General features: G+C 36.2%; 8 protein-coding genes across 8 annotated transcripts; 2 read left to right on the top strand and 6 right to left on the bottom strand.

Annotated features, from left to right (window-relative positions):
• Positions 1-19,527: 19,527 nt before the first annotated feature.
• Positions 19,528-22,508, top strand: LOC113506464 (protein ARV1). Its single transcript, XM_026889314.1, has 7 exons — positions 19,528-19,711; positions 19,903-20,022; positions 20,375-20,496; positions 20,887-21,035; positions 21,559-21,630; positions 21,857-22,021; positions 22,254-22,508. The coding sequence occupies exons 1-7, from the start codon at positions 19,613-19,615 to the stop codon at positions 22,364-22,366; spliced, it is 840 nt and encodes a 279-aa protein (XP_026745115.1). The 5' UTR covers positions 19,528-19,612; the 3' UTR covers positions 22,367-22,508.
• Positions 22,509-25,976: 3,468 nt separating this feature from the next.
• Positions 25,977-27,209, bottom strand: LOC113501565. The gene has a single exon (XM_026882770.1). The coding sequence runs from the start codon at positions 27,207-27,209 to the stop codon at positions 25,977-25,979; it is 1,233 nt and encodes a 410-aa protein (XP_026738571.1).
• A 1,739-nt stretch (positions 27,210-28,948) lies between these two features.
• Positions 28,949-31,530, bottom strand: LOC113506474. The gene is made up of 2 exons (XM_026889319.1): positions 31,335-31,530; positions 28,949-31,259 (listed from the first exon to the last, which is right to left on the bottom strand). Exons 1-2 carry the CDS (start codon positions 31,399-31,401, stop codon positions 30,925-30,927), a joined length of 402 nt encoding a protein of 133 aa, XP_026745120.1. The 5' UTR covers positions 31,402-31,530; the 3' UTR covers positions 28,949-30,924.
• Positions 31,531-31,818: 288 nt separating this feature from the next.
• Positions 31,819-34,053, bottom strand: LOC113506516. The gene is made up of 5 exons (XM_026889356.1): positions 33,889-34,053; positions 33,444-33,617; positions 32,887-33,097; positions 32,408-32,510; positions 31,819-32,155 (listed from the first exon to the last, which is right to left on the bottom strand). The coding sequence occupies exons 2-5, from the start codon at positions 33,606-33,608 to the stop codon at positions 32,047-32,049; spliced, it is 588 nt and encodes a 195-aa protein (XP_026745157.1). The 5' UTR covers positions 33,609-33,617; positions 33,889-34,053; the 3' UTR covers positions 31,819-32,046.
• A 907-nt stretch (positions 34,054-34,960) lies between these two features.
• On the bottom strand, positions 34,961-37,293 carry LOC113506495. The gene is made up of 5 exons (XM_026889337.1): positions 36,968-37,293; positions 36,296-36,473; positions 35,687-35,907; positions 35,466-35,596; positions 34,961-35,229 (listed from the first exon to the last, which is right to left on the bottom strand). The coding sequence occupies exons 1-5, from the start codon at positions 37,109-37,111 to the stop codon at positions 35,025-35,027; spliced, it is 879 nt and encodes a 292-aa protein (XP_026745138.1). The 5' UTR covers positions 37,112-37,293; the 3' UTR covers positions 34,961-35,024.
• Positions 37,294-37,458: 165 nt separating this feature from the next.
• LOC113506506 lies at positions 37,459-40,050 on the top strand. Its single transcript, XM_026889344.1, has 5 exons — positions 37,459-37,796; positions 37,945-38,116; positions 38,303-38,523; positions 38,659-38,789; positions 38,927-40,050. Exons 1-5 carry the CDS (start codon positions 37,656-37,658, stop codon positions 39,105-39,107), a joined length of 846 nt encoding a protein of 281 aa, XP_026745145.1. The 5' UTR covers positions 37,459-37,655; the 3' UTR covers positions 39,108-40,050.
• Positions 40,051-40,370: 320 nt separating this feature from the next.
• LOC113506486 lies at positions 40,371-46,795 on the bottom strand. Its single transcript, XM_026889328.1, has 4 exons — positions 45,627-46,795; positions 43,027-43,246; positions 41,492-41,684; positions 40,371-41,131 (listed from the first exon to the last, which is right to left on the bottom strand). The coding sequence occupies exons 1-4, from the start codon at positions 46,290-46,292 to the stop codon at positions 40,993-40,995; spliced, it is 1,218 nt and encodes a 405-aa protein (XP_026745129.1). The 5' UTR covers positions 46,293-46,795; the 3' UTR covers positions 40,371-40,992.
• A 4,539-nt stretch (positions 46,796-51,334) lies between these two features.
• Positions 51,335-56,364, bottom strand: LOC113501573 (transmembrane and TPR repeat-containing protein 1-like). The gene is made up of 12 exons (XM_026882784.1): positions 56,360-56,364; positions 56,027-56,158; positions 55,504-55,680; positions 55,047-55,236; positions 54,634-54,755; positions 54,153-54,314; positions 53,560-53,673; positions 53,134-53,277; positions 52,665-52,864; positions 52,364-52,523; positions 51,917-52,046; positions 51,335-51,670 (listed from the first exon to the last, which is right to left on the bottom strand). The coding sequence occupies exons 1-12, from the start codon at positions 56,362-56,364 to the stop codon at positions 51,335-51,337; spliced, it is 1,872 nt and encodes a 623-aa protein (XP_026738585.1).
• Positions 56,365-71,350: the final 14,986 nt, after the last annotated feature.

Below are 71,350 nucleotides of genomic sequence, written 5' to 3' on the forward strand. Positions count from 1 at the left end.
TTATTATAGAGAGTGAATTTATGAGCGGACAGTTTTGCTCCATATATTGGTTCTAAACGCTAATACAATGGATTTATTGTATTTGACTAATATTTTGTGAAATATTTATGGGTTTTAAATTGATTGTGTATTTAAGTCTGATTTATTTTTGGTTGCTGTCTGTGAAAACTTTATTCTTTATATAGCCCATTGAAAAGTTACAAAAAGGCTTTAAAAATGTCTGGCGGATTTTACGAAAAAATATCAACGAAGGAACCACAATCATATTTTAACATTCCAATTATTTTTATTACACAAAATATTTATTTATCCCTTTTTCAAGATAGCGGATTACCCCCAAGGCGGGAACCCTTCCTGTTTCGATTTAAGCTTCGTAAATCAAGCTCTAGGCATCTATCTGAAAAAATACTGACTTTGACAAATATAAGGTTAAACCACTTTTCAATGAGACTAATAGTAAAATACATCTTACGTTACGTTAAACTTAAAATTAGGTACATACGGTCTGACATGAAAGCCTAACTTTAAGATGTAACGTTACAAAGTTATCGAGTGTACTTGTATAATTAATGGCCACGGAATTTAGGTCGATCCTCAGGGAACCAACGACTTTCGTCGATCCAACATACTTTGACCATGTTGCGTTTATTCTGAGTGCTCCCAAACGGATTGTAGATTATTCTGTTTCACTATAAATAAATAATTTATTCTATGTATATGTTAATTTGAATATAGGCGTGTTTACGATGGTATTCAAATTGAAATCTTTATGTATAATTTCTATTATCATGGCGATCAAATCAAGAACATTACATCCCACACAACTATTACTAGAGAAAATTATACATAGTATCTTCAAAAAAAATTGTAGCGAGTAACATTGAAAATAAAAGGATAGGATAATTAACCTCAACACTAAACATGTTGAAAATATAAATATAGATTAGGTAATAGTCACAAAATAGAGACTTGTGACACAAGTTCCTTACAAAATAGGATAATGAAAAATTATTCCCAATCTTACTTCTCAACAACCAACACATTTATGGTTGTAACAGGACTTTGCTTAACCTCGATCTTTTTCAGCCCTAATCAGTGAAAATTTTAACTGTTCAGCTATCAGGTTTAATGCCAGCGGACCAACAGAGCCTCAGTACTAGCACGTCCGTTTTCACCCTTTAAGTACGGTACCAAGAAAAAGCCCCAAGCATGAAATATTAGTCAAGATATGAAATATTCACATCCCCATACATCATTTAGTTCACGCAAATCGCTTTCAGTAGTGCGTATTGAACAATTTCGGGGAGATTACGCGGCGCCGGCGTTACGTACGGCAGTATGTGTAATAGCCATTATACCGCTTGTTTATTAAATGCTAAGCTAGTCTGACGTGTTATTAATTTGCTAGAATTGTCATTTGTAGTTTATGCGAATTTTGAGCAATAAATTTTGCTTTCCAGCTATCGTTTATTGCTTTATTGTTATTGTCGGATGTAAATTTGTTTTGTAACTGTTTAACATGGAATTGCTGCACGATTTAATAGTGGTTGTATAAAATCGTAAATACCTTTAGTTAGAAAGCTTGCTTTTAAATAAGCTAGTTTCATAAGTATTCGATTTGGTTAGTCTGTGTTTGAATGTAAGACTTAGCTGCTCGGAGCAATAATAAACGGTTCGTTGAATAAACCTAAACTTAAGAATATTTTCCAATCATCAAACATCTATTGCGATTGTTGTAGATACCTTTCAGCTTTCAAATCGTTTCTAAAGCCCCATCGACTATAAGCTATCTATCAGATGAAAATACACAGATATATCAATGCAAGACCAAACAAAAATTCACGCGTCAAAACTCCAATATCAACTTCAAAAGAAAACAAAGGCATACGGAATACAGACGTGGTACGTACTCGTAGGTGTTCGTGATTCCTGATCGAAAACGTACGGATTGCGGATACGGCGCGGATACGGAGCGGATACCGGCGGATATTACACGGAAATTGTGCCGGCTCGAGCCTAGCTCTAAGGTGTGGGCTGTAATTAGCTGCGAGTACATTCAGCTCATTTAGTAACAAGTTTTTAATTATTTTTCAATCACTCTTCTTAGATTGACTTCAACTTTCTTTTAGTGAAATCTTTTCTTCAGTTTTTTTTCGACTTCGCGGTAGTTGCCGCTAAAAGAGCTATCGGAAAAAAAACCGTTTGGTTTCCGATTATAGACGACGGAGAAGAATTCCCTTGGTTTTCACCCCTTTACACTCCCAAGGCAAAAGTAGACTATGAGGCTTTTCACCGTGCCACCGTGTTATACCCGAAAAAATACAATCCCGTTGTATTCTTATTAAAAATTCAATTAATGTTGCATCAATTAATCCGTGCACAAATACCCTTATTCTTTGCTTACTCTTAATAAAATTGAATAAACAAATGAATAATCCGCTTACTAGGACTGAAGTCAATTAGTTCATAAATACAAATCGACCTTCATAAATATTACGTAAAATGTTCTCTATCAAGTGAATGTAACCAGAAAAAGAAAATTAAACCTTACCACAACTCTATTCGGATTGTTATTGCGTGACAAATTTACAAAAAACTAGGTCTTTAAATATCGGAAACACATTTGGTAAAAATATAGAAGCCAAAATTTCCAAATTTAGAAAAGGCACGCATTCGCACCATGCAGGCACGGTCCTAGTTTAGTTGCCCTGGGCAGAGTTTGCCGACCACAACGCAACTAAAAATAATACAATAAAAACTTATCATAAAGCCGCACTGCGCTCGCCGCAAAAACAAATGCAATTTAATGGAATGCTACCGCCGCACAATGTATTTATACATTTTGAATTGGAAAAATTGAATATTTCAAAAATTCATTTTTTTCACCGCTAAAAATGTTACTCTATTTTTTTAACGTACAATGTTTTTACAATAAACTCGTGTCGAAAAAAAGCTTACATTTTGCGAACCATTTTACAACTCAACTTATTTAGAATTTACCAATACAATACAAAAGTTATGTTTTTAGGCTACCAATCATTAAAAACAACTTGGGAAGTTACCTTCGATAGCCACCGAACAAAAAATGTTCTTTGTTCCTAAAACAACAAAACTTTTATCTGGCTTTACGTTAAAAGCAAACACGACAAATTTTGTAACCGCAGCTTTTGTTCAAAAATCCGTACCTTCTAAACACCGTGATGTTCGGTGGGGTTCAATTTACATTTAAATTACGTCCTCTAGTCGCGGGGTTCTTTTTTCAACAAATTCACTGCTTACCCCGACGTCGATACTTTCCGTGACCAACTTTCGGGGATTTCGCAAAGTATGTTTTATGACTGAAGTGGTTAACTTGTCTTCTTCAGAGTCATTATAATGTCGAAGCCAAGACGTCAAAGATTGAGCGCTCCAAGTATTGGTAACTTAATTTTAAATCGAGTTTGTGAGTAGCCAAAATGTCAGAATGGTAATTTACCGAAAACAAAGTAGAAGTAAGCTTGAATTAGGTTTCTTGTTCAAGTTTTTACGACGGCGCTTTTTGAGATAATTCAGAACCTGTCAGTGTTTTAGGAAACCGGTATAAAGATGAAAACGTACAGTCTTCCTCAGGCATTACTAAGTTAAAGCCTTCTTGGAGGAAGTTAGATAACCTTTTGTGGAATCTTCAAAATATCGGAAAATTCGCTGAACGTTGCCTAAAACAAAAGTCCAAGCCAGCATTTATATACCTACAGTCCATTTTTTTTTCAAACTTTTATATTGGTCATGTGAGTTTGTCCATATGAGCTCATAAATCGAGGGATACTGTGTGTTTTCTTACAAACTTGGCACTATTTCGAGTCAGACGCGAATATATCTCGGCTCCGATAGAGATAAAGTTTTTTAGACTTTAAAACCTTGTCGTATTTTAACGGAAACTTTTGGTTAGTTGAGTGTGGATATTCGTGGTATTGCAGTTTCGTATGTATTGCAGTCAAAGGGAAGTATGTTAAAACCGTGTTTTGTTGTGATAATAAAAAATCAGACAGACACTCTGTCTGATTTTTTATTACCGTCTGATTGTATTTTTGGGGTTACGAACCTGAAGGGTGAAAACCGGGACAGTATTTATGAGGCTCTGCTGTCTGTCAACCGGCTGTAAATAACGGTTGAAGTGTTTGCTAGCTGCTACAACAAAACAAAATAAAAATAAAAGTCGAATTAAAATTTTAATGTGTAATTTCATTTTCTTCGGTTTTGTTTGCGAATTTGGTTTTGAACTTGACCAGTTTTGTTTTACCTAGTCTAGATGCAATTAATATTAAATTAAAATTTGCCTTTCATAATCATATTAATTAATAACGTACCAAATACACAAGCAAACTAGAACGTGTTCATGAAACCAACGAAGTTAATAATCGATGCCGCAATCAAACAATATTTACTATTCCGTGTTTGCTGGCATGGCCTAATAACCCGGCTTCCTTGTTAATACGCAATTTACAATATTCCGACCACAAATTATGAAGTTCAAGAGTAATTATTGCACAAATATTTTGTAGATACATTTTTGTTTTTCTAGCCTACTGCTGGGCAAAGGGAGGCCTTTGCCCAGCAGTAGGCTAGAGAGCCAAAGCCAAAGCCAGCCAAATCCTTCCACGGCTCTCTAGATACACAGCAACTTTTTTCAACTTAACTTCAGGGAGCTTTTTAACTGTCCGTTGAAGGAGGACCATTCGTTGAAGAAGCGAGACAGGACGATACAAGTAGAGCGATATCTTCTTTCTATAACTGCAAAAAAAATCTTAAAGAAAAATGGTACGTTGCGTCACTTCTGGTCGTGTGCTGGTGGTAACTGGTCGTACAGCTGAACTTAGACTATAATTCTATAAAATTTTGATTAGAGGAACCACGCAGTACTTAATCACTTGTTTAAAGTGGTACGGTCCCTTTGTCACTTAATTTTACTAGATGTTTTCTAAAAATACACTTTGTTGCGCTGTATTTTTCCCAAAGGAAGCGGTTAAGGGTTAATGGTACAGTAATGTAGTAGGAATATTGGAGACGTCTTATTAAACCGGTTACTTCTTATTAAACTAAATAGTATTAGGTAGGAACTAAGTTTAACATAAATTACAAACAGCAGTCGGTAATCCGGCATGCTAATGGACACAACTAGATCGCCGCGCTAACCTGAAATTTAGTTCAACTAGATAATTTAGATCTAACTAGTTGATCTCGCTCCGTAGTCGTAACTACTAGTGTTACTTTGGTACCAAAAAAACGAAAGATTTATTATTTTCAATTGTAATAAAGCTTTAAACAGTCGAAAATTCTTTAGAGTCATATAATTCGTCCGACTGACAGAATATTTTTAAGTTGATTTCGATAGAGCTCCAGGCAAACAGGAACTTTCTCCTTGGTGATAAAGAAAATTTGACCTATATACATTTAAGTGACATGATTTAATATCTCTTTATCGACAAGTCGATCAGATATCGTTTTATCCGCTTGCCGGTTACACCCTACTTTCGAGAACGATTACCGTGGTACCTAACCCGTGACTCGATCAATTGAATTAATTGCACGGAAGTCGAATCTGTCTCACCATTGTTACATTGAAACCGCTATTACTGCCCCCGGGTTACTTGAATAGGATGAAGATTACGGATCTATGATGAGGCAGCAATTTTCACGCAGAAAATTATAACAACGGTTTGTAATGTTTAGAAAGAAAAGTTTAGTAAGATGGTGGCAAAGTGAAATATCTCCTCAGCTTTAATAACGCACTGTGCATGTCTTGCTGAGCACTTAATGGGACGTTTTACAATAACATTTACTGTGTTACCCATACGCTTACCGCGTATGTGATGTAGATGTCAGTTTCACGATGTGGAATATCGTGATACTCACCGCGAAGCAAGGGTATAGCATAGTAGTGGGTGAACCTCAACCTAAAAAAATATTAATCGGCAGCAAAAAGTAGGTCAAGACGAAAACACCGAAAAACTTAAGTTCAGTATGTCCCAGGGGAAACAATAAGCCTGCCTTGGAACCTGTATCTGTTGATAGAAAAACATTTAAATAGAAAGCTGAAATGTTAAAGTAACATATTAAATAACCCTCAAACACGACAAACGATCGAGCTCAGCACATATAAACTACAACAGCAAAACAATCTCAAACACGTCTTGAATCAGAAAATACGAGCTGTTGAGAACATTTGAGAAAAATACTCACTCTATTTCATTTTGACTGCAGTTTGATATGACGACAGCATGTTTTATTCGTGCTGAAGACATTTGAATATTATAATGTTCTGTGTACTTTGAAATTCAGATTTTCAACTGAAGTATATTTTGAGTACATTCAATGAGCTCTGGATTTTGAGAACTCACATCTTTATTTACTAGCACAAAACTTTTTGCTTTTACCTCGGAAATGTAGTATTTTCCCACTAGGAAAATGGATTAGATCAGGATTTGTGGTCTAAGCTTTTGAGAAAATCCTTCGTTTTACTTCGCTTATTTGAAATGTGACATCGTCGCGAGTACATCTGTACTCACTGAATCACTTTTAGAGAGTTTTCAGGCTTATCTCAGGATGCGAAACGAAAAACCTAGAAATATGAAGATTTCACGCTTTATTTACGTGTTTTGTTAAGCACGTGACCACTACAAATGGTTTATGTATACTGTTAATATTATCGAATTTAAAATTTGTTTGTATATCATAATAACCCTTTATAGTTTAAATATAATAAAATCTTGTGCACACGCACACGCCTAAACAATCAACCAACCAAATTATAAAACCCTGAACCAACAATCCCTCCCAAAGCTCGTAGATTTGCATCTTTTATTCAAACAGTTGTAAAAAATCCATCCAATACCAACGCGCTATAAATGGTGACTTCTGCCACTTTACAAATAACACTAAAACTGTTAGAGGTACTAAAACACAAACCAGTAAAGTTACGGCATTAGTACCGGCCTGAGCCCGCGTGATTACTGCTCAACCTAACAATGGTGTTATGCTGTACTCAGATATTAATTGCTTTCGCGTTTATTCTGTAAATCTGTACGAAACACAAGATGACAATGTTATGACGGTCCATAAAATCGAATGATCGTTCGATATTAATATCGTGATATTGGAACACATACACAATATCTGCATTTGCTTGATCCACTTTCCGAAATTGCTCGGGAACCATCTCAAATAAAAGATGGATTGGTTATATTATATCGAACAAAAGCGAACACAACAGCTGCAAAGCTGGCGTAAGCATGCCACAGTAAATAACCTCAATAAATAAACCATAACACGCCTCGAATTTCATATTGAACCAATATTGCAATAGGAAGTGCCCAGAATAACAGTAGCCTAGATTCTGAATCTGTAATCCTGCGAAAAAGGAATTCCTTAGAGCTTGATGCTCGAGTGCATTCAAATATTTGCTGAGGAGAGGCGTGAAGCCGAATGAAGTTGAAGTGAAGTGGTGAGGAGTCAAATGCAGGCTCGGAGGAAGCCAGTCGTTATCGAGGTCTCACGCCAGCCGGGTGGCTTACGTGGACTGCAAGTCACACCGAACACCGCAATTTAAATAAAATATTTAGAAATCACTTCGCAGATGACGCCAAAATTAAGGATTTATAGATATTTATTTGATTTATTAACGCCAAGGTCGTTAACACTCGTAGACATAACTAATGAGATTATTATTTTGTGTCATTCTCTAATCAAGCTTTATCAAATAATACATTGTAACAGTAACAATAGTTAGATAACTATCAAACGTGAATGTCCCTAACCCGTGAAGCTATTGTCATTAACGGAAGCACATTGTTCCACAAATTATGGCCTAATCATGTATTCAAATACCGTGCAGTCAAAATCAATATCATTAACTATCGAGGTCCATTGATTGCGAGATTATGTGTTTCAGTTGACAGCTAATGGCAGTAACATATAACATCGCCAACTAATAACGATGGATTGCCAAAATTATGATCAAATTATGTTAGAGCCCACAATATTTAGTAGTAAACATTTCAAATAGAATTTGCAAAATCAGTTGTAAATAATTGAATGCTTTCAATACGTCTGCAATGTTTTGAACAACTTCCAATGATTTGAATTATTAGGATGAATTTATTTGGATAAGTTCTATATTTCTGTGTGTTGATTTGAACTAACTCTTCGAATTATACCTTCAGTAGACCAAGTGTTTACTTTTAGCAAGATTTAGACTCCACAGGCTCTTCAAAGACCTTTGTCTTTGAAACTATTATGAAAAAAGATCGTAAAACTTTTTCGTCTAAATCGTTACGCTACAGTGTGACAGGTACCCGGTTGCGTGCATAGGATTTCCTCATGTATATCGTAAGGTGCTTCAAGAACACATTCGGTTGATAGTAAATTTCTAAGGAAAGCCTCTTTATGTGGTAGTAAAATAAAAGTTTCATGATGAGCATTTCGTGTTGTTCTAACTTGGTTATCGTATAACTTGGATTTTGTGATGTCATTATCCCGTGTTTTATTTCAACCGAGTTTTCTTCAGTGGTTTTATAAGTTGCATTTAGATTATTAACATTATTCCCACTTTCACCCTTTTCTTGAAATAAAATGATACGGTTTATTATACCCTCAGAAAACAAAAAGAATACTTAGATAATATACATTTGTTATTTCTTTACATTTTTTTTTATATCAGGCGATAAGGTTTTAGGTTAGTATTTGTGAATTCTCTTCTAGTTCAGGAATTAACGAGATATACCATTATGTTCGACTCAACTAATATTTCATTTAAAAAAATATATTAAATCACTCTTTAAGTCTATTTTTTGGAACAAAAATGACTTACTCTAAAATAAGCTTTTCCCATGGGCGTTAAAAATATTTTCTTCACAAAATAATGAATATAAAGCTAGTGGCACGTCCGGTACAACAAAAAGTGCCGTGTACTCCGGTAAGCATGAACTATGAACACCGGTGTTGTGTTCCTAACTGAAACATGCACTGTAAGTTATTAGGACGTTACTCTTTTTAACTCATGCGTTACACTTTTCAGGATGGAGACATTTTCCGGTTTCGTTTTCAAAGAAGCTGATCCTTATCTATACAAGGCGTTTAAGTGAACAATACAGTATATACTGCCATCCTTTATAGCAATGTAAATGTGCAGTTGCTAAGTCTAAGCTATAAAAACAAGCACAGAAAAGTATAACAGGGATAAACCAACAACAATCGATTACTGGGTAATGTTAAATGTCTAGGCATCGAAAAGGAACAAAAGTTAAAAAATAATAACCAAAAACATTAATAATAATATGTTAATTCAAAGTATTGCAGAGTTAAAGTTTCCATGTTAATAGAAAACCCTGCATACAAGATGTACAACACGACCCCAAGCATACGTTAACTTAATAGAAAATGTTAATACCAAAAGTGTGCACTAAGCTGCTTCAAAGCCAACTTTGTTTACGCTCCAACTTTATAACGGTATTGGATTTCATAGTTCACTCGAGGGTGTTAAATTAATATTGCCTGTAAAAAGCCTTTGTCCGATGAGTTTACTCTTCGCTTCAATAGAATCGAATTGCTACTGCTTTTGAATACAGTATGCATAGCATAGGTATCGGAAACTTATCCCTGCACCGACTATAAGCACTTTAAGAAGGAAAAAAACAAATGAAGAAGACGTTGCTATTATGCAGTGCATAGCTCCATCTTGCTTGTACAGAACGTATTTATAAATAACTTTTCTTGTTGCAGCAAACAAAAGATATTCCTTTGCACAAGTATTGTGAAGTCTCGGCTGTCAGAAACTCGGTGTTTAATTATAAATAAGGTGCTTACACTCGTTCGTGCCTCATTGTAATGTGGGGACAAAAGTTCTGATTTTGGGCTGGGAATAGATTATCGATACTAACATGACGTCACACAACAGCCAGATTTTTTTAAATTATTGTTACATTACAAGAAAAAAGGCCGTCTCCATGAATGGCCGGCTGCGCGCCGCCACCAACAGTCTCCTGAACGTATTTTCAGATCGGTGGGACTCCCCTCTGCTGCGCCACTGGGTGAGGATCCACACAAATTATGGTTTTTAATTATTTATTACTAACCCTAGTCTTTAAGTTATGTTTGTATACTAACACTATGGACACATGTCTGAAATAAAAGTATTTGAATTTGAATTTGAAATGAAATGAAAAAATTACATAAAGTTGTTTCTACATTTTTTATTTATCAAATAAATACAAACAGTCTGCGTCGTATTTTACCATGGTCAATTATTGATCACGATATTACACTAAAATATTCTTCTTTAAATAAAAATGATACCTATACTAAGGAATTTAGTCCTTGTATCGCAGGAGTTCTGCAAGGATTCAAGTCACCAGTACAAACGCTTGTCCTCCGCTGGGATCGAACGCGTGACACGCCGTCCTCAATTATTTTGGGTAGTGACCTCAACTACTCGGCTATCCATGTAGTCAAATCTTCCAAATATTACAAATAGCTGCCTACTACCTACACGAATCGAACTCCAACAGCTATGAAGTCATAAAGGTAAACACCTCCTATGAAAATGTCGTTTCTATCGACTATCGATACAATAGCCATTCCCCGTCACTATCAGGCCTCGTTCTCAAAAGAGGCCTTCCAAGATAACAGATAGAAATTCAATGTCTATTGTGTCGCTATAGAAGCTGGCCGTAAGTGTTACAGCCAATGAACTAGTTTAATGAACATTGCCTGTTACTTCAGCTTCACTTGGAAACTTGTATGGCTCCCCCAGTCTTACGAGATTACTTCGTGTCGTGTGAACAATCCATTCTCTTAAGCTACTGTCTACTTTTTCTTTTGTTCTGCGTCCTATTTATAAACTATTCTTATATCTTCCTTCACTGACACAAATTCCTTCGTTTTCTGCTAATATTGGCCAAAACTTGGGGTTTAGGATTTTTTTCTCATTCTTTCTGTCTTTTTCCAAACTATTCCTAATGCAATCTTCTATTTCAATCCCTTTTTTTTGCAACCAACATCTAAAATGAGGACAAAGTATGAAGAAACGTAAAAGGGGCCTTAATTTAAAGGTAAAGTGTCAAACTTTTCAAAACTCCACAAAGCTTTATATGAGTGTAACAATTTGATGACGCTCTCAACTCGGTGCAGGTTGTCATTACCTGTAAAATGTTTATAACCTCGTAAATTTTATGTTTATGAAGCAATCTGCTTCGAGTCTTCTCATTCAATTACTGTCAACATTATTTCTGAATTGTAATGAGTGTTTGATGTCTTAAATTATGTTGTTTGTGACTTCATACTCCATGAGTGAGATGAGTTCTGAGAGGTTTTGTGCGACTGACATCGTAACTTGTTATTATTAATTTTGTTAGAGACTTTCTTAACAGAAATCTTAGTCACTCTTTACTTAGTCTATATTCCATAAAAGTAATTGCATGGTTCTCAGAGAACCGCTTCTTAAAACAACTACAAAATGTCTAAATTTTTCATCCATAATTCTTGAAATCACTGCACAAACTGCACCAGAACTCAATATATCAATGCAATAGAAAATAATAAACAAGGGGGAAGCAAATAATCGATACGACATTCATCATTCAGCTCCAAATTAGTATAAAAACACAAAGCCTTTGTTCGGAACATCCCCGCTTCGTGATTGGAAATAAAATGCTTAATATCCTGTCCCCCGTAGATTTATACCCTATTCAGTTACCGGCTTTGTGTGAGAAATTCTCATTATTTGCTGTACAGTTATTTTTATTGATGCTTGCTCAAGTATGCTGAAGAGCTTTTCGTTTTTTCAACGCTAGAATTTTCTGGGATAAGCTAACATACATAAATTTTGCATGGATAAACAGACAGAACCATTAAGATAAAATGTTACTAGACGCTGAGAGGGAATATTAGAAATTTTCTCTAGCTTTTGTTTTTTCTACAAGATAAACTTTGAAGATTTTTTTGATGAAAAATAATTTAAATTTTAGTACACATTGAACATACTTCAATCGACCCAGAGCTACAATTTAACAACACAGTCATGATAAAAATTCTTATAATTATTTTGACACATAAAATCTATAAGTGGTTAAATAAATGTCGTAAAGTTTTTATCGCACTGCAATGAAAAGTTTTTCTATAAAAATATGTCAGTCACAAAATATGAAAATGGGACACGGAATATAACTACTCACCAAAACCACCACGTTTGCAGTCTGCCTAACCACTCACCACACCTATAATATTATATGCGTCATGTTTTACAGCGAATTTCATCTCTGACTCGCGCTAGTGCCAATAAATCGTGGTGTCAACCGCGTGTTTATTGAGCATTGAGGCAAAGCTCTATAATATTTCCAACGTTTTCAAATATTTGAGTTCTGAAATGCTATATGAGTTTGCCGGTCGACTGATGTCCTCCGCTTGTCAAGTGCTGACATAAATAAAGACCTCAATAACACACTCGTAAAGTTTTATAGGATGACGTTTTGGAATTAAAAATCTTTGCCCATTTAAGTGCGTACTGTAGAACAGACAGTACATGTAGTTCAGATTAGTTATTTCCGACTTTATGAGTCCTAGTTAAAAAGATATCAACTCCTAATTATTATACAGTGCATATATTACACCATTTTGCAGAGAAGAGAAACCACGTCTCCGCATAAAATGAAATCGATAATGTTAACGATATACACGTGCAGACGATTATTCAAAAGTTCTAATTAAAACTCGATACAGGCGCCGCGGTGTTATTTGGTCCAGAATTTCAGCTCGACTCAACTTAAAACGAGTTCCGAGCAACTAATCTACTTCACTACAACTCCGTCGAGAAAATAAGTAAGTACCTGATAGCCCTTTAATTCAAACAAGTGCTAAGTTTCACAACTCTGCAACACTTGAAGTCAGGAATGCTTCCTAGAAAACAGCGAAGAAAGTAATTTCACTTACCTCGGCCACTCGCCGACTTGCTGTTTAACGAGGACTTCACTACAAGTTACTGGAAAGTACACGATATAAAAATGTTACAGACGCATTTTATTTAATTTAGCAAACAGGTTCTTGGAATCTGACAGTGCTTGTCCTGTCACAAAGCCAAGTAGGTATTGAGATATTGCAGAGATTAGATTTTTATAGAAACACAAAAGTTATTCATTCTAAATGTGTGAGAGCGAATGCATAACGGTAACTATTTTGTTTGCGATTAAATGATCAATAAAACAACATATTGTGTGTTGTAAAGTGCAAATATGTATCAAAAAATCCAATGATTAATCGCCTATCAAGTTAATAGGTTTGTGTAATAAGTACACATCATCAGATCTTATATAATATTATCTCCACTAAATAATCGCGAAATTAAGTGCAAAATAAGAAGAAAAAAATTTTAAGCCAGAAGATTAAGTACTTCTAAGGCACAATAAAATTGATATAAAGTCAAGTCCTATCATAAATTCTGATTTCGAACAGACGGATTAAAATAAGGAAATGGCGGACGACGAAACGATATTAAAAAAGTGAGTGCATCTTTCGTATTCCAATTATCCAAGCTTTTAACATTTACGTTTGCTACAAAAGAAAGTATTATTCAATTTACAACTCAAACAGGTTTCCGTTTTAATTTCGGAATGTCGTTATTTAGTTTATTCCCTTGGAGACGGTCCTTGTTTGTGAATTTTATTTTAAGAGCATCTTCTGGAGACCGGTTTAAATTCTTAGCTTTAAAGTGTATTTAAGGACTTTTAAAGGTTTATCTAACTTTGTTCCCTGACTTTTTTGCCAAAGTCTGGGTCGGTCTGAAAATGTTTGCTGTCATTTTTTTTTCTCTGGTCCTTTGCCGCTTCCACCTTTTTTTTCAACCTTCCCCAAAATTTCGTAATTTAATATTTCTTGCGATTCCTAGTACTTTCATAAAATTTTAATAATAACATGTTTGACCAGCATTTCGACCTGATTTGAAATTTAATTGTGTATATACGACAAACCTTGTTTGTTACTGAGACAGAATTATAAAATCTGTACAATCCTTCAACTTAAAAAGTAATAAACCTTACAACTTATAGCATTACTACTTGATGAAACATAAATTTAAATATTTTCATTCTAATTTACATGAGAAGAATACGAGGTATCATAGTTGTTCGACAAGAAGTTAATGATTAAAACATAGTGGTACAGCAGCATCGTAAGTCAGCTGGGAGTTTCTGTTGGCAACGACTGTTAATGAATATTAATGCTTGCGCCGCTACCTTCCTGAAGGTGGAACAGCGATTCGCTTGAGTCAAACTTCCAAACTGCCCAAAAATTATATCCACACACTTCATGCTTTAAATCCTTGTTCTTGGAAAGAGCTTACTTATACTATTTTAAAACTTACTACTAATCCCAAAACTGACAACTGAGTTGATTATGAGCGATAGAGGTCACCACGCCAAACTCACTGTGCACGACGTATACGCATTTGTGTGAATGCTTGTTCTGAGGCTGAGTGACTTTGCATGTTACTTGAATTTTTTCGCGACCCCCGCGATACAATAATTAAATCCTTTACTTATGGGAGTCGTTATTTTTTAAATACGTCTAACAACTAAGCTACACAACGTTATCAAGAGATGATGTCAGGACTTAAACCTGGATTAATTATAAATTCCTCTTCGCTCCGCTCATCACCCAGCCAGCTACCTAACAGTTTCTGTTATCTTACGGAAATGTTACGCCGCTATATACTCAGTATTCAAATGTTTATCTCGATGAAATGGTCCTGTGCCTCCCCGAAATGCTTAGCTTAATTGCTAGATTCGGCTAGAACTGTTTACATACTTACTGATCTTGGTCGCGAGAACGTAACTGTGCAGCCCAGGTTTGTGCTGCAAATAACTATTAGTTGAGTACGCCTAAATGGTAACCATGAACTTAACTTAGTTATGTTGCAGAACGTTATTGAGAAAATAATTCTCTCCACAATTCCTGCAAAAGGAACAGTCAGAACTTCAAGTTAGACCCAACTTTTACACTCTTCAAAAGTTTCTAGCCCTCCTCTGCAAATTTGATTGAAATCTCCCCTTATTCTGATCTCATTGAAATATACAAATTAAATACAAGTGATATAGGTCATGCCACCAAACAGTTTGCCAATAACGACCCTCAAAATCATTACTGAATTCAATTTGTATTGAATTCACATTGAAAAGACTATCTGCTACGAATGACTTCGCACTTTACACTTTTTAAACACATTGTCGGTTACAGAATGGATCCTTTATACTTGCTGTGAATTGGGACAGCTGGTGTTATTTGATGTTTAACGCCGATATAGTGTATCTAGTTAGATATTGGTGTCATTTTATCGTATCAGGTAATTTGATCGTGACTGGATAACAAAAACATCATCATCACCTCACTGATCAAGTTTAGTTAGATTGATGACTGATATCTCCCCACCAGAGTAAATAAAAACCTCTAGTTTCATCTTTTCAAAGATTTGGATAGGAAAAAACGAAAATAAGGCAATCATTATTAAAACGTAACTTTGGTTACAACATCACGTCTGGGTAATCCCCGAACCCCAAGCAGGAATTTCAACTTACATGGACTTTACGTACCTAAAAATACCGCCAATTCAATTTCAGTCCTCGTACTTACGAACCCCTCGTTACTGAAACATCCTTTACAGCATACTAAAACCTAAAAACAAAATTTTATTTGGAAAACTAGGCCAAGTATCCTCAGGCTATTAATTTGGAGGGTGCAACTAAATATTAAGCACACGGATTATAAATATTAAAGGCTCGATCTGTGAAAAAGTCCAGTGGCGTTCGGTCAGTAAATTGGCTTTATTGGACGAAATACGTAAAAGGAAATAGCGGTGTTGGAAGCGCGGCATTGCGGTCCACTGAATGCTATATGCCGCATTGGCAAATTGAAGTTGCAAGCCTTTATTTGAGAACGATATAAAAGAATCATTGTGTTCTTCGTAGACTTTGAGTGGCTATCAAAGATTGGCATTATTGTGAAGGCAAAACTGGAAAGGAATTTATTGGTCACAGTATAGCTACCTACATGAAGTAGTTGAGGTTTATTTAATGATACGGCACTAATAGATGTGTCCAAACTTTAAAAATGTCGCTTCTCACTGCAGGCAATAGTCTAACAGTTTATAGTTTTACTGACACGTTCGACTTTCATAAATCTTTTCGCTCGATAACAATGAAACCCTCTGGCCCAATGCTAAATTTTCCCTAAAAAATTGTAATGACGACAATATCGATTAAAGGAAGGAGTCAAGACGTTCTACTCAAGCCCATAATGAATTCGGAAGCCATTTTACGCTCTCCAAAACTTTTTATCACGCCATTTCTTTTTACTGTCACGAAAAGAATGGGTGATTCCGATCCTCTTATTGACAACGTTTATTCTGCGGGTAATTTATGTATTGATACTGGTACTTCAATCGGAAAAGTTACAACGGTTCGACCCTGCGATTTGTTAGCTCTTGTTTATCAACACAATTTAAGTAATGTTTAACGGATTGAAACTTTTTTGAATGTAAATAAATTACGCAAGTACCTACGTGTAAACTTTTAAGACTATGCTTCCTCGTGTAATTCTCAATTTCGCACAATATCACACACACTATACCTATATGTACGGTACGAATATTGTAAATATTATTATTCTTAGCTGGATTTACCACAGTATCCGCCCAACCAAAACTAATTTCATTAAAACTCCAGCAAGTGAAACTCTAGTGGGAATCTATCTTTTAGTGGTGAACAAAGTTTACCCGCTTTGGATGATCCAGTTATGCCGTCCAATTATTTTAAAATCGGCCCAAAAGCGATGCGCGCGCGGCCCGCGCCCGGCGCCGCTAATGGAATAACCTGACCGGTCCGAGGCCACTTTAGAACTCACGATGTGTTTAGGAGGCTGCTCGTTAGATCTGAGGTTAAAGTTCACACACCGCAAAATGTTCAAGTAGGAAAAAATATCTGGAACTGTTTTTGTTCGGTGAATTTTGGGGGAGAGCAGAAAATACGGAGTCATTGTAAAACTTTTAGGATCTATGCTATTTCTTGAATAAAATATCCTAATATTTTTTGCAACTACAAAGATTTTCATACTTATTATTTCCGACACATCGTGTGTTTTCCAATAGTAACGCAAGGTCTTGCAGTATAAACGTATGTTTTGTAGAGGCCGCACTGAAGTGGCGCCATTTTCATGAAATGCGAAATTGATATTGCGGTTGGAGAAGCGAGAAGAATTAACTTCATTTTTTTCTAACTTTCGAAAGAAATAGTTTTTAGGTATGTGAGAACCTACTTCAGATAATTAATACCTGCTAGAGTTGTTTTCTTAAATAAGATTCTATTGAATATAATCAATATGCACTTGCTTTCCCTATGAGGGAGTTTTGCAAAAATTTTCAAACTTTGAAAAAAACTCTTTAAGTCTCTTAATTTGGAATAAAAAAATGGATTACAAGAAAACAACAGCGTGCAGCGTTAGAATATAAGATAAATTAAATCCATAGGTATGAATTCCGTTTTGTTTTTATGCCTATGACTATATTTATTCTAATATTCGAAAATACCCAAGCCTTAATCAAAATAATATTGCTTACTTTCGAATATAATAAAACATTAATTAATCAACCTTTTTAAAGACCCAAAAGCCATGAAAGTATTCTTCGTATTCAAAGTTCGTTTTTATGGGGCCAGACTTGAGTTATTTTATTAAAATTTGGCTTAGGCTTGGTTCATAAAAGTGCCACTTCGTAGTCCTCTCGGACCCCAGTACTTACGCAGAAATTACCATTTATATTGCAAAGGTATCTTATGTTTAAGCTTGTTAAAACTTAAGGATAGGGGAATTTCTTAAAGAGGTCTAATGCCCATTTTTCAAGGTTACCGAGTCACCCCAAAAGCGACATAAGACCGTCCTTAAATCAAATGACATCCAGTTGGTTTTCAGTTTTCTTAGCAAGGAAATGTAGGTCTTTGCCAAAAGGAATTGACTTCATTTCTAGTTCAAATGGGCATGAGAAAATAACCTTGAGCTAGCTTAGTGATATTGACAATCCATGATCTCAAACACTTACCGAAAAATAAGCAAATCCTTGAGAATACCAAAATTCTTTAACGTATTATGTTATTTGGTAAGAATAAACCAAAAGAAAACTTGTAGCCTAAAACAGTATCTTTAAAATCGTTAAAATGAAGAGCATCAGAGTGTTCCCGCACTTGAAGTTTTGTCAAGTGACACAAATTCGAAGCTAATTTCAAGTCCAAAATTTTATTTCAATCTAAATCATATCAACAACGTAGGTATTGCTCGTATTTATGTTTTACAACGAACAGAGTTTAGGTGACAGAATAAAACGCCTCATTGTCCAGAGGGACACATAAAATGCATTTTTTTTTATCCACTATCAGACGCACCCTCCTTAGCGCAGGAGCTCGGGGTCTTGAACACTCATGGGAAATAAACTAGACAGTTATAGAGAAAGGCGATTTTTATATTCGCGACGCAAGGGTCGCGGTTTAGACTCCCGCTCTAAGACATGATTTTGATTATAAAACAGATAGTTACAATCATAAAACTGATCTTTTGTCCTCAAACAAACAGACACCACTGATTCATTATGCTTAAATGCGGAATCACATGCTCGGATAGCTTAGCGGATACAGAGTGGGTTAGCCCTAGCAGCCAAAGACAACAACCCTAAGAGCCTACCAACACATTATTTGTAAGGAGAGCCTGAGTAATTGTTATCGCTCAACAAGCGCATCATCTGGCGCACTGAGCAAGTCGTGCACGGTGGCTTCCTCGCTCCGCCACACTTATCACTCATGAGGATTTCTAAAATCCGACGATCTCGATTGATATTCAATGTTTTTTTTCCCCCTTTGTAAATATAGGCACGTTCTCACCTCGTCGTAACGATGTGCAGTTATTGACAATTATGGAAACGGCTAACTAGGAACTCTTGTACAGAATTTTGTCTGTTTTCTTTTTGTTTGAATTGTCAAGAACAGCCCAAACGTATTAATAGCTAGGGACAATCTTCATGATATACTATAATGAGAACAGGCGCCTTCGACGTAAAAAATAATCCAGTCGTATTTTAAAGCCGTTCTACCCTGACTTTTAAGCTTATGGCCAACTTAGTCATGATTCTTTATGGAGCTTTAGGAATGACAAGATAATTAATAAATCAGTCTTCCAGCACCTGGGGTATAGCTAAATATAAAAAAAAAGAAATTTCTTAAAACGGTCTTACTACTGCCCTCTATACGAATTTAATGAAACTATTTTCATCAAGTGAAACCCGTGGTTTCTGGACGCAAGTATTATCCTTCCAAATTACGAGCAGTCAATGTTTTAAGATATAAGTGTAACTTAAGTTTTAAAAACATTTGTTATCTCTGTCGATCTAATACAAAACGATTTGTTTATTTTAAATTGTTACAATGTATCAAAATTTTGAACGAATATAATGGTTTCACTGAAGTGACACTGACGTTGACGTTTGTTCAGATGATTTTGGCCTGGTACTGTAACTTACAGAGTAAATAGGTTCGAAATTAATTTAAACTGAAAAATGACTGAAACAGAGGAATATAAATGCGTTAATTGCGGCGAAAGGGCTGCGGCACTATATAGAACTTATGGCCCAACAGTTTTGAAGCTAACTAAATGCGTAAGTTGCCTTACTGGCGAACTGAATAAAAGCTTAAACATAAAAATATAGATTAAGTACCAATAAATTAAAACTCTTAATAGAACATGATTCAAAGAATAATCATTAGATAAATCATTATCTAGAAGAATTATGTACATTAGCTACAATGAAAACAAGAGAGGACTGTACGATTTCGTTTCTGTTTCCAGGAAAACTGTAAAGGAGTGGTTGATAAATACATTGAATATGATCCAGTAATAGTTATGATTGATCTGGTGCTGATGTCCAAAGAGGCACAGAGGCATGTCTTGTATAACACCGAGTTTAAGGTATGTCACCACCTAAAGCATCAGCACCAGTATTTACAATACTTCATGTGCTTGTTTAAAAAAATCACCATCATCATCATCAGCTCATATTCCTCCACAGCTGAACAAAGGCCTTCCGAATTGCACACCATCAAAATCTATCTTCGGCTGATTTAAAAAATAATTATGCTCATTCATCAAAAAGGTTGTCTTATTTGGTTTCTTTCTTTTTTTATAAAAACAGATAAATCCTGTTTGTATGAAATATGCATGTGCTGCACATCATACTTAATTTCATAATAACCCTTTTCATCTATCAAAGTACAGGGAATAGACCTGTCTTTCTTAATACAAATGATATTTTCTTTTACAGTCTTATTGGAAATTAGTCATAATATTGATTATGCTAGAAACATATGGGGTTTGGCGTAATGACAGTCTATTCAACATTGCTGTGAGCTCCGTCTGTGGTTTTGATAATAATTCAACTAATGTGTGAGTATAAATTTAAATTCACCTTTTGATAGTGATTATAAACGAAACTTAATCATAATTGAAATCAACAGGGATTTCTAGAACAAAATACAAGCAAGTACAGAATAAAGACTTTTAAATGGTTTATTTTTATGGACTTTTTTTCATGGACCAAATATGTCATGTGTGGAAAAATAATATATTCTACACCATAATAATCTTGGTAATTTTTACTTGTGTCTTTCTTATAATATTGACTTAAAATTAACTGTTTCACCATCCTTAGAGTACTTTTATATCAATTTGAATAATTCAAAAATAAAACTAAAAGTAAAACATTGATGTTCTAAACCATTCTCTCTATTTCATAAAGTCTAAATTAAAATTAATTGTAAATCTTGGACATTGCAGAAGTATTCCAGTGAACTTATCCAGTGCGGTCCCGGACCCTTGGAAGAGTAGTTGCTGGGCATGGATGTATGAAGAAAAGGGTGAAGAAGACAATGACCTGTTCATTTGGGAGAAAGACTTCTATGTACAGTTCCTGTCTATACTTTCAGGTTAGCATTGACTATCAGTACTCATTAAAGTTTTTTTAATAATTCAGAAGCTCGTACACCACCAATGTATGGACAGATATGTCTTCTTTGACAACCGCAATAATATTGATAAGAGCTCATGTTTAAGTAGTATGTTGTTTAAAAATTTTATAAAAAAATGTATTATCATCACTTATTTTATGGGGTCTATCACCAAGTCTTAAAGTAATATTATCGTGGTTGTGTTTTTGAATCCTTGTATTGCGGGGGTTTCACAAACATTGAAGTCACATGCACAACAACACCCAGACACAGAACAAGCATTCGTGGATCATACAAACGCCTGTCTTACGGGATTGGACCCGCGACACGTCGCGCTAAGTGGGCTTGGCTTAGCTTTAGATTCTACACCCGCAATTGGTGATAATTGCGGGGGTAGAATCTAAAGCTTTAAATAAACTACTACTTACTTACTAGGACGTGGTGGCAGGCACTCAGATAACCCATATATTGTTAATCATTTAATGTTTTTTTTGTTTTTCAGGTATCATTGTATTTATTGGCACAGGTGAAGTTTTGATGCGGCTGGCAACACTATTTACTACGAGAAATAAAGGTATGTCATATTCAGTCATTTGAATTATATCACTCATATTTCTAATAAACATCAAATTAAGCTACTAAGTAGCACATTTTGAATGTCAAATTACAATGAGCGGCACCCAAATTCGCCCACCCTTCACCGCTTTCCCTGCTAGAGTAGAAACTACGCACCTTAATATTACGATCCTACAGCCTTAACCTTGATAAGTCATGTTACTTTTTACACTGTATTTTTCCAGTGCCCCTCTCAAGAGCGCTGAAAGCATTCTCCCTGGCAGACGTGAGCATCCTATTCACGCTGCCCATGCTGGTGTGGGGAGCTGACACGTCAGCAGACACAAGAATCATACATTTTGGACTGGTCTACATATACAGTTTTCTCGTGTTTCTTAACATTTTTACAGGTCAGTTAAGCGTAAGCTTTGGTAATATATTAGATTTCTTGCTTTAAAATTTGATATTACTTATCAATCTTGAAAAAAAACTTACATTTGAATCGAAAAGACGTAAAAGTGAAAGGTCAATATAAATTAAATCGTGGAGGAGTATGCTGCCTGCATATTAAACTCTATAAGTTTTTGCTTTAATTAATTGAGACAGATAAATATATTAAAATAGCGAACCTACATTTTTTAGTGGTATACGAGTGTCCAGTGCTGCCATCTAGCCTCATTCTCATCGTATGCAATATAGCCAAGTACATCACTAGTTTTCACGCGACGGCCATTTTGAGAAGACTGTTTACCTAACAAAAACAAGCAGTCCGACTGCAACCAAGGATGAGGCTAAAACAGATTATGTTCGTTCAAAGAAGGCATTAAGTTTTCACCAAGACCAAAATAATATTGTGATTGTTATTTGTAAGTAAGAATAATAAATTAAATTTATATATTTATGCACTATTTTATTTTTCGGCTGCTTTTTGTTTTTTTTTTTAAATGGGACTAGCCCGCCACACATGCCCGTCATTGCAACTCCTGTAAGCCAGGATCTACAATGAAACCAACGAAAACCACCGAAACACTTAAGTTCGGTGTGTCCCAGGGGGAACAATTAACTGCCTTGGAACCCGCAACGAAATTAATCAGAAATAGTAAAGAGGAGGAGTAGGAAAAAATGTTCCACTTCCCTCCATAGCAAGCGGGAGACAAAAGAAGAAATAGCTAGTTTTAGCAAAGAAAAGAGATTGACAACTGAGTTAGGCTCAGTTATCAGGCACCACGGATATAAATTTACAGTTTAATCGGTCCTATAATTTAGGAGCTGTTATTTTGATTCCAATAATAGGTATGGCAGAAACGTCTGAAAGCACGGAAATTTGCTCTGGTTGCAACAAGGTCCTCATAGTAGACAACACCGGATGTCGGCTGCAAACTATTTAATAAGATGTTACGTTCGTCTTGCCATAGACCACACTCCCACAGAATATGATGTGCAGTTTGCTCATATTCACTGTTTGCCGTTGAACACTGACATAATGGTGAAACGACAAGTTTAAATGAAAATAATTTGCTTTTAAAGTTACCATGACCTGTAAGGAACTGGGCTACACAATGATCAATCTCTATCCAAGTCCTCTCCAGCCGCTCATGAACGGACGGAAAAAATTGGTAGAGGTGACGGCCCTTAATAGACGTTTCCCATCTAACCTGCCATTCCACCATCAGTTCTTCGGAGACGTCTGTTAGCGGTTTAAATAATCTGTCGATCTTTCTACGGTCACGATAAAACAGGAAGTCGTTTTTCAAAAATTCTCTAGTGGAATAATACATAGCCGCGCGACGTTGTATTTCGAGATCAACCGGTAAAACACCTGCTAAGACGGGCAGGGCTTCAGTACTTACAGTCCGATAGGCCTTACACAAGAATATCAACGCCAACCGTTGGCTTTGAAGTAGTTTACGTCTTGCAGCGCCTATTGTGGCCCTATCGGCCCAAACCGGCGACCCGTAACAAATACATCCCAGGTATGTTGCTCCGTATATGGTCTTCAAGGTGTTGAATGAAAGTCCCCAAGTTGACGTGGAAATCCTTGTCAAGGCATAAAAGTTATTTTTTGCTTTATCTCCGATGGATTTTATGTGCTCAATAAATGTAAAGTTTCTCTCTAAAACAAGACCGAGATAACAAACGTTATTTCTTTTTTTAACTGTTATTCCGTTAAATTTAATACTAGGCGACGATTTTAGATTGCCTTTGAGAAGTAATTGAAACGTTTTGTGTGGTGCAAAAGTCAGACGGTTTCGTTTACCCCAATTAGATATTAAACTCAAACTTGTATCGGCTAAATTTTCGAGCCCGGCGCGAGTATTTGATTTAATGAGCAGAAGTCCGTCATCTGCGTAACCCGTAAGTGAGCAGCCGCGAGGTAAAGGAATCGCGAGAAAATCATCGAACCCTAAATTCCATAGGTAAGGACCTAACACCGACCCCTGAGGACATCCCAAGGTCAATGCCTTCGACACAGAATGATGACCAAGTTTAAGTTTGGCTGATCCATGTAAAAAGTAGGAGTAAATGAGTCGGTAGATGTTACCGCAGCAGCCGCGTGATTTTAATTTAAGCAGTATCATTGGCCACCATGCGTTGTCGAAGGCACCGGAGATATCTAGGAAAATACCCAAGACGTAGTTCTCGTCTGACAAATGCACCAGTCTCCTAACCGAGATTGCCGCGTCTACAGTTGATTTCCCTATTGTAAATCCGAATTGATTTTTGTGGAATCTTGGTCCGTCCGGCAGTAATCGTGGGACAATAAGGCGCTCCAGCAATTTACCCAATGATGGTAGCAGGGTAATGGGTCGATAAGATTTGGGGTCGTCTGGCGCCTTATCGCCACTTTTTGGAATAATTCTAATAAAGCCCTGACGCCATATACAAGGAAAAACGCCTTCAGCAATACATTTGTTGAATACCGTTAAGATACAATCTCCCGATACCTTGCATGCCTCCTTTATCATCCTGTTAGAGATTTTGTCTTCCCCAGAGGCTTTATTAAGAGACAGTGATCTAACAACAGCGACAAACTCGGCAGCAGATGGAAGGTCTGACATTGGAGTCGCAGGAACATCGGCAGCGAATGCTCTTATTTGCTGGTGATAGTCATCGTCGGTGTTTTGGTGGTCATCCGGCATAAGTGCGTTTAGAAGTGCCTCTGTGGTCTCCTCGATCCCAGCGGTGTGCATATTATTAATTTTGATGTTATGTATAAATGCCAGATTTAATGGTCTGTTGGCCTTGAACTCGTGGTATAAAGGAGACCACGGGCCCTCCTTGTCCAGTTTCTCGACTACTTTACGTAATAAGTTTCCCTTTGATTTTTCAATGGCAGCTCTATAACGCGACCGCGCGATTCGAAAGGAACTCAAAGCAGCAATAAACACGTCTCCCGTTATTTGACGTTTCTTAAGAACATTAAGTTTTTTACGCGACCTACGGTACAGTTTACGTTGTTCAGTGAGGTAGCCGCTCCACCAGTCACATCTGTGTATATTGGTCATAGATCCGCGACCAATGGCTACATCAGCACAGTAAGTGAAAGTAGCTGATAAAATCTCAGCACTCTCTTCAGCTGACAGGCCGTCACGGGTGAAGTCTCTGGCATGACATTCAAAACATGTTCGAAAGAAGTCCCAATCAGCATTCTTTGTTTTGTACCTATAGTCGCCCTTGACGTAATTACAATGAGAACCTCGCGCCACTCCTGACGCAAATTCGTACACAATCAGGCGATGGTCACTACAGGACGCATCTGGAAGGACACGCCATTTGTCTAAGCGGACGTCTGCACTTGAAAGTGTGACGTCAATAGAAGATTCGCCCATTTGGCTGCAAAAAGTAGGTGGTGCATCAGGGGTGTTGTGAATTGATAAATTCATTTCAGCGATGAAATCCTCGACGGCACATCGTCGATCAGTATCGGTAGCCCTAACTTTGCCATACCATAACGATGATGACGCATTAACGTCTGCGCCTATAATAATCTTACAGCCGGCAAGCGACCGCAAGACATGGCGAAGATGGTGTATGTGAGGAGCAACAGGGTCAGAGTATTGAAAATAACAGCTCACAACGTAGATTTTAAAAGATGCAGTTGAGACCTCCGCTACGGCACAGTGTGACGTCATTAGATTCTGCATCGAAGTCACCGTGAGGTTACTTGTACGCGAAACGTAGATTCCGGCTCGTGCCTTGCTATCCAGTTGCACGACTTTATTACGCAAACTAGCATTTTGGTATTGTTCTTGTATTAAGACAACATTTAGTTTATGGTCTAGTATAAGTTGTTCTAGTTCCGACGTCGCAACCCTATCGTTATGGAGATTCAACTGCCCTATTATAAGACTATCCATTTCTTTATTAATAATTGGTGCTTAGAACCAGCTGTTCAAGTTTGATCTTATAAGTCGGACAATCCTGAGACCCGGTACGATGGTCACACGGTTTCTTGTAACGTTTGCACGCTACGCAAACAGGTTTAAACTCAGGCTTATCCTTCTCAAGGCAGTCCGTCGTCTCATGCGCTCCAGCACAGTTGGCGCAGGTGGGAGTTTTATGTGTGCAATACTTCCTGACGTGCCCGTATTCTTGACATTGATTGCAACGCACCAATTCTAAATCGTCTACAAAACGAGAAGGAGCCCAGTCTATAAACAATTTCTCCTTGGTGGCTACAAGATGTTGACGTATCGCGGAATCAATTTCTATGCCTATCCATTTACGGCCGTGATTAACCATACGCCGACGAATTACGCGAGTATTTTTAATAAAATCGTCTTCGGTTACCTTTAGTTCGTCCTTAATGTTTTGACGGTACAAAGCTGTCAAAAAAGTTTTGTCCTCCATAGAGGCGGGGACATCCTTGACTAATATACGCGGTTGACGGCCCTTTGGCTTTTCCAACCGTAAGCCAGCGGACTTAATCGCCTCGACTGATTTAAGTTTTTTAATTTGACTTTCATTCGCGACGCGTAGTATAACGCCCGATTTTTTAACTTTCTTAACACCGACTATTTGAAAACCGTCGTCACTCGGTTTGACCGCGGTCATAAGCGCCTGCTTTGTAGCTGATGACGTCACGTAATCTGCACTACGCTCCTCCGTCGGGTACGCAACTACACAAGGCAGCGGAGCGCGCGACTGCACCGGTGGGACGGCTTGCGGCAAGCGAAGTTTAAGTTTGTCGGCGTATGACTCCGTTTGTTTAACGCGGGACTCAGAAGCCGGATTGGTTTTAAGAAGATCTAATTCGCGTTGCGTATTAACTAATTTTGTCTCATTGCAGGACGATTTAATGGCTAACAAGGAAACTATAGCCGTTATGCGCTGAGTCATGTCCATAATGGCCGACTTATTCGCGATATTTATGCGCGAGCCCTGATCGTTTACGAGGTCATTGATTTTGGACAGATAAGTTGACGCTTCGGATACGAGATCGCAGTAGTTGGCGTTGGAGGTGTCTAAACTCGACTCATGGTCCTCATGAGATTCCGACCGTTGTACACGTTTGGACATATCGGGTGAAACGCTCGATGGTGATATTTCACAGAATAGTCTTTTAGACGTCACGGAAGGTGGTGACCTTGAGGTCATATGGCTTCTACCAAAAGCATTCCCGCCGCGATCCGGCGGGTCATCGTTTAAATATACCGACATTACTTACACTTGATAAAGAAAGCGAGTTAATTACAGATGATAGTACAAAAATAAAGTATTAATAAGATCGTTAACGAGTATTAACACCGGCCGCAGAAATATATTACGCTACCCTCAACTAAAGAAATAAAATGAAATGACTTACCGGATGATTATGTCGAATAATTAAGCACAAATTTAAATTTAAATCACAATGTATTACAAACCGTACACGAGGAACACTATACCACACAACTGGGAACAATTCACGAGCCGGGATTCGAACACAGAACACCGTAAACGTAATTTAACCGAGCAGCGCATTAGACCCCCACTGCACCGTACCGACGCGCGGAGGGAAGTGAAGTTTTCGGCTGCTTATAAATGTCGGATGGATTTTCCAGAATGCTTGCAATATCAATGACAGGATATTTCAATTCTTATTAAATGAAGGAAAAGAGGAACACCACTACTCCACTTGTTGTACTATACCCCTGAAATAAATCAGCTGTTTATTTAATCAATGTGTTTAGCTGCAGATATAGATTCATTATTATAAAATTTCCTTTATTAGGTACCTACACAAAGACGGAGTATAGTAGGTACTAATTGAAAAAGAAAACACAATCACACAGTATCACAGAGTATTTATTTCAAAAATATAACTTTAATATTAACTATTTATGAGTTATTTAATTTGAAGATATCATACATAATTATTCTTAGACATTGTATTTTACACTAATATTACAAGTGCACACTGGTAGTGGTAATGTTTTGAAGCATAAAAACGGTGAATCCTTATATAGTATGCTCCTGGCAACTTGTAACCATTTTGGATCCATATGTTTATCACTAAATGTAAACAAATTCTTACCCGATTATCACACTTTAGGATATTACAAGTTATATAAACAGAGGGTAAACTGTTCATTTAGATAAATAAACAAATAGATCTAAATACATATTATATCTTATCTAGGTAAAAAAAAAATAACATGAAATAATAAAAGGTAGTTTATATTCATCATCAGTGTAAGCTGAGAATTGCCATTGGCAAAAAATATACTTTTAATGAAGTTCTCTAACATATTGAACAAAGATGATTAACTCTGCAGTCACTACGTTACGTTACGTTAAGTTCTAGAACTTTCTACCTTATCAGCATTTTATTTTTTATTTGATTCAAGATTAACTACTCATTTTAAAGTTGAATAAAAGAATATTAGATAAAAATAAAATATGATACAAGCTAACACTTACTTGTATAAATAATACCCTACAAAATATTACAAAGCAACGATTACAGAGAAATAAATAGAACTGTGGTATTTAGCTGCACCTAATATAGATATATCTAAAAGAAAACTAACAAGCAACTGTTGCAAGTTTAAACGAAATAAATGTAGCTAACATTTAATTTGTGAGTCTGACAGCATTCATAATTTTGGTAAGAAATATAAAAAAAATAGGCCCATTATAAAGCATTTATATTACATACTATTTCCAATTAAATTATATAATAGTGACATGTGATTCCTGACCACATTTTAGGCGTTTCTTAGTAACACGTAAACACTTCTTTGACCAATACTTTTTGTGAACTTAATTGCCAATACAAAATATACAATACAATAAATAAACACGTTGATATAATAATTTTATAGCCGAAATATACAAATAGGACAAATAAAAAATATTTCGTTTATACCTGGCAACACCATTCAGTCTTTGGCTAAATTGAGCGTAAGCAAATCTAAAGTAATCTAAACTAGATAAGTTTTGTGAAAATAAAATATGTTAAATGCTTATAAATAAACGACATGCATAAACAATTACTTAAACATTAAAAATGGAATAAAATTTATCAGATTTTTGTCATGATCGATCTAGAATGTGCTAGATAATAATAAAAACTTAAATTAATTATGTATGCTGCGAATGTATTCCCATTGTTGCCATAGTTTTACACTCCAAGTACCTAATAGTGCATTGCCGAATCTTTTTCATATACCACCTGAACAATAAATTGTGCAGCTCAATAAAATAACATACCAAGTTGTTTTTTTAAATAGCTCAAATGTTATCTGACACAGTTGATTGATTAACGAATATTCAAATATGATACGGGCTCAACAACCTTTTGGTTACCTTTAGTAATCATAATTATAATGATAAGATTGTTTTCTTTATACAAGATACTGATTATGTTACAAAAACACCTTCAATATTTCTCTCAAGTTACAATTTAGGGTTACTTGTTGGGTCTACTGCCAGTTGTTTAATGTGACTACCTTTGACCAAAAAATAACACTACTTTATTTTCCTATTTGATCTCAATTTACACCTCTTAACCTCTGTTACAATGTAAATTAGTAAATATTTTGTTGACTGAAAATCTATTTGTTTGTGCCTCGTAACTGCTACTGTAGTCCAACAAACTAAGACGATTTTCATTCAATGATCATTTTTAAACAGAAATTAGTGTTGATAAATCACAGGGATATAAAATAAATAGCTTTAATGATAACACAGCGGTCAGACAGTAGTAACAATGTGTACTTAGCAAGGCTTACAGAGAAAAATATTGACAAAGCATTCTGTTCTTCATGTGGGTATTTACATACCTATTTATAATTGCACTTTCCTGTCCACAATTAAAAGTGTGTGTTGTGTCAGTTAGTTGAATTCTTGAAATTGATAGGTACTATTTTCTGCACTAATCCAACCGTTTTACATTGGCATGTGATTGATGAATCATAACAGCACTATCTAGTTCAAACAGACATTTGAGAAATCCATGTTGTATAGACAGTTTTTTGCTTAATTAATACATGACTAATTCTAATTTTTGTAAACATGCCTCACTCACACTTTAATAACAGAACTTTGAATACAAAAGATAAATACTTTGGAATACAATCAAATTTGAACCTTATTGCCTAAGTCTCAAGTTTAGTAAAAGTAAATAGTTATACTGATTATTTAGTTAAATAGTAATGCTCAAAATATGTTGATAAGACTCTTTTACTTAATTCGTTTACATAATTATTTAAATCAACATCAAATGAAAGGGTACAAAGCGGGTATCTATGTGTGAGTGAGCATGTTCTTACTTACAGACTAGCCACAACATAGAAAATATTCATTTTAATACATTTTAACATTTTGGTATTTGGATGTGTTTCTCATGACCTTTCTTGTTCTCAATTTGTTTGTTCATTAGTTATTTTGTACACTTACATTGTACAAGTCACTTATTTGGTTTCTTGCCAACTTCACTTTTTAGAATAAAATATGGGATATATACTTATAGGATAAACAAATGGAAAACATTTATTTTCTTCCTTTCTGTTTTCTTTGTTCATACTATGCAGTAGGAAAATAACATTAGTTATTGCGAAACTGTTAGTTTAAGTTTAAATATAACTCACAAATATCTAGCTGAATGTTTTCCTGTTGCAGGGAAAGAGGGATTTTTCATACCTGATATAAAAAGTATTGAACCAAACATACAACATACTAGAAGTCTCTTGCTCGCACAGTGAATTAGGGTATTTTCAATCTACCTATTTAACATTTAAATCAGTTTGAAACACTTCCAAATTGTTTTCAGTAATAATTATAACAGTAACATGCTACATAAATAAATTACATACTCCTCAATGCGTGCCTAAGGACTGAGAGGTGGATCATCATTGCCAATCATAACATCTTCATACATGACATCATGAGACCGTCTAGCCTCAATCTTCTGACGGATGTATTCAATTAAATTATATTTTCTGACTACTAGCACAGCGCCTGTAATGAGCAGAGCGAGCGTGAATATCGTGACTATAGCTATCGTAGCGCCGTTGTCCGACCCCGTGTCGTCAGCTGACGCTTCGCAATCATCCCCCACACGAATAAATCCTTCGAGGCAATCGCACTGGTGTGTAGCCGCAGTGCACTTCTGGTTCGCACCACACTGATACAGTAACGATTCATTGCAGGACAGGATGTGCTCTGTTAAAAAGAATATAGTTCGTAACACAGGATAAATTGATTCAATTAAATAATCGTCGGCTACTTACAACTTACCCGAGCAACCGTATTGTATTAAATTTAGCAACAATGTCGCCAAGATATCGATGGTTTTCAAACCCATGATTGTCGAACACGACGTAGATATATTCACATTACAATTTTCACTATATATAATCAAGTTTTTGTGTGTTTGAATACGCGAACAAAACCTTTCTACGAGTAGCGCAAGCAAAACATTATGTCAAAAATATTGTGCTGTCATACGTCAAACACGTTTAGTTGCACTGCTCACAAATATATGGAGCGTTTACACATTTCAGTGGATCAATACTATTGGAGTTATTGTAATACCGTATTTCATGTAAAACATTGACTAAATATGATTACAAAAAAAGGTTTCAAAATGAAAGCAAGAGTAATTAGACGTGGTCATACCTACATATTTGTCTCCAAAACAGAAATGTTATGGATAGAAGTTTTTTCTCCTCTACGTTGTATGTTAATTTTTATAAATAGTCGAGAAATAAAACATCGATTTGTAATCACAATTTTGTATTTTATTTATTTGGTTTGGTACGTCTTACAATTAACGTTATTAATCTGCTACTAAAACTAAACTAAAAGTCTGTAAGCAACTTAACGTTCAAGAGGTATCCATAACCGACAACAGATGGCGTTAAGTTAAGTAAAATAATGAAATTCACAATGATTATTTTTATTACCTACCACCTATCAGTCTAAGTAACTAAAGTTACTAATTATTACTTTATTCTGTATCAGCCTCTTCACCCCACGTGTATTTCTCAGGTAATGTGTAGTCCCTAGGGTCATGGCCAAAGGATTCGACACCGCCGTTTCCATCGTCAGCTCCTTCTCTGAAAATAAAATTTTAATTTGAAAAAACAGTCAAATAGCAGCACTATATACTTTTTTATACAAGTTAATGAATCTGTAGGTAATTAAACTATTCAATTTAGGGATTGTTTATGAGGTAGGTAAAGTGAAGAGGCGTAGGACTCTTATGGGTTTAAACCACATGTTGCTACACCTGAATCGTAATTTATGTCAAGTATTTCCCACTTATATTTAAAGACTTAAAGTTTACCGCGGCAGGTGACAATACTTACTTTAATTCTGAGTGCGTTATTTCTTTGTGTTGTTGTTTTTGTTTCCTTTTAGGACGTTCCTCTTCCTCATATCCAAACTCTTCCGGCTCACGATCTCTTTCAACTGCAACATATAAACTTATTTCACTAATGTGTAAACATGGGCAATATAATAAAACAGATCGAGTGTTTTTATTTCTATATTTATTCAAGTTTTATTTTATGCTTATTTTATTTCGTGAGTTCGACGTTTGTTTGATCGGTGGGAGTGTAGTTAATTTCAAGGTTCGGCAAGGTATGGCTAAATCTATTTACTTCACAGTCTTGACATAGAACTGTTTCATTGTAGTGTCACTAGTCTATCTATTTCAACAGGCGTCTGAAAAAACCGTTAACAGTGTCTTTGACATCATCAACTTATTTCTTGCCGATTTACAGGAACCATCTAAAAAGCCTTCTCAAAAAATTTAACGGTCTTCTAATGAGCTTTTGTGATTCACCTGTGGCCTCATGGTTATGGCTGTAGGCTCCATCCTGGCCTTTGTCCTCATCACCATAAGAGTCCTGCTTCTCAAACTCGTAGTTGTCACCGGCCTTCTTGTGATAGGCATCGAAGTGTTGGTACCCCTTCTTGCCACCGCCTGTCTTCTTGCGAGAATAACCGATTTCACCATCACCTTCGTCATGCACTGACTTGTGGTAACCTTGAGGCTGTGAAATTCAAATAACGTTTAATTCAAATACATTGATTCGATTGGTTGATTTTTATTAATATTCGATTGGAATAGTTCAATAATTGTATTGAATTTATGGCATTTTGGTAAACTTACGGAGCAATGAGTAATATTTATTCTTCTTTAGGTCAATGATTAACTTACAATCGGCCAACAATAGCAAGTTGATCAAATGGGTCGGAAACATTTTTCCCAATATATTATTATTAAAACATTAAACACATTATTATTATTAAAACAACTTTTCAATCAACGTAGATATGTAAAAACAGTCTACAATTGAAACGTTTTCACGACTGGTTTCTTTGTATAATTCGACTTACCGCAGCTGCTCTAGTTTCTCGGATGTACGAGCCGACGGACTCCGTGTCGTCAACCATCATCAGATCTTCAAGAACCATCATGTCTTCGAGGGTGAGTGAGCTGGCGGGCATCGACCAGGCCACCTGGAGCAGGCCCAGGGCTATCGACGCGAACTTTAACATCATCACGAATCACTGGAAATTTATCGAAATTGAGAATCAATAGGCATTTGGGTAGTTTTTTGTTAGGCAAATTTCGCACAAATTACTAGAATGAGAAAGAAATTGCTTAGCCTAATTTCGTTTCTATGACATTTATCCCAGACAATCGCTTTCATTTTCAGCACCACACTGTTTAATGAGAATTGGTGGTCACGGAGCCGTTATTATTATATTTTACGAATCTTTGAATAAACTAACTTAAACAACTTTTAAAACTACTTAAATATCAGTCTTAGTTTTTTACCTAGCGTTACACAAAAAGTGTTGTTGCTTTGACTCGTTGGATATCAACTCAGTAAATAAATCAGTTCTTGTATTTTATATAACTCGATATTGCAGCTGGCTCGGTCTTTCACAACGGCTGACTGACCTATGCCTCGGTTCTTCACCGGTACCTACCTTTGAACGGATTACTTGTTTTTGCGACCATTTCATCAGTGACTTTTTTTGAGTTGTGGTTTGTTCTGTACCCGTAGGTATGGTATCTAAACAAACATTTCTTTAGAAAGCTTTCTGTTCGCAGCTTCTAATTTCATTTTTACAGATAGGGTATTTCATCTAATATTATACTAAAAACTTTTTAATTGGCTAGGGCTCCTGCAGTAATAATCACAAAGCTAGATTTAGACCTCAGATCTTCATGGTACAAAAAGTAAGTATAATTAGACGACATATGCTTTAGCTCTCGCTAAGACTGTACGCCGTGTCTACGTGTACTCTCACAGCTGATGGTGTTTCCATCAATGCCGCTATTGATCCCAAATCCTAATCTTATAACATCACTCTGTTTACCAATGTAATTATGACAGTCCTAATTAGTTAATTCATTATTTTCTACGACCTTCAACATTTTGTAAGTCAACAAAAAGCGACAATTGATGTTTCATTATTTTAAATACGATACTTCGAAGTATTTCAATAAATCAACTCGGCATGAAATTGTGTAAATACTGAGAATGAACTTGAGAAACTTATGGCCGATATGTCACAGATCTGAATTGATTGAAGTGATGAAATGTTCGAGCGAAAGTAGCTATGTAACGTTAAGTAGATAGCTTTGTAACGTTTAATGTTATTTTTTTTTTTGCTTGAACCTTTTGCTCAGCTGTGTGTAGCATCCGACACTTGATCTTACTGATCAGGTGTCGGATATCTTCCATCAGTCACATCAGTTTCAGTAAATTGTGGCTTACTACATAATCCCGAAGATTACCTATACTTCCATTGAAACTCGCATAGCTGTCCAAAGTCGGTAGGTACCGTACCTATAATAATATAGTAGCCATGAATGTAAAGAAAACAACACAATATGTAAAAGTTACATTTAATATACAGCCGTCATTAGGCCGCCATTATTATACATTTTCCTTAATGTTTATGTTATTTCTTTTTTTGTTCTAAGTTTTTGTCAGTTAACGCGGTGTATACGGCTATAAAATTTCCTCTATTTTTTGTAGTTTCGCCACTTTTTGATTCTGTCGGAGGAATCGTTTCGGTCTGGGGCCGTTCTTTTAATGCATCCGGTAGAACATCATACATTAGCTGCCATTCTTTCTTCAGTTTTATTTCTTCTAAGGCTTTTCCTCTGAAACAAAACGATTTTCAAATTAGGTCGAAAAGTGAAACGAATTCATTACAAACCTTAGAGAAAATAAAATTACTATAAAAGAACTAAGAAGTAATATGTCCGTCATCGTACTCTTTCACTTCATGTAAATTAAATGTCACTGCTGTAATTCTATGGTGTACACTACATTATGTGTAGTGTTTTTATTTTGGCTTATGATGAAAAACTATAGCATAAATATTGTTGATACTTACACAGCGCCGTCAGTAACATCGAACCGCAAAACAGGGAAGCCGACATCACGGCCTCTCTGTATGGCATTTTTAGCAAGCACGTGAACGATTTCTGTATTTTTCTGGGCGTCTTGAGGCACTATTAAGATCACCTGCAAGTTGAACAAATTTAATGTAATAAAGAACAGTGTCTAATACTGCTCATGTTTCAGTTAGCAAATGAATTGTAGTCAGAAACCTACCTGCAAAATATTATGCACACGATACTTATCGTGCAAAGCTGGGGCACGAAGGCAGTGAGCTGTGAAGTGCATCAGTCTCCGAGACCGCGTGCATCTGACACAGCGCGCCCATCGCTCCAGCATGGTCGCATCCCACGGACAAACTGACATACTAAGGGCCAAACCACGGATTTGAGACCAACCGCGTCGCGTTTCTTGCTGTTCCGCTAGCATGGAGTGACCTGCAAAGGCATTCAGAACAAAGCTTTAATTTTGTCAGTTACCAGATTTTATTAATCATTTTTTTTAACATGATAAATGAATTCCATTTGCAAAACGGGGTTCCGTTGGACACGTAAATATTTTGTTAACATACACTTTCCAACACCATTGGTCTTACAAGACAACCTTGTAAAATGGTAGTTTACCCCTCTTAACCTTCTTGAAGCACTGTTTCATCAGCTTCTATTCTCTATCTAATGAAGAAAGTTCTAACATACGGCAACAGTGTGATTCCAAATATTGGATTTACTTGTGAGCAAGCGTGGCGATCCGTATCCAAACCTTCCCAAAGTCTGAGCTCAGCTGTAGCACATTCATAGACTGGTCATAATGTACTGTATCTGATACCTTGTGCCAGTGCCCTTGCGACGTAATCACACAGGACGATGTGTGAGGCGGAGGGCGGTGCGACGAGCCCGGGCCACGCGGTTTTGGCGTGCTCGCGTACGAAGCGCAGCACCCGCGGGACGTCGGCGGGCCGGGCGCGACGCACGCGCACTCGCTCCTCATTCTCGGTTCCCTGCACCTGCAAAAAGTATTACCTACTACTCTATGCTCGACTCTAAGCAGCTTTTAGATTAAGTGGAGTTGTTTGGAGGTTTTGTAGTGGAATATACTTATATTGGCTGAAACGGTTTTTTTTTTGTATAGAGTTATCCATCTCTCAGGTTCAGGATTTTATCATTTAACTGCTCAGGGCTTAGTTTTATTTTTGTAAAGGCCTCAATTGTTTCTTTTTTTTGGTAGTAGGTCAGCTCATATCCCACATAGACATCATCCATTATACTGAGAAAAATGGATTTATAACAAATAGACAGTCAGACAGACTTAGAGCAGGACCAAAATTAAATTAAATTCAAATAACAAGTACCACCTATGAAATGTGGCTAAATCAGATCAAATTACTAAAACAATGTACCTTACCATGATAAGCCTTACCCTTGATCAAACTATGGTGTGATTATTTTAACTTGTCCAAGCTTACTCAAATTAGTAAAATTTAAAAGTACTAGTACAAACCACAACGTGTTTAGAAACATCTTGCTTGGAGGAGTCCGAATAGAGCCTTCTCAAGGGTTCGCTGACGCAGCTCAGCGCGACGTGCGGTTTTCTGACGCTCTGCCTCGCCGTGAATAATTTGAATAAACTTGACAACGCGGACATAGTGGGGCAGCCGAGAATGATTCCTTTTTGTTTTCTTGTAATTTCTAAAATCTATTTGAGTCTGTTCAGCATGATTGGGTATTTTAATTTTGAGTTTATAATTTAATTAAAATAACCAAAAAGTATAATATGGTGGCATAGTGACGGGTGATGTGACAGTTTATTAGTTTGAACGACGGGAATTTCTGAATTCGAAATGTTTTTGCCATCAGCCAGCTTAGCGCAAAAAGGTTCTATCTCGGCCAATAGGTTTTAAGTTGATGTAAAATTATTTCTCAATGTTTTGTTTTATTTAAAGATTTATCAAAAATAATATTATTAAAGTGAAACCAAGAAAAACTTTTTTTTTTCATCAACGCTGACGGGAGTGTAATTACAATTGTCATTATATGTCACTAATCTCCATTAATTCTTAGTTTCATTCCATCACTCAAAATCATGTAAGAAAAAATATAATTTTATCATCACAAACTAAATAGCAAAAAATAGGAAATAATAATTTATAGGAATAAAATCATGCAGACAAAATAAGTACGTTAACAGAATGCAGTGTTTTAATGCGTTGAGGTCAAGCGTCTTCAGGGCGTCCTTTGAGCCTGCCCAGCTTCAACTAATACACATCCTGAAAAGGTTCAGAAGATGCTCTCCTTGTGACACCTGTTTTTTCCCTCCCGAGAAGAAACCGGTAAGTAAACGAAAACGGTTTTCGAGTAACGAATTTCCCCTTTAGGTGACTAAAGAAGCAAAAATGTAATATAGTTATACTACTTATTTTCGAAAATTCTTTATACTGCTTATTCCCATCAGTATGATCATTATATTTTCCTTTGCAGTGTTTCGACATCCGCAACGTGACCATCGAGCGTGCAACTACTTGCCACTCGAGAATGATTCGCTCTTTCCTGTATACTCAGTACTGGCCGCGCGAACCAAGCGTCGTAGGCCTGTGGATGCCCATCAACAGCCCTTATCTGGAAGTTCTCACGGATAAGTACTCAAATTCGGGTCAGTTTTCCTGGACCATAAATCTGCTTTAGAACGATAGAACACTTTGCTAGATTAAATGACCAGCTTAAATATAACCAGCAATTTTCATTCTTCATCATCGACATCAACCCATATTCGTCCACTGGTTGACATAGGCATCCCCAATAGCACACCATCGAGATCTAAAAATCCTTTTGTCTACAGGCGAACGTATCCTAGCTTTTGAAAAAATACAGCGAACTGGTGAAAGGAGGCTTATTGGCGTTACTGTCGCCAACAGGGTGTACCCCTGGATGGTTGATGAGCTGGAAGAGTGGGCACACTACACCGCATCCAAACCCGAAAAGCATAGAATGTACTTCTGTGCCCACTGTCTCAGAAGCCCTAATTTATTCAAGAAATATAATGTGGATTACATTTATGATGTGAGATTTTTGTCTGTTTCTCTTGCTTGACCATTTTGATTGCTTCGACCCTGCCCGACCTTGAGCATAAAATACATTTTGTAGTAACAAGTTTGATTTAAGTATTTATTTGTGTGACAATGAATTTTGTATTAGATCGAGGTGCTGGGTACGGCAGCAGAGGTGACTGGCCAGGGAGTGGGCACACTACTGCTAAAAAATGCATTAGCAAGCGCTGAGGAAATGCGCCATCCCCTTGTTCAGTTGGTATCCTGCAGCCAATATACGTAAGTCAACTCCCTTCATTTTTGTATAGAACTTAAAACTGATAATTCTGTAGAAAAGTGGTGGAAGTAATGAGTAGTAAAATTAACTAGCTAGTAACTAGCCAACTAGCTACTTTAATAAAACAGTAAAATTGCAGGTCAAAGATCTGTGAAAAATGCGGTATGAAACGTGTTTGGACTATGGATTACTCTGACTTTGTCGATGATGCCGGTCAACGGGTGTTCTTCCCCAGAAGGCCACACCACACTGTTGGCCTCTATGTCAAATACTTCGACCCCAAAATTGGCGGCATAGAGCCCTGCAAGCCGCCATACTAACACCAAACACTAGCATTAAGTTTAAATTGTACGCCATCTATTGGCGGGACTTCAAAACGTTTGCACGTATGACGTCAACTATCTGTTATCTAGGTACCAGTCTTTCATGTTGTTTCAATTACAGTAATAAAACGCTTCACAATTTCATGTTTCTTTTAATAAAACCGTACAAAAATATCGTTACAAAGGACTAAACATAATAAATATTACAGTATCCGTTGATATCTTATAAATAACTCTCCTAACTCATCAGTTCTGTTCCATCTTGTAGTATTCAACGTCTAGTTGTGTTGATGTAAGGCTTTTCAAAGGTCTCTGCACGACACGTTTTTCTGTTGTTTACACAAAACAGTATGATTTTGTTATGATTTAAATAACTCTTCTATGAGCCTTGCCTTTTTTGTTTCACGGTTTTACGATCTTGATTTTTCAAGGTTTTTTGGATATTTTAACGATCACTTTGATTGTTTTAAACAAATATTGTCCCATCATAGTACATTTAAATGTTTCAACTTTATCACAATAATAACTGCATATTTCAAGACGGAGCAATAAGGTGATTTAAAATAGTTTCTCATTTAATGAACATATAAAAAATGGGCTCAGACTAACAAAAAACTGTTGCACCAATCGTGAAGACATGTCTCATTGGACACGGCAAGTTACGAAAACCAATGTTTGGGTTGCAGTAATGTTTTAAAATGGACAAATGAATAATATCGACTGGTTCCTCGACGACCAAGAGCAAAACGAAAACGAATATGATATGAAGATGAATATGAATGATGATGAAAAAAATAATGAATAATATTAAACAAAAAAACAGGAAGAAAATATAGTTAGATACAAAAAAAAATAATCAATAGAAGGAAATAATATAGTGAAAATGAGAACAACAAACGGGCGAGATGAAAAATGAAAAACCCAAAACATAATTGAATAGTGGTTTCTTAGGTTTACGCGAATGTTAGACATTGAAATGAAACTACTTTTACGAATTTCAATAGAGAAGATGGCTGGAAGATATCACCTACTTGGGATCCAATAATAAATAAACTCAAGGCCAAACCCAAGAGCAGCGCTGCAAGACATCAAGACACAGTGAGCTCATACTGCGTAGGTCGGACCACAAATAATTAATTAAAATATGAAGGTAGAACGAGCAACATCTTCTGTCAAGACGAACACCATCTCAGTCTGCCCGTGACCATGATACCTGCAAAGGTTTCGAAACGTCGGGAACAAAAATCTAAAATTAAAACCGCGATAAAATCCGTAAAAGTAGTTTCATTTCAATAATTGAATAGAACAAAATGATAATGAAAGTGTTAAAAACGTAACCAAATAAATTATGGTCGCGTTACTCAACTTTCTAGGAACCAGCAAATTTAATTAGGCAGGGTGCGTGAGAGAAAAATCAAATTATTGGACGATTAAGTGTTGTAACAAGTTTAACAGCCATTAAGTTTATTAACTGTAACTAAACATGGTTTTCTATGGTATTTAAGGCTTGAAATTGAATTCAGTGTACTCATTAAATGTGTAAAATATTGTAAATATCCATCACAATGTACTTATAACTTCATCGGTTATTAACTTTCTGATATCAAGTTTGATTAAGTATTTTATGAGCCTTGCATTGAAAAACATATTTTTCTTAAAGAAAAATAACCTGAACACATTTTCGTTTAACACCTCCACAACTTAGTGTTAGATAGGTATACAGTTCAGTATAAAAATATGTAGAAGTTCATTTTGCCAGCATTCAGAACAACTTTGACCCTTTACATCACATTTCATCCTCAAACTATAAAACATTCCCAAATGGCATATAACACTCCAGTATCCTTCAGGAAACTGACTCTTAACACCTAATAAATACGAACTAGTTTTTCTTGTAGCCCCATTGGGAGGCGGTAGCCTTGCCTCCCTTCTTGCCATGTTCTTCGTGCTTTTCGTTGTGATGTTCATGACCCTGCTTGCCATGGTAGCCTTTATGGTCTGCATCCACGTGGCCCTTGTTGCTATGAAAGGAAAAATAATGGTTGAAGTTAATATTATACCTTATACTAGGATCACTAATTTCACTACTTTACTATCAATAATCACTATTCTGGTCATAAATCTTGGTATAAAAGTATGAGCCGCCAAGTAGCCAATAAATAAATTTTTGGACACACTGCACCGTTTCAAAGCAAAATTGTAAATCCTGCCAATCCTGTTTCATATCTGGCCTAAAGTTGAAAATGTTTTGCATACATTAAAAGATCTCTCATTAAAATAACATCTTCGAATTCTCCTTCAAAACTCTGCTAGCTTCGTTACTCTAGCGGGGAGCTTAATTATTGTTTTTGACATCAATTGTAATTTAGCCACCCCCATACCTGTATCCCTTCTTTCCCTTCTCCACGTAGTCATGTCCAGCATTGACGTGATGCGCCTTCTTCTTGCCGCTCTCGTTGCTCGCGTGCTTGGCATTGAACTTGCCGTACCGGTGGTGCTCACCGCTCTTGTGGAAGTCATCGTAGAACTTGTGCTCTTTGTGGAATTCATCCTTGTGGTACTTGTTGTGGTAGCCTGAAGTAAGATAAACAATTTCTTATAGAAAATATTGCAAAATATTATTAGGTACTTAAAAATAAATGATTTCAAAAATATAGATAACAATGTTGCTCTCGGATGACATAATACGCATAACCGATTTTTATTTGGACCAAACATGCAACATTACATTAATTACGACAAGTACAGTTTCAATCGTGACACTTCATAATTTAAATGAGTTTTTGCCTCACAAATATTTCTGAAATGAGCGTGAACACAGATCAAATAGATCTTTAGTCACGTACACTTGCAACGAATTACCAACCTGTTCCCAATCTATTCAATTATGACAGTGAAAAGGATTTTGAAGTGCAAGCTCGCTAGTAATTCTTTGTAAACGAATCAATGGAAAATCGTAGAATTGCGGTTGAGGTCAGCACGAATGGAGTTCGAATAACAAATAGCTTTACGTAATTTAGCTTTCACTTGGCCGCAAATTGTTACATTTTCTATTATATTATAATCAAGCGAAGCTGGAACTTACTCTGTGTCAGGTATCGATCAATAATCAATTTGTGTAATTGATTTTGCATAACATCAATTCGAACTAAGATTACCTCTTTATTAATAAAAATATTTGCACCAAATACTTAGCGCAACTCCCAGTGCTTGTCAACAGTACGAATAACTAGTCTTATTTTGATTTGTCTCTCGCTATGATGACTGTTATTTTTTGTTTTATTGAGGAAGTTATGTAAATTGACAAAATTGTTACGGTTACTTCAATCGCGGTCTGTTTGAATGCAGTTACACTTGATACGGTACATTCTATTTTTATCTGGCTGTTGATAAAGTTTATTGAACCATTAAGAAACAAATGCTACACGCATTGGACTCAATAATGGAAGTCGTTGATCGAATGGTGAATGGAGCGACTACATTGTTTGTTACATCATTATAATTGACACTGTAATGTAGTTTACTGCTTTGAATGTAACCTTCCGGATTTGTCGTAAGTGAAAAATAAAAATACACAACAAGCACAGTGTATTGTGTGTAATGTTTTCTAACCACGCTAGTGTTACTGCTATTTTTTCATTTAAAGCAACTTCGCAAACATTTAAGTCACATGCACACTACTATGAGGGCCCGCGACCCCGCGAGATGTAGCGCTCATGATGACCTCAACCGCACGGCTATCCGTGCAGTCGAATATGGAACTTACGCTGAATCAAATCATACCCATAGACTTAGGACCACTAAAGCATCCTAAGCGTGACTCCACCCTTGCCTAGGCTTTCTATTATTACTCCATGCCTTCCTCGAGGCCATTCGCGTAGTGGATTACTGGTCGACTGGCTATAAGGCTACTTACCCTTAGTCTTATGTCCTTTCTTATGTCCCTTCTTCTCATCAAACTTGGCGCCTCTCTGTCCGAAGGCCTCTTCCTCATGACTGCCCTTGTGTCCTGCGTGGTCGTGGTGCTTCTTCTTCTTGCCGGCTGCCTCCTCGTACTGCTTCTTATGATGCTCGTCAGTTTTGAAGCCTTTACCGCCTTTGTCTACGTGGTGGTGTTGATTGAAACCTTTTGTTGTCTGTAATTAGTTGTGTTTGTTTTTAAGTTAGCATGTTGGTTTCGTTTGGGTAGTTGCTTTAAGTAAAACAACTTGTTATCGTTATTATTTCTTAGGCAGTGAATTTAACTCATTATTTGGATTTAACTTTAAGCAGGTATTCTACAGGCTTACACTAAGTTGGTGAGCGCGTGATTTAATTAAATCTAACTAATCATTCATTCATGTAAAATCTATCTATTTATTTTATTGACAATAATCAGAAGGTACATAAACTTCTTAAAAATGATATATTAACTGACCGTGAGATCTAATGTATGGCTCTGTTCAAACAGTCCACGACCATGAACTTTAAACAAATACGTATCCGGATTAAGAAGTGGGTGAATCCACCCGTAAAGACAGATTTAATCATATTTTGTCCGTTAATTTTTCTTATCTAATGGTATCTAATTATACTATGAGCAATTAAACAATGGTTGTGCTTAACGGACCTTCAAATAAATTAAGTTTGAAATTAGAATTTTGATTATAGAAGTAAAAACTTGGTCTTGAATCTTCTAAATAGATTTTTGTTTAAAAATGTGTAGATAGTTCCGGGTTGTTGGTTTGGGCATCTTATAACTGTGATCATGGATACAAAATCGAATACAATTGTTTGAATATAATCAAATAAGTTACATACCAAATAGATATTTAATTATATTTGACTAATAGATGTTTCATATTAATCGGCCACCCGGCTAGTTAATTTTATTTGAGTGAAAATGCGTATCAACCTTTAAATAACAACTGCTAGTCGTTAATAGAACTTTTATTACTGTTTATTAGTAGAAGTATTCATCATTAAATAAACAGTTTATTACCAAGAAATATAAATTCATCTTGTTTCTTTTACTCTTCTTCTTTGCTTTTCAGGTCAATTTCAGTTTCAGTCAGATTCGGACGACTCGTTAAGTTACAAAAGCATCTCATCAACCTGCCTTAGATTTTAGCAGAATAGCGACAGGTGAAAATGATAATTGAATCATTGGTTTAAGATCGACGCTAGACAAAATAAATAAATAAATTAAATTTGCTACTAAAAATGACCTTTAGTAATCCATACCACCAATCAGTTTAGACCGATATCCATTAAGTTACGTATATAACATTAAACTTGGTGTAGTGTTGCTCACCACAATATTCAATACATATTTGCGGTCACGTCGGTCATGATATTTTGATGGCCATTATTAGGGATATTAATTATCGCTTTACTGTATTACCCTGCAAAGGCTACAAAACAAGTACGCGTAATTGTATTGTGACTAAAATATAATATCATAATGCTGTTTCCATAAACAAATGCTACCTAAATAGGATTTTTAAATGCGTATGATACATAATATATTTTAATTTATGATGTAGGTATATAACAAAAGAATTATATTAAGCCATGCGTCTTCGCCTGCGTTGTTCCTCTTTTTATAAATTTCTAGTAGGAATTTAATATATAATTCTGCTATATCGACCTTACAATCGCTTCAGATGTCATATTAAGAATTATGTAGGTCATTAATTTGAACTTTGATATTTATTGTCCAAATGACGCGGACAGAGGAATAAATTCTCTTCACTTACTAATTTTGTATCTTAAGCGAAATTACAATTACGAAAAAAGATACTATCATATCACTAGACAAAATTGTTTCTTAACTTTCCAACGTCTTTTATTATCTGCGTATGAATTTAGGTAAGAAGCGAATGCCCGATGTCCAGGTAATGACCATTAATCTTCATTCTTCTGTACTTTAATTGTTATGGTGGAACTATTGGTACAAAGGGCAATAGAAAGGATGGGGTTAGTCAGTTAACTCTTCCTTCCTACCAAGCCAATGCAGGTTGTGTTTGTCTCCAGGTCAGTTTGAAGCCAGTTAGCGTAAAATGATGATGTAAGGGACTTAACCAAATCAGTTCCGATTATAATAATCTGATACAGTGGTTATACAGCTGACTTTCTACTGTTACCGGTACAAATTATCTTCAAAAGAAAGAAAAAAACAAAAATTCTATATTTATATGACGCAATGATTATTGATTTTGCCATGATGCAGATGCATTAATTACTAGGATAAATAATATTCAATTTTAATAAGTCCAGTAAATTTCAAATATTACTGCAATATACTAATTACTATAAATTTACACTTATTACACAGTAATGTCTCAACGTTGCTAAACTAAAGTAATTAAACAAAATCATGCAGCATGACACTTGGGCAACACTTAGACCCGTAACTGATGACCATGGCATTCTCATAGCATTGGCTACCATAGCCTGACAGTCCCTGGTACCTTGCAGATTTTACTTTAATTTAACTTAATCATAAACATAATATTACCGACATGAAGTACATACCTTAGCTCCGTGTTGTCCATGGTGACCTCCTTGTTGAGCATGCCCACCACCTTGGGTATGCCCGTGAGCATGCTTCGTCCGGTGACCAGTAGATGCTCCATACAGATCTCCTGAAGCCAACTGCTTCGGCGCTTGGATCAGCGGCTCTGCGGCCACAGGCACTGGAATTGGGTTATCCACAGGGATTGGGTTCGACGCCAAAGGCACAGCCGCCGGCGGACTGGCCACGAACTGGACTGGTGGCGGATTCACAGCATCAGCCGGCGTAAACTTCACGGCTTGAGCGACATTAGCACTGGCCACATCAGGTTTCAAGTAACGAGGAGAAGGTGCATACACTTTGTGGTAGTGGTTCGCGCTAGCCGCGAGCATCTCTTCGTATGGAGGTGAGGCCATCTCCGAGTCATCAGTGAACTCGTGCACTTCGTATTGGTGGAGCTGTCGGGGCACGCGCACGTACTCCGCCGACCTCCGCACCCGGGGCTCGCAGCAGCGCTTGACCCGCACATGCTCCTCAAAGGGCCCCGCGTCGTGCACGTCGCGCCGGCTCCGAGCGGGCTCGTAGTCATCGTACGACTCATCCACATCCTCCTCCTCCACCCAGGGTTCGTCCGCCACCTCGGCGGCGGCGATGGCCAGCAACAGCCAGATCACCACTGGCCGCATTTCGTTAGTTAAGTGATCACAAACTCTAGTATTTTTTTATTTTATACTTGTACACCTTTCACCGTTGACTAATAAAGGATCTTGCTAAACGTAGTTGCGTTGATAAGCTTTTTATATGAGGCGGTAGGCAAATGTTTGTTGTGTACGAGCGGCCGCGAGCGCGGTACGGTCAGCACTGATGGCAGGCGAGGCTCACCACCTAGAAAGCGTAGAGCGACACCAAGTAAATTAGTTTTTCCCGGTAAATTATTTTCGCGATTTTTCGACCGTAGTGAAAACGGCCGTGAATTGAATTGTAACTTTTACTTATAGTACGGCCGTGAGATCCGGTTGCGTAAGCAATTACGACTGGGGAACCAACCGATTTGGATGCCTGAACTTTGACAGAGGATGTGACTTACTACGCAGGTAGTTGTGGACATTCCTGTGGCGAACTACCCTTGTGTTCGATACGTTAGTGCGAATTATGTAGTAAAGTAGGTAGCTTATGAATAATTTATAGAGGGATAAATAGTTGCGAGGATAAATAGTTTATGTATATTTTGTAAACATGATGTTACTTAATTGGCCTTTATCATTTAATTACAATAGACAATTTATATTCGTTTAAAACAAAATACGAGTATTATGTTACTGTAAACAATATAAACTAGCTAACTTTTAGGTAATATATTTATCCTTGTTTTGCACCCATAATAAACCTGGCATTTTCCTCACCGACGGAAAAGTAAACAGAGAAATGCGTAAACGCACAGTACATGATTCACATAGTTAACATAAATCTAGTCAAGAACAAAGTTGTTATCTTTTAATTCAAATATTAGTTAGTTTAAGACGTCAATGTTAAACAAATACGTGTTTATTTAACTTCAAGTTGAGAAACTATGACAAGTGCCTATTGTTAACATGGCTTTGCTGTTTCCACTCTTACCCACCCCATCTATACTTTAAAGTGTTGTGTTCAAAATATATGGTAATGTTAAACTTAAAATTACCTATACACATTTTATAACATGTTTTTATTGAGAAGTACCTACTAATCATAATAATACCACAATTATTATTATTAAATGATGTAACGGTTTACTCACGCGTATATATCGGGGTAGCCCGACTAGTTTCGGACCCAACCGGATGTCCTTAATCATGAGCAGACGCGGCGGGACCGCACTGTTACAAATACCACTAGAACCAAACCATAGAAATCAATATTTTAAATTGAAAATTGATTATAATAACTATAATATTACCGTCTATTTAATAAAGTTTAAATGATAATGTGTCAATCTTTATAATATTTAAAGTAGCTTCATTTGAGCACAGTGTTGCATATCGTTTGGATATGCAAATGCATTGATGTGCAGTTGTGTGACTCAGACCATTCCATTATGGGTTCGATTCCGGCACATTCAGTGCCTTGAATAATTGTTTTAATCGCTTCCTAGCTACTCGTACTGAACACTTGAAAGAGTTCTTATACATTAATAACAATGTCGCATAGATAATAGACGTTCTCAAAATACGGATGTTAATAGTTATACTAGTTTCTAAATTAAAACAATTTCTATAGACATTATAAGTTTTCCAATAGACAAAATATCTACATTTTTCATTCGCATTCATTGTTCTAAAATACCTACCGTCGGATGTTGAGAAATTCTAATCTTTTTCGGACCTTCTTTTCAAAGGTTCCTAAAAAATTGTGAACTAACAATACCTTTGTTCCGATTCTCTAAATACCTAACTATAGTAGTGAGACCAATCAACTTTGACCTCAACATACTAAAGCCAGTTAATTCAGGATCGGTTTCCGAACCTCTCCTTGACCAGGCAGGTGGTGCAATGCGTTTTTACTTAGTTTGATGAATGTCATACTTTAAAGATCCGTATTCTGATGACAATGCGCCATGCTGGTAAGGACAGCGCGTTTATTGTCAAAAGAAAAAAAACATGAGTTTAGTCATTGTATTTGAAACGAATAATCGCTCTATTTGATACTTTTTTATATGAATGTGTCAAAAAATAATAGTAACTCGAATCATCTTAATCTTGACAATAATTATTTTTTATTATGTTTAGATGTCCCTGCGACTTCGTGCGCTTGGAATTTAACAAAAAATAATAAATTTTTGTAAAGTAAAAGAAACCGATGTTACTTCTGGCGGACACTAATTTGATATATTATATGAATAAGAGGTGTTTTTTTTTTTTGGCGAAACTATTCCAAGGCCGTTCTGTAGTTGAGCTGTTACTCCTTCGCAGAATAGGTCTGTATCGTTATGCACGATTGCCTCAGTAGATAAATGCATCTTTATGTCAAGACTCAAGCATTTACATTATAAATCGCGTGATGTAAGTAAGTACTATAAGTTATCTATGAATATGATATTTACATAAGTATTCATATAGGTAGGATATTTTATTTAGATACTTCTGGGCCTAGACTCTGAGCGAGCATTACAACTACTACACAACTACTTGTCCGAAGCAGGGATCAAAACTGCGACAAGTCGTGGGCAGGTTTTGCGTGGTGATTAAAGAACTCAGTCTGTCTGTCTGTCCGTCTCTCCTTCATCAAGTTGTCACGGTGTTTTTGCTGCTGCTATAATTACAAATATTAAAAGCAACGATTGTTACTGTAAATAATAATTTTGGTGGATGGAAAATAAGTTTGGGTTCTGTTTACCTTTAGTCTTTCCTTCCGAAACCCTGTGAGTCGCGAGTCCAGCACGATAATGACCATTTTAAATATTTAAAACAATATTAATGCTTTAAAATGGTATATGCCACGACGAGCCGCAGATTTTTGTCTTATGACATATCTATAAATACTTTAAATGGATTCTTATCATTTAAGGTACCAAACTTACCCAAACGGGTCATCAATCAATTCGATTGGCAACGCCGCGCCGTTAAGTAATTAATTATTTTGTTTTGTATTATTTATACTGTAATGGAAAACGTTATTGTATCTCATTTGCACAGTACTAGGGACTAAATAAACATTAAAACAGGTCAAGTGCGAGTATTACTCACGACACGGAGAATTCCGTACAAATATGCTTACGATAGAAAAATCACTTGGCCACTAACAAATTAACGGCCACAATAAACGTTGCTTAACGTAGATATTTTTTTTAATACTAGTTGTAACAACTGTCTATAATATCGCGGTTTATAAGATACATACTAGTGATGGACGGACGACCAGACAACGTTTTCACGCGTTTTGTACTGAACCTTAAAAATAAACAATTACGTGGAAATAGTAGTGTTGTAATAGGTAGAACGAAATTAAGACAATAGTTATTTCTGTATGAAATTGGTCTGACAAGAATTCTATAATAATAGGTGTATGTAGATTGACCGTACATTTACATATACACTGAATCCAAATATGGTGTACTTGTGTTGCAATGAAAGTTTCATAAAAAGTCTCGATGCTTTTAAAACGTCAAATTTTTGAGTCGATGATTGCATTTGACTGATTGTAATCACTCCCATTCCACATAATAAACCATTTATGTAATTAAAAAAAAATACACGACGAGGTATATCGAACAAAACCAATAGAACAAGACAAGACGTGTTACGTTCATGCTATATTTTTTGTGCACATTGCGCAAAATTATCTCGATTCAAATCAAAAAGTATTTAAATTTAATTTTTGTTTTTTTACCTTTGGCCAATAGGTAATGCTATTTTATATACACGAACAACAATAATTGTATAGAAATTCAGTTTCTCTGGGACGTACCTACCACTTATTTTTAAAGAAAGACTTGCAGATTTTGCAGTAGTGGAAGAGAGACGCCACCTTATGAAGTGTAATGCGCTGTCTTGCTCTCACAACAATTTACGAACAAATTGTCGGTCAATTTAAGCTTTTTTACTGTTTGGTTATGTTTTTATACAACCGAAAAGTGTTGTTCGGAATTGTGTGGCTAATTCGAATTTCACTTTTTGTGGCAATTTTAATCAGTTGTGAGTTGTTTTACAACACTACTAATTAATTTATCGGATAAACTGCAAAAAATAAATAAAAGAAAAATACATTATTGGTGCGGCCAAATCTGCGTTCACCTTAAGCATGTGTTAAGAAAACAAAATTGAATTTGTTAATATTTTATTTCACTGTGTTAGTAAACAAATCGATACATCTAAAGCAACAAAGTGCGATATTTAATGTTATCGTAATACCGTCAACTGACTACTTAACTCGTAACTATTTACAATAGTTTTACACGTATTTCTAATGAAAGTATATATAATTGATCAATTCACGTTGAATTATATATTTCTTTTAATTGTCTGCCATTTTACCAGAATGTACAACAATGGCCACTTACTATAACGAACAAAATAAACTATGCTTATTTTTAGAGGAAATAATTGAACTCAATCCTAAAATATTATATGACTTTAAAGTTTAATATACAATGATGGGATGATGTGACGTAAAGTCATAGACTTAAGGTTCAATTTTCAACAGCGGAGTCAAAGCACTTGAATATTGTGTTTGATTTTACAGGCAATTGCTCTAATAACTTTTAAAAAGTAAAGATGGCGTTCTTCCGATCATGAATAAAGTCTATCCAATAAAATTATAGTTCACAAGGAACAAAAAAAATGATGTCCTTTCATGGTTCTATGAAAATAAACACACCTAATTAATATCTTACACTATAATTATATGGCACAAATATTATTAAATATCGACTATTTAATAACTTTCCAAAAGTCTTTTATTTTTCGTTAAAAATAGTATGTAGGTATTTAGTGATTTACATTTTTCGTGTTACTGAAAAGAATTTCTGCATATGTTATTAAGGAGCGCGTGGCTAAGCGACAACTACACAAGTTGATCGATAGTTAGGAAAAGGCTATTTATTAATCATTTATTTGTTTGTTCTTTTCCTTTTTTTTTGTGTTGCAGTAAGTACCGTTCAATTATCATTGTATAGTGTTACATAGCTCGCACCATTTCCTTTTCAGTAACACAAAAAACGCACACACAATACAATTCTAGTTTACAACACTAATTAATAAGTCTTTATCAAATGGTCTGACACGAAAGGTGTGAATTCTGGGTCTTTCATTTTCTTTTTCTTGTGCAACGGACAACTTTTTTGACTCTGTCCCGTTTCTGATTTATTGTGCGTCAGTTTATATTGACTGGATAACGAAACACTCTTTTTTCTGTGTTCTTTTTGGCAATAATTTTTATCTAGATTTTTGTCCACGCCGTTCGCGGTGCTTGCACCACTGTGAAGTGAGTTTTGTCCTAATATTCTAGATTCTACTTCGTGTTGTTTTAACTTGTCTGTGATCTCCGCTGACACCTCTAATTGGCTGTGATGCAGACATGTTGATGTTATCTGAAAAAATATGATTTTATTTTTAATTCAATCTATAATCTAATCAATAATCTAAGTTTTACATGTGTTACACATGTAAAACTTAGATTGGATTTAGATTAAAGACTACGCTCCAGGATTGATTCAAGCATAGGATTAGACAAAAGACTGTTACTATTCCATGTTAGGTTATGAGCTTGTGACTTGTGTTAAAGGCAATTTTATGTTTTTTTTAGCAAGGCAGGTATAGAACAAAAAAGTACAAACGGGAGATGGCTGATGCCTCGGGCGGGCGTATAGCGCGGCCCGCTCGGCGAGCTCGGAGCGCAGGCGCCACGCGCGCGCCGCCAGCACGCGCCGCGACGCCGGCTGCGCGCCGCCGCGCACGCCGTGCCATCTGACGGGGGAGAGAGAAAATATTAGGAACAGGTACAGAGTTCAGCTGAACATCTTGGGAGTGGAAGCTGATAGTAATGTCTTGGAAAATTACAGAATCTGTTGAGACTGAAATCAGATTAATATATTACATCAGAAATGGAAGAGGTTGAAGAAAACACGACATACTATTTGTTAATCAAGCTCTATTGAAAGTTAATGGATAGAATAGCTTTTAATATCAAATGCCAAAAACTCAAAACTTGCCGAGAACATTTTCTCATATCATTCTATTTTGAGCTTCGTTTTGTCAAACGGGGTTTTACAAATTCAGTCTACCTTATAAGTAGTTGCAGCACTCTGTTGTACTGTCCAGCGCTGCGCAATGCAAGACACGCAGCGCGCAGGCTCAGCACCTCACCGCGAGCGCTGCCATGCGCGCTGCTGAACGAGAGTCGCATCGCTGTCGTGTAGTAGTCTAAGGCCATAGGCAGGAGACCTGGGAGAAAACAATCAATAATTTATAATGCGTTTACATAAACTAAGGAGTTTTTCTAATGTTTTCATAAAGACCTAAACTATTTCCAGTTTCTAAATCTGATGCTCTTTTATTTAATATCGATCAAGCCCGATTACCAACCTCTTTCCTTATACCAGTTCCCATACAATAAGTAGTGTTCCCAGTTCTTCGGTTCCAGCTCTAGCAGTTTATCCAGTACTCCTCGTTTTTCGTTTTCTGGCTTCAGCAGCAGAAGCTCCAGGTATGCCTGGACGAACCTCGGCTCTAAGGAGATGCAGCGTTCCAGCATCTTCAGAGATTCGACCAGGCGGTTCTTTTTTCTGTAAAAAGGGAAACGAAATAATGAAATTAAAAATTACTTTAAGGAAGAAAAAAAGGGGCTGGAATTTAGCATTTAATCCTGGTATTGTGCGTTGCGTGTGGTGACCACTCGGCTATCCGTTGAAGGCAATATGAGCACTTCATTTTAATTTTATCAAAGGCGGCTACAAAGGTGATGACGCCCAAAATACGCATTACGTTATGGAGTCATGAAAATACAGTTAGCGGAAGACGGTATTAATTCTTGATCAAAAGTTGCGAGACTTACCTGTATAGTTTGGCTAGATTATAATGAGCATTGACGTGATCCCTGTTGTACTTGAGAGCTTGTAGGAAGTGATGCTCTGCCCGACCAGATGCTAATACCAACGTGCCGAGATTATTGTGAGCGCTCGCGTAACTTGGCCACAGCCTGAAAATACAGGATTAATCAACGGTATGTTAGAGGTTAACATGACATGAAAGTTAAGTTTAGTAGGAAAAAGTGAGTTAATGCTTTGGAATGGAATGTTTTGCAAGGCTGTGGAAAAATACACAAGACTAAATAAAAATGCCCGGATAAATGAGAACGTTTAAACTACGATTCGCAATTAGATTAAAAGTAGTCAGTTTTGACCGCATGTTGATGTGAAGAGTGAGAAATTCTGGTGTATGGGGTAAGTATGAAAAAATAAAGAAGTAAATAGATACTCACTTCAAAGCCTCCTTATAGTGTTTAATAGCATTCTCTTGTTGCTCAATGTCCTTCAAGAAGTTAGCGAAATTGTAATGAAGTTTCGCATTATGAGGCAACACAGAGAGGTCCGCTCTGAAAACAAAAAGAATCGCAGCTGAAATTTGTAACGAGTAATTAAGAAGTTTCAAAAATTGATTGGAACGGACCTGTTCCGCAAATTAATCAACTGTAAAATGGATGGATTTATAGTCTGATAAGTTAAAGATGATTTAATCATTCTGAAAGATATCTCACAATACGTCGCAATGCATTATCGGCTTTCATTGCCTGTCCACAAGTTTCTTTTCTGTAATGTACTCAACTGACTAAGCCCAAGTCACTTACTTGTCCAAAGAGTATTTTATTTTGGCACACTACTTTTGAAGATTATCTATTCTTATCCGCTGTAACTGCCTTAGCTCATAAACCTGCGCGATTCTTAATACATTACCATCCCAATCGCACTCGTACACTACACACACGATATTTCTTGCACCGTGTTGATGAGCCATCTTTAACAATCTAAAGGAAAATTAGTCGTCACATGACGATTTACATCTGTATGTAAATACCTTAGCAGTGTCTCCCTGGTCCTCCAGTCCCTATTCCGCAGGTGTGTCCTGGCCACCCCGCCTGACACCAGCACCGCTATGCCTAGGATCAGCAGCCGCCCGCCGGCGCCGCGCCGCCACATCAGCTGCACCCCGTATACTGTGATGATGGCTGAACCCACACTGGAAACAGGCATGGGGGATTTGTAATTTAATGTACCACACTCATGATAAAAGAGCTGTAAATTATTGACTGTTTGTTACTATATGAGGTTTTTTTAATAACAAATAAAAATTCTTGATTCTAACATGTAGTCTTCTTGTAGTAAGAACCGTTGATTACGTCTATGTATCACTATGTCTGTATGAAATCAATCATCATTGCATTATCAACATTAAAAATTAAAAATGAAAATCTTATGAATGTCGTCACTCTCTTAGGTGGTCTAGTCATTTTCACCATCGTGGTACATGTTGAGTGACTTCAATAACCATCAATTACCTGGGTATGTATAGCACCCTTTCAGCCACCACAAAACCAACAGTGACGAGCAGGTTCGAGGCCGGCAGATACGGCAGCACCAGCAGCATCAGTCCAACCACTGCAGGAGTGTGGCGTTGTAGCTGAAAATATAAAAAAAAACATGATCTAAAATCCAAACACAATTTTTGTTTTTTAGCAAAAAAATCTAATTTCTCAACATTTCTGACTCTAAGTTTTTTTGCGTAATTTTCAACTCGAGAGTCGAGAGTCGAGAGACCTCGACATAAAAATGAAGAAGAAGCCGATTTTTTTACATGATTGTGTCGCCAAGTACGTTGTGTTAACATGTGTAAAAATTGTGCAAATTCAAATAAATAAATAAAATAATAATTTAAGGCAGTAAAAAGATTTAACTAAGCATTTGCACTTACTTCTAAATCCACCAGACATCGGTACGAGAGCGCCAGCAAGGCTATGAACGCGGCGCAGGTGAGCAGGTTCCGTGGATCCCAGGCGCTCGTGATGAGCGGCACCGAGCCCATCTGCCAGTCGTGGCTGAGCGACCACGGGCACAGCAGCAACCACCAGTTGAACGCCGCCAGGTAGCAGAACGTCATCAGTCTGAAATTCAAAATTAATACTTTTATCAAAGGATTGTTCTTCGCGGAATTCCATTTATCTAGCTACACTCAGACAAAAATATTTTGGAGTTTGTGTAAACAAGTGCATTGCAGAGAAGTGGAATAGTTGGTGACTTTATGGAACGAGTAAAATATCGTCTTCTAGTGATTTTTTATTCCAATTAGTATTATATTTCACGGACTATCAGGCAACTAAAGTATTGGTTTTTCAATAACTATAACATGGTCTACATGCTCATGAATGTACCTGACACTAAACGAAGGGTGGAAAGCAGGAGGGTTGTCCTGCGGTGAGAACGCGGGCAGGGATCCCTGTAACAACGCCAGCCTAGCCCCAGCCAGCAGTACCAGTGCGGCCAGCGCACGGAGCACGCGCCCGTATGAGCTGTCACCCCGCCACCGCCACTTCCCTGCTGAAGAAGATCTGAAAACAAAAAACCAACAATTTTAATACAAGGATGCTCTAAGGTTGTAGCTTACATAGTGTGTCGATTACAAAAAAATCATCTTATGTGACGTTATCCTACTTTCGTTAGTTTACTTCGTTATCAAAAAGAGGTTTACGCTTTAAATTCTGTATCTATATCTGTCTTTTACCTCAAATCTTTGCATTAGATGAACCGCTTTTTTTATCTTTTTTTTTTCATTTGGTGAAATGACAGCTATTTCTCAGAAAAAAATCATCAAACTGGCTCAGTAATTTTGAAAAGTCTGCTGTATGTTTTTGTTGTGAAAATAATACTCTCGTCATAATCAGAACACGTGCTTACCTATTACAAGTCCAGCACCGGTACAGATCGAAGGCGACGTTGAACAGCAGAGCAGTAAGTCCGGTCTCCTTCGCGAGCATGCTGAGCGCCGCCAGCGCCACGCTCGACCACACGCGATGCCGGCTTGATGATCTGTTACAAACATCATATTACTATAACGAACTTCAATGAGACTGTTGATCTTCAGCAGTAGTTAGGTAAGCTAACAACCGATGTTAAATTTGTGGTACTGAGTTTCTCAGTAAAACGGGTCATCAAAGTTTGATAGGTAAACGCTCTTACTAAAATACAGTGCTAAGTAAATTTTGAGTGAAATCTCCCGCTTAAACTTACTGCATTATCTGTCAAAGAAAGATAAATCCGCTATAATGAAAAACCGACTTGAACTAAAAAAAGGCTTAGGAAAGGAAGAACACGCTTAAATTGAATCTTACATGACTTAAGAGCATTAAACGTAAAAGTTCAACACCTTTCATATGCCTATTTACGACTTCAATAAACGAAAGATCCACGTCATAAATATATGAAAATTATAATATAGTATGGAAATAATCCCGGCGATCATTACATTCCCTTATTTACCGGAGGGGCGTCACTCGCGCCGGCAATTTATACGTTAATCATTACCGACAGCGCTGATGTGATTCGGTATCGACGGTATTTCATATTTCACGATCTTATTCACGGCCTATCTCATTATTTCAATTTGTGAAATCATTGAAAATTGGATATCTGACATTACATTAAAATTATTGATATCCTTATTGGATATCATGATCTGTGTTGATTTACGACTAAATGAATGAGAGATGGAATTATTTGTTTAAAAATTCAATTAGGATACATTGGAATTTTGAAGTATGCAGTGTAAGGTTTATGAAATACAGTAATATAATAATGATAGCCAATATAATTAACTATACTAATTCTTTTAAAAGAGTGGTCAAACACACCATCCACCCTAAAAAAACGCGTGACTTAAAGGCTACTCATAATCTTTTGCTACAGAAACTCGTTATCTAGTAATATTAAGATGAATTAATGATACACCTCTGAAGCGATGTAGAACAAACAATAATTCATGTCGAACTAGTGAGCATATCCTCAAAACGGGCCGAAGTTGTTCCCAAGCCGGCGGAGTAACAAGCCGCGAAGTTTAGACGTCAAAGTTGTGACGTCATCACTTCTCCTCGCCCTAATATTTGGACTATTGTACAAATACTTTAGAATACGATGATACGTGATGAAGCCAGAAGTAAGAAGTGTATTGCTCTCAACGGTCAGAAAAGATTATCGTGAAACAATAAGGGTGTACTAATTTTCTAAGAGAATCCGAGATATTTAAATGTTTTTTTATATAAATCAAACTGTCTGTCCACCTATCAGCAGGCTGTATGTCGTGAACTGCGATAGCTAGATAGCTTAAACTTTTAACAGACGATGTACATATGTCTGTTCCTTTTACAATAACAAATAATAAGAAAAAACAAAGATTTTAAGCCAATTTGTGCGGAATTACAAGTGCCGGTAATTAGATTCGCACTTACCGTTTTTTAATCTATTTCACTTATATTTTGAGGTAATTCGTAATCTCTGAGAATCAAAATACTCAATACTCAATATTTTTATTGCACTCCTCCTTTTGTAATTTATCAATAGAATATTTTTGACTAAAAACTAATTACTAATCGTTAATGTATTGTGTATTTACGTAACAAAAGAATCAGCACCCGTACAAAGAGTAGTGAAACTTAAGAGGCTTACCCATGATACAGTAGAACAGAAGAGAGGAAGAAGAGACACGCGAGCACATCCGCTCTGCCGACCACACCCGCCACCTGAAACCAATGAAACTCAAGTTGAGTACAGACAAATTGTCACCACCGACGCGACGTCCAGTGTAGAGGATACGGGATATTTGTTAAAATTTGTTTTATTGATTACTAGCAGCCCGCAACTTCGTACGCGTGGTTAGAAGATATAAGTTAGGAATTTTTGAACGGAAGCCCTCGAAGATGAATAATATTCTCTGTTTTTTCCCACATTTTTCGCAGCGTGATGGTATATAGCCTCAAACCTTCCTCGGTGAATGGTCTATACAACAAAAAATATTTTTTCAAATTTAACCAGTAGTTCCTGAGATTAGCACGTTCAAACAGCCAAAAAATAAACAAACTCTTCAGTTTTATATATTTGTATAGATTTATTATTTTACTTATAACACTAGAAGCGATGTCTTATCTAGACCACGCGGTAGCGTGAAAAGCCTAGTTCAAGTAAGAGAGCTATCTTGCAGCACCTTATAGCATTCGGAGAAAATTTTGATCCCTGCATAACTCAAAAACCATTTCACACAAACATGCAAAAATTGGTACAATATAAACTACCAATGATTAGTTCACACTTAGCTAAGAGATTTTAGTAATTATTTCCAAAAGAAATCTAATCTTGGCTTCTAAATATCTGCACGCCTTATCTTTAGTCACATTAGGTCTGTATCGAGTAATTAAGGGGCTTCTAACTTCATTAGGAGCCCATTTATTCGTTTTAAACGAGAGTGCTTCCCCTTAAGTGTCCATTACGTATATAATCGAAATGGTGCACGTCTTTAATGTGTGGCCCAAGTAAACAGAGTGAGCGATTGTAGGCTGGAAATTTATATTGATTTTAAGGAGGGTTTCAATAAATTTACTCCGAATGTTAGTAATTTTTATGCTGCATATAACCAGTACTTTTCAAAAATAATAATAATAAATTAATAATTTTTTTAAGGCCTTTCATATTTCTTTCATGAACAGGTGTGAAATATGAACTACAGTAGGCAGGTACCTGAAAATGCTTACCGATCTGTAATACTTGAAAATAATATTCTGGACATCGTGAAGAAACTAAATGAAACCGCTTACAACTTGCACCACACCCGAACACAATATAAAAGAGCAGTTTTTGGAGCAATTTTTGAAGTAGAAAGTGCGCACCAGATTGGCCACCGCTTTAATATTTAATTAATTGACAATTATACCCTTATCAATGGGAACTGTTATTGGGAAAGTTATGGCCTACGGGCCTGGTCTCGCCCGATGGTTATGTACCCATAATAATGCCATTCACCGGATTTACTGGGCACTCAGGACCCACAAAATATAAGTTGAAAAGTTAGTGGGCTTATGTCATTATTGAGACCTTGCCCCGTTGAAAGTTTTATTATGTTATAATGTTGGCTTTATTGTCAATTATTCTAGAGGAAAGAGATTTTTATGACATGCTTGTAGAGCAAATTTTTGATTTGTATAACTTTAAGGGATTAACTGTGGATAATTCTTTTCTTTTATAAAAAACATCTAAGTTATTTAATCATTGTGTCGCCGAGGGTTTTACAAACATTTAAAACACGTAAATGCTTGTTCTACACGAGGATTGGAACCGCGACTCGTCGTGTGCACGTTTGTCATGGTGACCACTCGTCTGTCCGTGCAGTCCATTTTAGTTTTTTTATGTCTATTTACATTGTGGATACACTTCCAGAGGTTTCTTAAACAAATAACGGCAAATCAGTAAAGTATTTACCAGGAAATGTATCCCAGGGGACAACATCTACCACATTATATTAAAACAGATAGATGTCCGAACAAAAGGGGTGGGTATTAATTAATTATGTACAAATTGCTGCGAGAGTTGTCGGTGCGAAAATAATTGGTGTCGCCTCGTACAGTTGGATGCTGAATTTAATTAGTACAGTCGGCCGAATGAATTCATTTGTGCGTTTCATTCTGTTTGTTTGTGTGTTTTTTGCAATTTTAATGATAATGGGTTGTGGCTATGGTGTAGTCGTTGTATGTAAATGGTGAACGCTGCCATGTTTATATTTGAGGTCCCTACAATTGTTGTTTCATTAACTTCAGAGAATTAATTTTGTATCAATGTATGTTTTATTGATATATCTGTGCAGTTGCATATTATGATGCTGTTCCTGCTTATTATTAGACATGTTGATTCCCGGATTAGCTCAAAGTTAGGACTAATTAAGATTTTGGTGCGAACACGCAATTATGACTATCCCGCAAAACATTAATTTCGAATATTTATTAAAATCACATAAGTATTACAATCTCACCGGTTCAGTGATTCAACGTTGAATAATAACTAGGTGCTCACAAACGCAAAAATAAATTTGAAAACCTCACATTCATAAAATAACGAAATTAATGACCTGAAAATGCGATAGGTGGCGCTATGTGTCATGCGGCGGTCGGCGACTAGCCACGCACGTAGGCGTATTTTGAATATCTCTCATTGCATAATAATATTAATCTGCACGGTTAGCCGAGTGGTGTAGGTCAGCATTCTAAGCTCATATTGCGCGACGTGTCATGGGTTCCATCCCCGCGTAGTGCAACTATTTTTTTGATCAACATTTGTTTGTTCTGAGGCTGGGTGTCTTTGTGCTTGTGAATTGACATTTGTTTAATCCTCGCTACGAGGCGACGCAAGGATTGCTTTCCTTAGTACGGGACTCGTTATTTTTTAATAATATTAATGCTATTTCCAATTATTGGTACTCTTTAAAAAATATACGTCAATTTAATTTAAAAGCGAATTACTTATACGGACTTATACGGATTACTTATACGCGAATTAATTATTAAACCTATAAAGTGTAATAAGATTGAGAACCAAGTATTTTCTGAATATCACTGCATTGAAAGCTTCTACCTACTCTCCTCTATTTCATAACGCTTTTGCCGTTAATAAATTTGTATGGGACTGGAATCCGCAGTTGTATTTCTCATTGCATCAATGAAGAGCCCATAAAATGTTTATGATATAATTATATTACTTACCTACTTACCTAATGTCAACTCTCAATACAAAAAAAAAACACTTGCTTAGATGCAAAACGAAAAAAGCTAATAAATTAGGTATTTATCCTAGTCTGTTTCCGATGCCTCATATCCACAAATATAATTCACAATAGGTCATAAAGTGTCACATTATTTCTCTATACTCTCAACAAATCATGTATTATCGGTTTTTATCTGACAATCAGAATCACCGCATTATTTCGTTGTCCCCAATAAATCGAGCCACTCGTAGCGTTCCACAGGTTAAATGGATTGTCGCTACCTGTAATGTACTGGCATCAATCTGTAATTTGTAAGATTGGCAACTCACTAAAAATAGCTATAAATCTTTTCTTTGAAAAATCATTTTGAATTGTGTCTACTCAGTTTAGTTCCAGGAAATAACAACGCCTGCTAAAAATATTATAGCAAAGTTGAATTTATGTGCAAATTGTCAGGACCTACTGACCTACTATTGCTTCAGTTACAGTCTGTAGTAATTATAAGATTTAAAGGAGTTTCAATGTGTAATGATTGTCATCCAATGTCTAATAATAATGTTTTTATAAATAAATTGTTGTCAACGGATTGCGTTATTAAAGATAATGAAATTCAAACATGTATAGATTGTGTTCCAATATTGAACATACACTAATTAACGTAGTTTTGAAACTATTAGCTCAAACGTAAACAATTTAGGCAGCTAACTCGTAATTAAGAGTTAATTTGTAATCAGTTCGAGTACGATAACTATCTGTTTAATCATCGGTGATATTATTCGAAATGGTTTCTATGTTTATTGAACAAATTCCATTTGATGTTGATGCAATACAATTATCCTATACAACTCTATATCTGACTTCAAATAAACGTGAAATTGGAATAACGTGATAATACCGAACTCGCATCGCTCACAAAAGTTTTCGTATAAAAAGACCAAACAATTCATGACCACACATCGGCCGCAACCATAAAAGCTAAATTAACAGAACTAGAACAACTTGAAATAAATTGCATTGAACAACTTTTCGAATTAAAAGGCTCGCTACTTGGGTCTGCAATCAGAGATGTAATAGGAAAAGTTGAGAAGATTATTGCCTTCCAATATCTCACGTTACGTGGCAACTTTACTATCTTTGTTGGTCTTTGGGTGCGAGCTCTACAGGTACTCGTGAAATGACGTCGAGTAATTCGGAAATCTGGTTCTTTTGTAGTTAAAATTCATTGGAACAGAGCTGCAATTTGTTTTTTCATTTAAATCCTCCTTTTTTTTTGGCCACCTAGGTAGTATTACTCCCCCTATTACTAACACATTTTTTCCCACTAAACAATCGCGTCAAACTACAAGTAATATTGAATAATATAGAAAACTTAATTCGAAGTTAAACTAACGAAGTCAAACACTGTTCAACCCTAACTTGTAGGTTAAACTCCGTTCAACTTCCTTTCTTATTTAATTTCAGAGTCAGGTTGGAATTACATTTCGACAAACTGACCTACTTTAGACACTTGATTAGCTATCTTTTACTTTTCTGTACGAAATCCTTTAGAAGCGTAATTAAATGCTATTTTTTTTATGAAGTATATAACGTGAATACTAAAGATTGTTGATATGAAGGCTGCCATCCCAAGCGTTTTACTTTTGGGATTGGACGTCACAGACAAGCGGTGACGCGGAAATTTATCACTTCAAGGGATTGCAACGGACGACGTCTAACATCCAACCGATCTCGCTTCGATGCACATATGAGTATAGCTCTATCCGAATAGTCCGAGATATTACTTGCTACCTTCCTTGCTGGTGTATGTACACTTTGTAAGCATCATGAAGTTTTCGGTAAAGAATTGGCAAAGAAGTAGGTATCTACAGCATTTATAATGATAGAGAAGAATTAATTAATCGTAAAGTTGGTGTTTAAAATTAGTTTTTGGAAGCGTTATGCAAATTCAAACTGATAGGCAGCCTAATTTAAGGCGCGAGTCTCGAAAGACCAGGATTCAATTCAAGTTCTTAAAACAATTTTGTACGAAAACAAGTAAGAAACTCTCACACAATATAGATTTTCAGCTGAAAAACACAACAGTAACTTAAAATTCGCGAACTCTGGTCCAATAAATTGTGTTAATAAATTAATTTATAACCGATCTGGGGGTGGATCGTTAATCAACGGTACCAAGTTTATCGGGCCGACCCCCGTTTTCATCAGGAATTTGAGTCTCGGAGTGGAAACTGTAAATGTAAGTGGTAATATTTATACGTACCTACTTTACACGTGTAGGTTAATATATTGTGTAGCGAGAAATGTGATGAGGGGTTTATTAAAATAGTTCGACATTATTAGTGGTCGGGAGTGAAGTCGGAAAGGCAATTTTCGTATAACATGTTTTAGAAAGTTCCTGGTAATATGAATAGGTATTGAAGATACTTCTTGATGTACAAGTTGATATTAGCAGGCGTGAAAACGTGGCATATGATTTAGTACATAACTTTGTCTAAACAAAGATATCTGTAACAAGAAAATGAAATAAAATATTCGGTACTTACATTGACTCAATAAAAACAGAAGCAGAGTCAATAAAATAATAAAATAAGAGAGCATACTAAAGTAGTCCATAAAGCTCTAATAAATGCTTAACGTCGTCGACATTACATGCAAGTAGGTACAGCCGCCGTAAAACAACTGACAGGAAAATTAAAAGCCCGAGACCCGAACTACTTACCTTACCGTTCGTGTTTTATTGGTTTTTATATGATCCGAGGTGAACGGCGTCGTAAAAGATGCCTATATCTTACACCGCCTCTTACGAGATCGATACACGTTTATTGTTAAGGGAAGCCAATGGCTGCGGGAGCTGTTGTTAACCTCAACGGAGCTGCTCGTTTTAACTACGTTTTTCAGGGAAGCTGTTAAAATACTGATGTATTTTATCTGCGTATGCATCAAATGGTTCGTTGATTACGTATCCTGATTCGGTACTGAAAAAGGTATTTAACAAGCTAATGGCAAATAGGTTAAGTTTTATAGTATTTTTAATTATTGAATATATTTTAAATTATTGTGAATATGTTTTCATCAACTAAATGGACCACAATGACATATAGAATAAAAAATAAAACGAACAGTAAAATGAATGATGTTAGGAGCAAATAATTTGTGAGATAAATAAATGCTTCAAACAAGTCTCCAAAGTTTCAACATTTAAAGACAGAAAACTTATTTATCCGTCGTAATAAGTACTCCTTGTGCCTTTAATCTTTCAATCTACTTTGCATCCTCATTACCACACAAACTCTGGAACTCGAAACTCTATTAATTACGCAGGCAAAAATATGCGATAGATACGGAAATGTAACTCCGAAAAAATCTTTTTCCGTCTCAGGAACCGTCTGATATATTTCTGAAGAAATTGAAATAATTTTTCGCAATCGCTTCAATGAGTCCAAGTCTCCGGGCATGCCCTGTAATTACATTTTTCGTCTCAACCCAATTACTTCCGTGAAGCCTGCGATATACATTTTCAGAAACTTGCCAACTTTAAGGAAGCCCGTCAATCTGTCTGTCACAGTTTATATACTTTTGATTAGTTTGACTTTCGTCTTTTGATTCTCTTCATTGTCTTACCGACTTTATATTTTAGTTTAAACTTTAAATTAAAAACTTCACTATCGGAGAGGGCCTAGCACGAATTCTAACAGGGTATGATTAATCTCATAATTAATAAACCGATTTTCCCTGGGCTTTTTAAATCAAAGCGTCGCTTCCCGGGATTAAAATTAAAAGTGCAAATTTAAGGTATCACCCTCATGAGGAAACAAAAAGGATAACATACTGTATATTTTTATAGAACACATTTTTCCAGTGTAATCCCCGGATAAAAGTAGGTCACACGGTTTTTTCCCGGGAGTACCATAAGAGCTATATTAACTGTTAAAATAATAGTAGTTGGAACGAGATACAATGGTAATAATATTATTAATGAACCTCTTTTCTTTGGAACTTTTGAAGGTTTTGATACTGAAGCTACTACTACTTAAGTAAATTAAGTACGTGTGCTTGCTAATGATTTCAAACTAGTCTTGTTATTTTCTCGTCTAGTCTCGCACTTGTAGTGTCGTGGTGGGTGTCTTTTCCGTGGAACACATAATGTTATTCTACGTATGTTTGAGTTTTATATTTCTTCATCATTTGAAACTGCCGTTTATGGCAAGTGAAGCCCAGCATGAGGTATAAAGAGGGAAAGGTCACCACTTCGTGAAGAAATCACCAAGTCCGAGTGAGTCTTAGGTTAATAGTGAACGAATCTTTTATCAATGAGCATTTTATTCAAAAATACCACTTCACTATTTCCATTTATTTCGCAATAAAATCGATACAATCCAGAAAACACTAAAACCGTAATTTATAAGATTGACTGGCCGATGACTGCTTCCTCTGCGTTAGAAAATAAAGGTGAAACATAAGTGTGCCATTAAACACCATTATGATCGTGTTTACTCTCGTGTTGATCTAGATATCCATAGAATTTAAAGATATTTCCGAATTTACGGTTCAATTCTCTGGAATAGTTTCCGCAAGTGCTTCTTTTAGCAAATAAACACCTGTCGAAAATTTTATGGCCAACTATACCTGTTTTATCTTCTTAAATCAATATTGCTATCACAAGTAACTTTACAAAACTTAATTTGCTTACAAACACTTGCAACCTTTTGAGATGTTAAGTGTTATCAAGTCTAAGCATACTTCCTAATTCACACAGTACAAAAAAACAATGACAACAATCCGTCTCACCTACAAACGTCATCATCACCACCTACGTACCCGTCTACTGGCATATCTACAAGTTTCACAGCCTCCAAATCTATCCAGTACAACGCATCGAACTCACTCAAAGTGTTGGTTAAATTTCAAATTCAATCACGGCTGACAGCAACAATAAGCATTCGCCTTTCGTTAATTATACCAGCAGTTTCTAGTTCGGGGCTACAATGAACTGGGTAATCTTGTTTACTGGAATTTTGCTAGCGTCGAACTTTGCTTGATGCAAATCTGTGGGCTTCGAGTTACGAGCGGCTCCTGAATCATGTTTAACTTAAACTTGGGCGATTGATTGAAGAACTCACTTATTGGTAGTTGTGGGTTGTGGATTATGTGAAGATAAGCTAATTTTACACGTTAATAATATGCTTTCGAAATTAGTTATTTTTTCCAATTTTAGGACCAATCTTTAAAGAAAATGGTTTAGAAAAGGGAATCGGTAAGTCCTTAAAGACTCTTACCTAGAGTACTTTTTAAAGAAGAAGACATATAAAGAACATCAAGTCAATTTCTTCTTCCAACGCATGAAAACAAAAACTTCAATAATTTCGAAAGTAATATCTTTATACCCATCAGTTACCACGTCTACTTTATTATTACAATTAAAAGTTTTGTGAATCTAAAAAAGTACGCCAAATCATATGAAAGAAATATCAGAGACAACTTTATGTTCCCGGACCATACTATCATTATTAATATTATTATCCTCACTTTATTCTCACCAAATCTCATAAGCACTGGTCAGTCTGATTTTTTCAGCTAGTGTAGGTAGATACTGAACTAACTTCATAAATTTCAGCAACTCGCTGTCAGTTCACGTTTGAGGCTAGACCACAGCTTGGCGCGCGGTGTCAATACGATTTTCCGCTACCTTCTAACTATTTTATGCGCCGTGGCAACAGCGCAGATTTTGTGAACTAAAAACTGTTTGCTACAACTTTATATAAGTTGAAATTAGACAGTGTCGCTCCCACTGAATAATTTGAGGGCTAAAGGGGTATTTTGTATTTAAATCAGAGCATTTTAGCGAGGACAGTTTGTGATTTTAGGATTTCGTTTTAAACGAAGCCTTTGACTGTGCATCACTTAGAATTAAGTGTGAAATCGTTTGTCGCTTCCGGGTCAAATGGAGTTGATGAAACATAATTTAACGTTCGTTGGGGAAGCATTGTTCTTCTTGTTGTTTTGTTTTTGTGTTTTGAAACTGTGCTCTATATCTTTGGTATATTAAAAAACCTTTATTTTCGTATGTGGTTTAGTGAATGTTTTTTTACTCTTGGATCTTTCTTGTACACGAACTTTTTTGATAAGTTTGCATTCTTCACACACGTCAATATTTTACTAGTTTCATTGAAAATTTAATTAATTTTCATTCTATAAAATCCCTTCAAAAATAACATTATTCTCAAACACATAAACATATTAATATCCTCAGCGCATCCAATAATCCGTCGAAACAAAACACTAGAGTCCTTTACGAGACTCAGAGGCCCGCAGCGTCCATAAAGTTTTGATAGGCGGACATTATGAAATATAGCCAATGACCTCCAACACCAATACAGATAGTGCCGCGCAATAATAATATTACTTTTAAGTCTGTGATTAAATACTAAACTTCACTCCCTGTACTACAAACTCACGAACTCACAAACCAGAAATATTCCTTTTGTAAAAGCGAGACAACACTACATTGCAAGTAGCGGCATCTCGTTTCCCCAGTGATAATAGTCTTGTAAAGCTCACAGTTTGGCGCAGAAGTAATTTGTTTGAAAGCCTTAATGGAAGTTGTTACATTATTATGGTCACAGTTGTTTATGGTCGCTGTGATTTTGTTAATTTATTTATAGAAAATGGATCTAATGGTGTTTTCGCGTCTTTGCATGACGGGGACATTATTAAGTTATTTTAAGTTCTATCAACATGCTTTTGCAGTTGACTAAATACCTACTACTAGTAATCTAGTTACAAGTGGGAACTCCTATACAAACACGCTATTTCCGTAAACGAAACTTCATCAACAGAAATTGTGTAACGACGACGACTATTTTTATCCAGAACCCTTCTATTTCCACGAATGCAAACCTCATTCTGATACAAAAATAAACATAAAAGATCCTGAAAGTATCTTTTCAATGAAGTAAACAGATAAAGGGACTAAAATACAACTAGGAGATCAAATAACAGATCAAGCAGAGAGTGAAAATGGTCGCAATTGAATCTAGCCTTTGACAATACTTAAGTCATCTTATTATCCTGGCAAACAGCCGGAGACACTTGACTGCACAATCACACTATTCTCCTTTTTGCCTTGTAAAAGGCCAACAAGACTTAAAGAGCACTTGTTGACTATCCCAACCGGTTTAAGAGTTACTTTTCTAGTATTTTTCATAAAGATTGCCTTGTTTATTACTTTCAAGTTGTTTTAAAGCATTCCGAGTGGACCTTTGACTCTGGTGCTTTTGTGCGATTGTTTTTATTTTTGATTTGCATTGTTAATTGCTGCTTCGTTTGTAATGTTATTTTGCTTATTCATTGTTAAGCTCGTTGTGACAAAGATGTTTATTTATGAGGTTCTAGAATACTGTCTAAGCATTCATTGTCTTTTTAGTCGGATGTACTTTACGATAGCTTTTGCAAATTTTTTGTTAACATCGGTAATTCTCCTATTCACTATAATATATTCAAATTTTACTAGATAACGGGATTTTAACCAGATTACGACTACTCCAAGGCGTACCATTGTTGAAATCAAAACACCTAATTCCGTCGGCAGAACAATCATCGCTATCAAATAGCAAGTGCAAGTTCCCTAGTTACCAGCTAAAAGCAGGGCAAGTTAAATTGCCAGGGGCCAACGAAGTCTGGAGTGCGGGCCATTGATTGCAACCTGTTACAATTCGCAGCCAAGGTGGTCGCCGCCACTTGATCAAACTTTGCTGATTGGATTCTAAAATAAAGTCGATTTGTCAGGATAGAATAAAGTGAGTATGGTACGGTTACTGGATCTGAATCTGATAGTTTGATTTTAGTAGCTTCTAATACATTCTCGTTGTTTCCTACGCAGAAGGCGCTGCGGAGCGGATCATGTTTGCAATTATAAAAATACTTCTTGTAGTTAATAAACTACTCAAGAGGGGAAATTTGATGTGCCTGCGTATCTTAGACAAATAATTTGTGCCTGTTAAGTTAATAGTTACTTAATTAGATCATACATGTATAGAAAGAACTTGAATAGCAAGTTTGACGGAGTTAACGATTTGATGAATACTTATGTATTTTACAGTATTTTATTCGTTCAAAATATGACAATAACTTCGATTGTGTTTAATTTTATCACGAAATATTTACAATCCACAGAAGGTATTACACTCCGAATAACAATCAATAAATTAAACGGTATCGAGAATGACTTATCGACTACTTCTTCAAAAACGTCTGTAACCATGTGCCTAGTTTATTCAATGACATTATGAACTACGTAATTATGTTCAAAGACAAAAAATATACTAACAGTAGGTAAATACATAAAATAAAAACTAGAATTCCTCAATTTTATTTTACCCACAGCGTAGACTTCTAAACACAAACATTTTAGGTGATTCTAGATCAAACACATCACTTAACCAACCGGCACCGGATCCCCGTATTTACTCCACCGGAAATACATCGAACATCGCAACGAGAGCCTTTCACAGAGTTTACCCAGACAGACCTCGGAGCCCGCAGCCTTTCAGACAAATGGAACCAGAACAGCCTTTGAGAGGCTAATCTTTAGACCTGTGACAAACCAGCCACAACAATTCTATAGGTCTAAATTTAGATAGAAGTTATAAATAGGCTCTATTGCTGTTACATTCCTTACAATAATAGGTGGGAGAAACATTATTTTTACATTTATTACAATTAAATAACTAAAGCTTATCTAATTTATCAAAATATTAACTTATAAATGATGAATAAATGTTTGTCTGTAGACAAGAGCTTTCTTTAAAGTATTAAAACGATATTTGTCTTTTGCTACACGGGTCAATATAGGACCAAATATTTTTTTATACATTTTTACACCTTTAAATTTGTCTGCTTCTGCGAAAGAAATTAGACTAATTTAATTGCTTAATAATATATATGAAGTTGAAAGAAACACAAACTGGTAGAGGCAGAGTGAAAATTTTCGGTTAATAAGCGCTTCAAGAATTATTACAAAAAAAAATACGGATAAAATATTATCGAGGAATGATTTTTATACGTTGGTTATAAAAAGACATGACGTAATAAGTGGAAATAAAGTCTGATACCGAGTGTATTTAATTTACTGTGTTTCAAAAATGGGAAAATAATACGGAGAATGGAGTGATGACAAGATTTATCCGAAAGAGGATTTCGTAAATAAATTAAGATTGGTTTCAGTCACGTTCATTTGAATACGATCAATGCACTTCAAATGAATACCCATCCATGTAATTCACGCCTAAAGCACAGTCCATCGACAGTTTTAAACAGCTATCAACCGGCACACTGGTCGGGGCGACTTCATTAAATTAACGCTAGCGGTAGCCCACATTAATGAGCCCCATAATCCTGATAGTCCAAGTTGGCTGAACTGAGAGGTAATCACAGTTTATGTTTCGCGATACCATCGTCCTCACGAACTTCTTAACATCCATAAAAAGACAGAGTTGAAACAAAAATATCTTGGAGTATTAACAAGTCTTTATATTTAATAGAAGCATGTTCCGGACTTTTTACGAGCTGGTAATTTAAGAATTGTGTAACGGTTGGTTGTCTCATTTTAAAAGTTTTTAAAAGAATGGCGGGGCTAAGTTTGTCGTCCCTGGAGCGTGTCTTATGGCCATTTAGGGAAGTTACACAATGTACGCTGTGAGTGATTATAAGGAGGCCACTCAGAATGCTGAAGCTATGTTGAGCAGTCACGAGCACACACTAAATAAATTCTGATACCTGCTTTGAAAGTTCCCGAACATAAATATTGCATCTTCGAACAGACAAACATTAATCTAATTCTGCTGACTCTTACAATGGTGTTCTGTGTTTGTAAACCTTTATTGAGATTTCATTCCAACTTCAGCATAAATTACGAAGTAAGTAAATTGTATTTTCGTCATCAGTACCTAACTATTAAAAACATGTTAAATAAGTTGTCCTCGTACAAAACCTTCAGACACTAAATAATAAAATTTGTTTCAAAACCACAAGTTTCCTCATCAATCCGCTAATAGTCGAAACAAAGCGAAATTTAAATAAAAGTATTGGATCACGTCGACAGCTGAATTAATATTAACCGCATAACAGCTGTCCGCGCTCTCAATCCATAAAATATTGTTACCCGTGTTATAACTGATCCGAGAAAAGTTTTTACTTTTGACAGTATTAATAACAGAAACAAAATTAAATGCCTAATTAACCATAGGTGAAGACAAAATAGTTGCCCCTAACACGTTGCTGTTTCTATGATGAGAAAGAGTGATTGTGTAACTGTCAAGTGTCTGAGAACAAAGCAAAGTAAATGCAAAACAGACGTATCTTAACATCGCCTGAAGCGAGTGGAGTCCTACCGCCGACATTGTTTCGTTACAACGCGCCTATTTGTCACAGCGGAATTAACCGATCTACCTTCGTCAAAGACACATTGACCTAATGAAACTGAG

This window comes from Trichoplusia ni, chromosome 2 (assembly GCF_003590095.1).
Source record: "Trichoplusia ni isolate ovarian cell line Hi5 chromosome 2, tn1, whole genome shotgun sequence".
Classification (NCBI taxonomy): Eukaryota; Metazoa; Arthropoda; class Insecta; order Lepidoptera; family Noctuidae; genus Trichoplusia; species Trichoplusia ni.

Excerpts from the sequence above, each read along its gene's own strand:
- LOC113506464 (XM_026889314.1), top strand. The coding sequence starts at position 19,613 with ATGACTGAAACAGAGGAATATAAATGCGTTAATTGCGGCGAAAGGGCT. Across the intron at positions 21,036-21,558 it reads GTTCCTGTCTATACTTTCAG|GTATCATTGTATTTATTGGC; the intron begins GTTAGCATTGAC and ends TTTGTTTTTCAG. Across the intron at positions 21,631-21,856 it reads ATTTACTACGAGAAATAAAG|TGCCCCTCTCAAGAGCGCTG; the intron begins GTATGTCATATT and ends GTATTTTTCCAG.
- LOC113501565 (XM_026882770.1), bottom strand. The coding sequence starts at position 27,209 with ATGACCTCAAGGTCACCACCTTCCGTGACGTCTAAAAGACTATTCTGT.
- LOC113506474 (XM_026889319.1), bottom strand. The coding sequence starts at position 31,401 with ATGGGTTTGAAAACCATCGATATCTTGGCGACATTGTTGCTAAATTTA. Across the intron at positions 31,260-31,334 it reads AATACAATACGGTTGCTCGG|AGCACATCCTGTCCTGCAAT; the intron begins GTAAGTTGTAAG and ends TCTTTTTAACAG.
- LOC113506516 (XM_026889356.1), bottom strand. The coding sequence starts at position 33,608 with ATGATGTTAAAGTTCGCGTCGATAGCCCTGGGCCTGCTCCAGGTGGCC. Across the intron at positions 33,098-33,443 it reads GAGAAACTAGAGCAGCTGCG|CCTCAAGGTTACCACAAGTC; the intron begins GTAAGTCGAATT and ends TGAATTTCACAG. Across the intron at positions 32,156-32,407 it reads ATAACGCACTCAGAATTAAA|AGAAGGAGCTGACGATGGAA; the intron begins GTAAGTATTGTC and ends TTTTATTTTCAG.
- LOC113506495 (XM_026889337.1), bottom strand. The coding sequence starts at position 37,111 with ATGTCCGCGTTGTCAAGTTTATTCAAATTATTCACGGCGAGGCAGAGC. Across the intron at positions 35,908-36,295 it reads CGCAAGGGCACTGGCACAAG|GTCACTCCATGCTAGCGGAA; the intron begins GTATCAGATACA and ends ATGCCTTTGCAG. Across the intron at positions 35,230-35,465 it reads GATGTTACTGACGGCGCTGT|AGGAAAAGCCTTAGAAGAAA; the intron begins GTAAGTATCAAC and ends GTTTTGTTTCAG.
- LOC113506506 (XM_026889344.1), top strand. The coding sequence starts at position 37,656 with ATGCAGTGTTTTAATGCGTTGAGGTCAAGCGTCTTCAGGGCGTCCTTT. Across the intron at positions 37,797-37,944 it reads TCCCTCCCGAGAAGAAACCG|TGTTTCGACATCCGCAACGT; the intron begins GTAAGTAAACGA and ends TTTCCTTTGCAG. Across the intron at positions 38,524-38,658 it reads ATGTGGATTACATTTATGAT|ATCGAGGTGCTGGGTACGGC; the intron begins GTGAGATTTTTG and ends ATTTTGTATTAG.
- LOC113506486 (XM_026889328.1), bottom strand. The coding sequence starts at position 46,292 with ATGCGGCCAGTGGTGATCTGGCTGTTGCTGGCCATCGCCGCCGCCGAG. Across the intron at positions 43,247-45,626 it reads ATGGACAACACGGAGCTAAG|ACAACAAAAGGTTTCAATCA; the intron begins GTATGTACTTCA and ends AACTAATTACAG. Across the intron at positions 41,685-43,026 it reads GAAAGGACATAAGACTAAGG|GCTACCACAACAAGTACCAC; the intron begins GTAAGTAGCCTT and ends ATCTTACTTCAG.
- LOC113501573 (XM_026882784.1), bottom strand. Across the intron at positions 53,674-54,152 it reads ACCAGGGAGACACTGCTAAG|AGCGGACCTCTCTGTGTTGC; the intron begins GTATTTACATAC and ends TTTTGTTTTCAG. Across the intron at positions 53,278-53,559 it reads CACTATAAGGAGGCTTTGAA|GCTGTGGCCAAGTTACGCGA; the intron begins GTGAGTATCTAT and ends CTGTATTTTCAG.